This window comes from Alnus glutinosa, chromosome 5, assembly GCF_958979055.1.
Source record: "Alnus glutinosa chromosome 5, dhAlnGlut1.1, whole genome shotgun sequence".
In the NCBI taxonomy this organism is placed as follows: Eukaryota; Viridiplantae; Streptophyta; class Magnoliopsida; order Fagales; family Betulaceae; genus Alnus; species Alnus glutinosa.
In genome coordinates, this window is record NC_084890.1 from 18,288,757 (window position 1) to 18,360,845 (window position 72,089).

At 38.5% G+C, this 72,089-nt stretch overlaps 2 protein-coding genes, 1 long non-coding RNA gene and 1 pseudogene across 4 annotated transcripts; 1 reads left to right on the top strand and 3 right to left on the bottom strand.

Annotated features, from left to right (window-relative positions):
* Positions 1-1,676: 1,676 nt before the first annotated feature.
* Positions 1,677-3,386, top strand: LOC133868527 (LOB domain-containing protein 4). The gene is made up of 2 exons (XM_062305443.1): positions 1,677-2,110; positions 2,804-3,386. The coding sequence occupies exons 1-2, from the start codon at positions 1,934-1,936 to the stop codon at positions 3,140-3,142; spliced, it is 516 nt and encodes a 171-aa protein (XP_062161427.1). The 5' UTR covers positions 1,677-1,933; the 3' UTR covers positions 3,143-3,386.
* Positions 3,387-15,085: 11,699 nt separating this feature from the next.
* On the bottom strand, positions 15,086-16,848 carry LOC133868729 (photosystem I reaction center subunit III, chloroplastic). Of its 2 annotated transcripts, none has more exons than XM_062305711.1 (2): positions 15,909-16,848; positions 15,086-15,228 (listed from the first exon to the last, which is right to left on the bottom strand). In XM_062305711.1, the coding sequence occupies exon 1, from the start codon at positions 16,613-16,615 to the stop codon at positions 15,932-15,934; it is 684 nt and encodes a 227-aa protein (XP_062161695.1). In that variant the 5' UTR covers positions 16,616-16,848; the 3' UTR covers positions 15,086-15,228; positions 15,909-15,931. The 2 variants fall into 2 exon arrangements, with proteins under 2 accessions (XP_062161695.1, XP_062161696.1); XM_062305712.1 differs by having other exon boundaries at positions 15,086-15,231.
* Positions 16,849-24,105: 7,257 nt separating this feature from the next.
* Positions 24,106-43,933, bottom strand: LOC133869342 (uncharacterized). The gene is made up of 2 exons (XR_009900415.1): positions 43,640-43,933; positions 24,106-24,448 (listed from the first exon to the last, which is right to left on the bottom strand). It is a non-coding gene; the product is annotated as an uncharacterized LOC133869342 (long non-coding RNA).
* On the bottom strand, positions 33,139-33,237 carry LOC133869990 (small nucleolar RNA Z247; annotated as a pseudogene).
* Positions 43,934-72,089: the final 28,156 nt, after the last annotated feature.

Sequence of the window (72,089 nt, forward strand, 5' to 3'; positions counted from 1 at the left end):
TTGTGGTAAAAGTAGTAATTCTAGAGGAATCATTACCACAGGGCATAAAAGTGGACGTCATAAGCATCTATACCGTAAAATTTTTCGATGGAATGAAAAGACATATATGGTAGAATCGTAACCATAAAATACAACGCTAATCGAAACTCATACGTTTGTCTCATACACTATGGGGATGGTGAGAAAATATATATTTTATATCCCAAATGTGCTATAATTGGAGATAGCATTGTTTCTGGTATAGAAGTTCCTATAAAAATGGGAAATACCTTACCTTTGAGTGCCTTTAGAATTTTTTTTAAACAAGAACTAATCCAATGATTGATTAATACTGTCATGTCAATAAGGTGTGATAGTAATAGGATAAAAGTGTGATTTCAAACATTACTCTTACAATGCCAATGCAGCGGTCCTAACTATTCATTGTTTTTCTTAAAATAATAATAATAATAATAATTGACAAATCTAATGGTTGGTTGTACTTGTCACCTCAACTTTATGATATAGTTGTCAGATAAAAATGTAGAATGTAGCATTATTCTTACTCTAAATACCTTACTAATATCACACTATTATCTTACAAAGTTGATGTTACAGTATCAATACATCTCTTTGAATCTGCCTTTATTTAAAAAATAAATAAATTAACACAGCTTGGACTATAATCGAACCAAGCCGAGCCGAGTATTGAATATTCAAGCTAGGTTTAATTTTTTTTCGAACACGAATTGAGCTCGAGCTTATCACCGAATCAGATAATCTGTTCAAGCTCTGTTCATTTTTTTTTTTTTAATGAACTTGAATTTGTTTACGAGCTACTCAATTTATTTAATCATTCCATATATACAGTAAATGTTGCAATTGTGTAATTTTTTTTTAAAAAAATAATACTAATTATTAATTACTTAATTATGGTTAAGATTTATTGTTTGAGTAATTAGAGAAATTAACTCAAATCTTAAATAATCTAATCTCAATTTTATATGTTTATCTTATAGTGTATTTATACATTCATATACACACAAATGCACTTAATTATATCTATAGTCAGACTCACAATTACAATAATTCAGCTTATATATATTACATTACAAATAACATTTTTTTTTTTAAAAAAAAAAAAATACTTAACATGTTCTCATTACAAAATTAAAAATAATATTATAAAAATAATACAAATGAAGTTATACGAGTCGAGCCGAGCCTGAATTTTGTGTTCAAGTTTTATTCATTTAATAGATGAAACGATCCTAAACCGAGCTAATTCAAGCCAAATTTAAACATATTCACGAATAACACTACTCGCCTACTACACTAACTCAAATTTGGATTCTCTCCATTTAGTTATAAAGTAAGGATATAGTTGTCTTTTTTACATTCCATAAAGATATTAAAAAGACAATTATACCCCTCCTTTATAAGGATCCTCTCCATTTCCTGTTCCCACTAACACAGCAATCTAAAATAATAATAGTGAGATATGTGTATTTGGTATATGACATTAGTCTTAGACGAAGACAAAAAAAAAAAAAAAAGCGCCAAAGGTGTCATGTCAAGAGAGATGTTTTTTGTCGACCAAAATCTAAAGAGTTGTATGGTGGACCCCATACGAGATGTACCGGATGTTCTTGTTATATATTGCCCATCTTCACGCCCCTTCACGCCCCCGGCCTCTCTTTTCTCTACCACTAGGCACTAGCTAACTCTCTGTTTTTTGTTGCTGCTTCTTCTCCTGATTGTGTCATTTTGTCTTTCCTGAAAATAGGCCTTAGTTTGTCCTTTGGTTTCAGATAAAGTACCCTACAAAGAAACTCAAGGGTCCTTTTAACAGTTGAGTCTGTTGGGATTTTTTTGATAGCTAGGCCTAGAAAGGGGGAGGGGGAGGGGAAGTGGGAGTGGGAGTGGGAGTGGGAGTGGGGGGACACGTGACGGAATGAAGGAGAGTGGCAGGAAACAAGGTGCTCCTTCACCGTGCGCGGCATGCAAGCTTCTCAGGCGAAGGTGTGCAGAGGATTGTGTGTTTGCCCCTTATTTTCCAGCTGACGAACCTCAGAAGTTTGCTAACGTGCACAAGGTCTTTGGTGCCAGCAATGTCAACAAAATGTTACAGGTTCGCTTTCTTAGTTTCCAACCAACTTCTATTTCTTCAATACAGCAGAACATGACTTTCTCGGTTCTCTCTCTCTCTTAATTTGGTTTTAGTCAGTCATTTTTAAAATTTGTAAAGACAGTGAGGACCCACGTGTACTACTTTACTAAAATGTCCAAACCTCATTTTATCAAGTTTGTGGAAAATTATGTTAAAAACGAAAAAGGGTTAAACACTTTTTTTGGTTTTTGAGTATTGAAAATTTTATTTTTTAGTCTTTTAAGTTTCAAATTACATTATAGATGGTACCTCAATTTTGAAAAAAAAAAAAACTAAATTAATATCTCAATTAAGTTTTTCGTCCAAAAACTAACGGTCTGCCACATGTCAACATCTGAGGTTGACACATGGCACTATATAAAAAAAATTTAAAATATATATATATAAAGGGTGACTATTTCTCAAATCTGAAGTATCATCTATAATACGAATTAAAACTCAGGAGCCAAAAAATAAAGTTTTTAAAATTCAGAGACTAGAGATGTATTTAACCTAAAAGAAAAAAGGTTTAATTAAGAATAAGAGGTCTCAAATTTTTGGGTGAAAACTAATTCCCTGGAGAAATTTGGAAAAGAGTGACTTTGACTTTGAGGAGGAGGCACAGGCACTCAAATCTAGAGTAGTAGTAAAATTAGTGAAGGTTAATTATGGCAGGATTTGGAAGCGCACCAGCGAGGCGATGCGGTGAGTAGCATGGTTTATGAAGCAAATGCAAGGGTGCGTGACCCGGTGTATGGGTGCGTTGGGGCCATATCGTGTCTACAGCAACAGATTGATGCCCTCCAGACCCAATTGGCACTGGCTCAGGCTGAGGTGGTGCACCTGCGGGTGAGGCAGACCACACCATTCCCCAACCATTGGGTCCGCCAGGGCAGCCCCAGTAGCAGCGGCTCGCCCTCATCCAGGGTCATGGGCTCCCAGGCCAAGCCCATTTTTGACATGGATATGGTGGTGGACCAGCCCAGCTTGGGAGAGACAATGTGGTCATGCTAGTTGGTAGTTATGTTTTATATATTTTCACTCCATATCCTTACTATACAAATTTCTCATGGCAATGGCGATGGCGGTGGCGGGGCGAATAGCCGTTATAAGAGCAGTGGCGGAGGCCATTCGCCCGCTTCTACCAGTTTGAATGGATCTTTATCATTAATTAACATCTATATATGTATGAATGTTGTAAATACAATTTATAAATATAGTAGATTGCGGGACTTGTGATGAGAGTTTTGTATTTCAAGTGATGAGTTGCGTATTATTAGCATGTAACCATTAATGGGCGGTCTCTACTTGTGAGTTCAGGGTTTGGCTTTTTATTTTTAATGTCTAAACCATATAATTAGAATCAACTTTTTCTTCCTCTCTCTCTCTCTCTCTCTATTAAAGATTAATCCAAAACCATTTCACACACATATATATATATTAAGAAGAAAGTTGAAATTAATTAGAAATTTAGATACTTACCATGCCTTTTACAAGTATCCTACGATTTCCATGATGCAAATTGACTTCCTTGAGAACTTGTGCTTTCTTGTATTAATTTGTATGGATAAGCACAATTATGAGAATTCAAACCCCTCATGAAACTTTCTAAAGTGTACACGAATTGCGAAACTTAGTAGCCAGTGTGCTTTGGAAAGAAGAATGTGATAGGCATAGCCAAGAAATTCAAAATACTCACCCATTGATTGGTGTGAGCTGACACAATATGCATCATTCTTTGACTCCTTAAAAAGAAAGGACTCAAGTTCCCACCATAAAGCAAGTTACCACTTAACCATATTCCCATTGGCCTAGCTAACTTAAAGGTTATTTTGGTTGCTCTCTCTCTCTCTCTCTCTCTCTCTCTCTCTCTCATATATATATAAGGCTGAGGATGAATCTTCTTGCTTATATATATATATATATATATGAGTTTTTTGTTGTGAATTTTCTTTTACAATTCATATAATTTGTTGGATTGATGACATGTCCCTCTATTGCATTTGGATGTTTTAGATTGTAATCACTATTTTGAGGAATTTGAATTTAAGTTTTTCACGCATTCAACTTGTTAAGGTCTATGTTATTAGGGAAATATGGATTTTTCCGTCTCACAAAAATATTGATATATCCATTCATGTAATTTCGGAAATGTTGATATGTCCATTCGTTTAATTATGCAATTTTTGTATGGGAATTGTGTAAATATTTACATAATTATAAAATGAAAACACAAGCCTGGATTGGCCCTTATATATCCTTGGGCCCTCTTTAACCCAATGCTAAATCTTACCCGAAAGACTGGCCCTGTTTAATTGGGTATGGCTTTGCCCAAAAGCGAGGCCTTAAAGGACTGTCTTTGCCGGAATTTATTTATAACAACTATTTATAATTATTATGAAATAAGTATTATTCTTTCTTTTTCTTTTTTTGAAAGGAAGTATTATTCTATTAAGTATACTACTTATAATCAAATCAAATCATTTGTAATTAATATTATTTTATATGGTGTATAATGGAATATATAATTGTTATGCAATATTCCTTCAACACAATTACTTTAATATTATACAAATACGCATGTTAATTTTTCGAAATAGTAAATAAATATATGAACACAAAGTATAGTAAAACGAGTATATTTATAGAATATAGAAAAGGTTGTTATAATTAAAGAATTTATATAATCATTTAAATTTTATAGTTACAAGTTATTAATTTCAATGAAATAATAAAATTAGCTTTTATTATAGTAATATTAACTATTTATAATGAAAAAGAGTTATAAAAGATTATATCAATTGTAATATAATTAAGTCTAATATTCATTATGTAATTACAAATAATTATTGAACAATTTTGCATAACATAGCATTTCATTATATAATATTAACACATGAAGAGTTGTTATCCAACATTCATAAGGCAGGGGCTGGGTAGATGGGCCTGCAATCCCTATATTTATGAAGATGCCTAAATTGCTAACAATTCGGATACTTAATTGTAGCAAATCATCATCCCTCATAACCTTGCAAAACAAATCTAAGGCCTCGTTTGGCTCGCGGATTAGACCCGTGAAAAGGAATAGTTATTCTTACGGAATAGCTATTCCTTTGTTTGGTTGTATATTATTTAAGGGAATAGTTATTCCCACAGAATAGCTATTCCCTTACGAAGAGGAATATGTATTTCACTCAAAAATGAGTGGAATACCTATTCATTTCCTGTGGGAATAAATAAAATTTGTTTTTTGCCCAAAAGCCCCAACCCTCTCAACACCCAAGTCTCTTATCTCTCTCTCTCTATTTCTCAACTCATGGTGTGTTTGGATACGAAATTTTGAAAATAAAATATAATTATAATTCTACTTTTTTAAAAAATAAATCATATTTTATTTAACTTTTTCAAAAACAAATCATATTTTATTAAATTTTTTATAAACAAATCATATTTTATTCAACTTTTTCTAAAAACTCAAACCTCAAAATTCGCAAACAGAATAAGAATTTAATTCTGATTTCAAAAATTCAACACTCAAATGCACCATCAGTATCTCTCTCCATCTTTGCAATTATTCTGCAATTATATTCTCATCACTCTCTCTCTATTTCTCAACCCAACTTAATTTGTTGTGGGTTACATTTTTTTTTTCCCTGTGATGTAGCCTACAGAATGCACTTAGGCGTAGTAAAACGAGTACCTCTTGATATCGGGGGGGACTCCAATTGCCTTGCGGAGGCTTGGAAAAAACTTTGTAAGAAAAGAACGGATGTTTGTTGCTAGAAAACAAATAAAAAAGAATAAAATAAAAAGGGCTTTGCAGATGATCTATTTTTTTGTGATGGTGATATAATGATTATGTTTTTTTTTTCTTATAAATTATTTTACTTTGTAAGCAAAAGAACAAATTTTTGTTGCAGGAAACAAATAAAAAGGAATAAAATAAAAAGGGCTTTACAGATGATCTATTTTTTTTTCTTTTTATTTTTTTATGATAGTGATATGATGATTATGTGTGTGTGTGTGTGTGTTTTTTTTTTTTTCTTATAAATCATTTTGTAGCGTAATTGTATATGAAAAAAAAAAAAAAAGCCATGAACTTTGAAATTAAAAAAAAAAAGGTCATAATATGACTGTTTATGTTTATAAAGAAAAAAATGTCCTTAAGAATATAAATTATATTTGTATTATAAGGGTCTTTTAGGAAATTTGATTATAATATGATTCTATTCACCAATGTATTGCATTATACCAAACAAAAGAATACATATGCAATATTTTATTCCACTGTTACAACCAAACAAAAGAATAAGAATAATTATTCCATTCCACCTTCATCTATTCTCAGTAATAGTTATTCCTTTTCCTAATGGAATAGATATTCCGCGAACCAAATGAGGCCTAAATAATATTCTATAATTCCCAAGATCTTTAACTATCATGATTTTCACAATAAATTAAGAACATACTAGAATTCGTAGCAACCAAAAACCTTCTTTGAATCTAGATCTAGAACCGTAAACACCAAAAAATGCTTTCTCTCACTTGACCCTATTAAGTTACACCAAATTGATGAATATTATATATATTTATAGGGTAGAGAAAGTACTGATTCCTTATTCGACTGTAGCTCCCCACTTCCCATCAAAGTATGAGTCCAATAGAAAGCCACTTCTCTTGTTTTTTACCAATGGTCTCATAGGATTAGGATTAGATAAACTTGAAACATTAGGAGTCTAATTGTTTTTTTTTTTTAAAGGGATAAATGCAAAATCAGTCCATGTGGTCAGTCTAAATTACAATTCGCTCCTTACAGTATAAAAACTATTTCAAAGATCCTCAGGGTAGACCAAAATAAAAATTTTGTCCATGTAGTTAAACTCCGTTACAACACTTAACGGATTCCGTTAGTATGCTACGCTAGTACCAATAGAATGATGACACATATCACTTTTAATAATATATATATATATATATATATATATAACCTTAAAAATTCATTTTTTTTTTAAAAAAAAATGGGTAATTACCTTTTCCCCCCATAAACTACCGGCCTATATCATTTTGCTCCCACGAACTACCACTTCGACCAAAAGAGAGCATCAAACTACCATTTTTACACACTTTGCCCCATTCCGTCAGGAATCCCGTTAACTTGGATGGAATATGCCATTTTTTTTCGTTAATTTTGATTTAAAGACCAAAATGCTCTCTACAGTAATTAATAAAAAAATATAATTAATATATTAAAAAAAAATCCTGAAGGAAAAGGGGTGGCTGTCGCCACCCCTGAGGTGGCCGGGTGCCCTGCGAACCACCCCCAGAAGTGGCTTCGGCCACCTCTGGGGTGGCTCGCAGCCCACCCCGGCCTAAGGGGTGGCCGCACGGCCTCCCCAAAACCTGGGGTGGCCGCGTGGCCACCCAGCTTCTGGGGTGTCCGTGAGCCACCCTAGAGGTGGCTGGAGCCACCTTTAGGAGTGGCTCGCGGGCCAGCCATGACCTCTGGGGTGGCCACACGGCCACCCTAGAAAAGACCTAGGGTGGCCGTGTGGCCACCCCAGGTTCTGGGGAGGCCGTGCGGCCACCCCTTAGGCCGGGGTGGACCACAAGCCACCCCAGAGGTGGCCGGAGCCACCTTTGGGGGTGGCTCGCAGGCCACCTGGCCACCTCAGGGGTGACGGCAACCACCCCTTTTCCTTCAGGTTTTTTTTTATTATTTTTTTTTATTTTTTTATTAAGACGAGGGAATTTAGGTTATTTTTGAAATTGAGTTAGGGCATTTAAGTCTTTGCATGAATTAGACTGACGGAAGGGGGCAAAGTGTGTAAAAATGGTAGTTTGATACTCTCTTTTGGTCGAAATAGTAGTTCGTGGGGGCAAAATGATATAGGCCGGTAGTTTATGGGGGGAAAAGGTAATTACCTAAAAAAAAAAAAAAAAAAAAAAAGGAAAAGGAAGAAGAAGAAGAAGAAAGGGGGTGGCTGCTGGTGTGGCAGCCACCTCCTTAGGGAAGGGGTGGCTTGCGAGCCACCTAGAGCCTAGAGGTGGTCGGCGCTACCTTTGGGAGGCTACCCCCTACTTTGAGGTGGCGTGTAACCACTTCCTTTCTTCTTTTGTTTTTTGTTTTTTCAAAAAAAAAAAAAAAAATTCTTTTGAAGTTTTAAATTTTTAAGATTTGTATATTTATATTTTTAATATATTAATATTTTTTACTAAAGGTAACATTTGTCATCATTCTATTAGTGCTGACGTTGCACACTAACGAAATCCGTAAAGTGTTTTGATGAAATTTAACTGCAGGGGTTTAATTGTCATGTTGGCCTATCCCGAGGACCTCTAACTTACTTTTTATACCGCATCACTAGGAGCGATTTGCATTTTATCCAAGTTTTTTAATATGTGCCATGTACGTCATGCGAGACATTAAATTCTTATAATCTCCCACTTGGTCCATATGTCTATAATATTTATTAGACTCGATAAGGCTAACATTATGCGCTTGAAAATCTAATCCATTCTTAAATACGATAGGCAAACAAGTTACTAGTATGAGTCATGGATGTTGTACATCAATAAGGTGACATAGTTTCTTCCCATGGGCCTATGTCTATAATATTTATTAGACTCGATAAGGTTTACAATATGCGTAAAAATTTAATTAATTCTTAAATACGATAGGCAAACAAGCTACTAGTATGAGTCATGGATGTTGTACATCAATAAGGTGACATAGTCCCTTCCATGTACCACAACACTGGTAACTTGTTAATCATCATCATAAATGAGAAGTGTCTCAAAAGTGGTCAAACAAAACGTCTTTTGTCAGAGACTATTCTGATTATCATTCATTCAATCTTATATGTACGTACAAAATGAACAAGAAAAAATCATAAACATATTTAATGTGATCTCAAAAGTGTCTAATAACATAAACAAATATTTTGTAATCCATAAATAGTAGGGGCACTATGGGTTACAATCAAGACCCATTCTGTTAACATGATTCTAAAATGCCTTTGATGGTAACTTTTTTGTTAATGGATCTGCAATCATGAACTCTGTATTAATATATCCAATGGATACTCATTGTTTCTGAATTTCCCCTATAATGACAAAATATTTAAGCTCCATGTGCCCTAGCACCATTAGAATATTTGTCATTCTTGGAAAAACATAGTTGTAGAATTATCATAATAAATTCTCAGTGGGTTGGCAATAGTGTCAAAAGTTCTAAATCCTGAAATAAAGTTTCACAACTATAAATCATGAGTTGTGGCCTCAAAGCATGCCAAAAATTCAGCTTTCAATGCGAATGCAATATTGATGGTTTGTTTTGCACTTTTTCATGAGATTGCTCCTCCAACCAACAAGAATAGATAACCAAAAGTTGATTTTCTATTATCAACACATCCAGCAAAGTCTAAATTGGAGTAGCTAATCACCTTTAAATGATCAGACCTCTTAAAAGTGAGCATATAATTGGAGTAGTAAAAAAGAATGAAGGTAAAATGAGTTTTTGCCCTCATCTCGATTGCTTTAAATAGCCAGAATTTTTAATATTGTGCACTAATATTTGAACAAGATATGCTTCCATTTGAATGACGCATTAAATTCACATTGAGTCAATGTCACATTGATCCATGAAAAAGTTGACACATGGAGATACTGTTATGTTCCAATGGTACGTTAGCTCATTCAACAGGACCTGACGATTGGCATTAAAATGAGTATCCAATCAGTCTCTTTCGCATGTGATAAAATCTTCGCCATCTATCTTCATCAACAATTCGAATGACATTTTCCTCCATTCAAGTGCATTCATCCAAGATTTAATCTCGGCGGTTCGTTTCCCCCACGCTCGTCATTGATCGACATGTGGCACAATGTCTCATTCGAACAAGACTACCTTCCATTCGAATGAGGCATTCTAATTTCACAACACTTTCTAAGTCTATGCCTAGATTTCATCCCTAGCCACCCCAATTTTCATAGGCCTATCCACACTTAACTTACTATCGCTCACGACGTATTACAAGTTTGCATTTTACCCCCTTCCTGTAATACCCTGAAATTATATATATATTATTTAAACAATAGTATCAATTATAAACCCTTATTTTAATTCACATAAAACAGGTTTCCAATAATGTGTTGTAATTCTCTAAATTAAAACTCTCAAAGCCTTGAAACAATTTATATACTTTTAAAGCAAAATCTTGATATTTGAACGATCGAGATCTTCCTTCCTCAACCCACTCGAACGATTGAGATTTTCCTACACTTAATGTTCAAGTTTCCTTTCGAACGTTCGAATCAATATAAAAGCATTTTTATTTTTCAGCCACTTCAGCCATTTGAACATGCTAGAAACCATATAATGCCATCCTTATGCCCATAAAACATCATTTTCGTTGTTCCTTTCTAACAATCATGCATGGGTTAGCTATAGACTTGGCAATTCGGGTTCACAGGTTGGGTTCGTGCCAACCCGACCGACCCGATTACACAATCAAGTCCAATACGAACCCGACCTGATTATTAATCGGGTCTAAACATGTAACCCAAATACGACCCGCTTATTATTCGGGTTACCCGACAAACCCGTTTATTGAACATGGCCGCTTCAATAAAGCTGGTACGCTCGAATCGCTCGATGGCCAAAGACGAATTTTCAAAGAACACTCTTTAACTCGTACAGATCAATTCCTCTAGGCATGTATTCACCCCAACTTCCACCGGCGCGAGCCTCCTCCTCCGAGACACCACACAGAGACCCAGGAGACCTAGAAGCTTCTCTCCTCCGCCTCCGAGACACCACACAGAGGCGATTTGAAACACAGGGTGAGTTTCAGATTTGTTGGTGGACGCTGTGAACGGTGGAGTGCAAGGGGCCTTCATCAATGAGAAGCGGATCGAACTCGAGATTCGAGCATTAACGGGGACGACAGCTCGGTTTATGAAGTAGACCGATCAATGGCTCGCCGCGACTCATGCTATCAACACCGCTGTCATCGACTCTTACCAGTCTTACGAATGAGGTGTGCTTGCTGCGTGAAGACGGTGAAGTGAAAAGAAGATGCGGCTAGGGTTGGATGCGGCTTGGACCTAAAGACTAAAGTGACTTATAAAAAAATAAATTGTGTTATAATCGTGTCTGGTGGGTCACCCACGAGCTGACCCCCCAGACACGATTATAACCATGTCATAATCGGGTTGACCCGATTATGACTCAAACCCGATTACCCTAAACCCAAACCCATTATTTTTGTGTCGTGTTTGTGCCGGGTTCACAGGCCGTGTCAAAAAATGTCAACCCTAATTAGCTATATTTTCAAAAAGATATGAACTTGCTCGTATTTTCCATGTTATATCACATTATTATGGTTCGATATGCCTTTTTAGGATTGCAAAATGCTTTGCTTCCCTCTTCTTCTTCTTTTTCTTTTTTTTCTTTTCTCAAAATTGATTCCCAAGTGATGTGTCATCATCCTGTGAGATGGTGACACATTTTCCAAAATATTTGATCTCATCCATGATTGACATATCCTTTGGGAATCAACCTTTGGACAAAAAAAGAAGAAGAAGAAGAAGAAGATAAGTGTAGCACTTCTCTTCAGAACTATTAAGAGTCTTGGTTGAGTTGGGTAGTAGGTTTAAGTAGAAGTTTTAGGTATTTCATATATTATGGTAGTCATTGAACATTCCACCATTGTAATACCCCAAAATAATAAAATATAAATAACAGGTAATTAACTGTTATAAATCTCATTTTATAAAAATATACACGTATTGTTAAATTTATCCAACTAAGTACTTCAAAATAATTTTTAATTTTTTTTCTTTTCATTTTTTTATTAAAAAAAACAATCTTTTAAGTTTTATTTATTTATATTCTTTTATTATTATGATTAACACGTGTCCCCATCTTATTGGTACTAACATGACGCCTAACGGAATATGTCAAAATTTTTAACGGAATTTGACTCTAAGGAGCGATTTGTAAAGTAAGCTAACTACAGAAATTTTTGAATTAATTTTGATACCAAAATGAGCAATTTGTAATTTAGACCGACCATAAGAACCAACAGTGCAATTTTTCCTTATTTTTAAGTTGGCTTGGAAATGAAGATATGGATTTCATCTAAAACACTAAGGCTTAAAAAACCACTAGAAACAAGACAAAATTATTTTCAAAATCATTTGAAGTAGGCCTTAATAGATACCTTCAAAAGAATAAAGTAGGCCCAAAATGCCCATTACATGATATGATGATAGCGGATAAAAAATGCATTTAATAACCGCAATAACAACACGGATGCGGTTAGTAATCGCATGATGTAAAATGCGAATATGGATAATTTTAAGTGATAATCGCACTATGCGGATGCAGATATGACCAATAACAGCATACACATCTTTGTGTACGACCCTAGTTTCTCCAAAACCTTTTGATATTCCATGTAAAATACCTCACTTTAATGAAATATTCACTACCCAAAAAAAAAAAAAAAAAAGGTTTTTGAGCCATTTTGTTTTAAGCTATTTTTGTTAAAACGGCTCTAATCACTTTTGAGCCCTTTTTATTAAAACGACTCCAATTAGTTAAAATGACTCAAGGTTCAAATTGGAGCCGTTATTTTTTAAAAAAAAACGACTTCATCCTAGTGCATCGGTCCGATCTATTGTGATACGAATGTTTGATCAATCAAACTTGACAAAATGAATGTTCGATCTAACGGGCGATTGATCTAAATACTAGTCCGATTGATCATGATAGGATCGATGGAAGATTTAATCGATCCAAGTGTATTACTCTGATTGATCGAACATCCAATCAATCCTAGTGCATTAGTCTGATCGATCCTAATAGAGTTCGATCAATCAAACTTGACACACTGAAAGTTCGATCTATCAGCGATTGATCCTAAGTACTAATCCGATCAATCATGATATGATCATAGGATCGATAGAAGATCTGATCGATACAAGTGTATTACTCTGATCAATTGAACATCCAATCAATCCTAATACATTGGTTTGATCGATCGTGATAGAGTTCGATCAATCAAACTTGACACACTGAAAGTTCAATCTATTGGGCGATTGATCCTAGGTATTAGTCCGATTGATCATGATAGGATCATAAGATCGATAGAAGATCTGATCGATCCAAGTGTATTACTCTGATCGATTGAACATCTAATCAATCATAGTGAATTAGTTTGATCAATCGTAATAGAGTTCGATCAATCAAACATCCGATCAAATCTATTGCATTAGTTTGATTAATCATGATAGAGTTCGATTGATAGACCATCTGATTGATCCTAACTAAGTAACTATAATATGAGCAAGTAGTAAGTGTAATATATTCTATATAACTATATATATATATATAATTAACCTTGAGTAATGTGATATATGTGTGTTTATATATAGATGGTTATATACCAATTATATACTAATTATACAATATATGTTATATACTAAGTATTGATAACTAATTAATATGTTAGTTTAACATACTATATAAATACTATTATAAACGTATTATAATTAATGTGTAATACTATATTTAATTAACTAGTATACTATATGCTTATTTAGTGTGTGTATGTGTATATATATATAATTTTTTTTATCAAAAAATTAATTAAAAATAAAAATAAGTGATTGGAGCCGTTTTGGAAGAAAATGACTACAACTCCAAAACGACTCTAACTTTTGGGGGGCGTGCGCGCAGGAAACAAAACTTTCATGTCCCATGCGCGCCACACCCCAAATCTCAAAAATGTTTTTATTTTATTTTCTTTCTTTAAATGTCCCGCACGTCTCTCTCTCTCTCTCTCTCTCTCTCTCTCTCTCTCTCTCTCTCTCTCTCTCTCTCTCTCTCTCTCTCTCACAGACACCGCTGGCGGCTGCTCTCCGTCGACCACTGGTACGTCGTCTCTCCCCCTATCTCTCTCTAGCTCTCTCACTCTCTCTCTTGGATTTTGGAGTTTCTAGGTTGTTCATCTAAATTAGGGTTCTTCTAGTTTTCTTGGCAGTCTCTTGGGTGTTTCTCGGAGATCCTAATCTGAGGTGCAATTCTGGAGTGTGATCCTGTTCTGATGCGGTGAGCGTGGGTTCAGGTTGGTGTCTTTTGGTGTGGACGATAGGATTTTGCTGGGATCTAGTGTTCGACAGTTCTCTTTGGCTATTGACCAAATTTGGTGGGATCTATGGTTCGGAGGTTGTACGAGTCAGTGCTGTTGGCCGAATCTGGTTCTGGGCAATTTTTTTGAAGGTTTGGCTGTCGGCAGTTTGTGGCGTTCTTGTGCTGTGGGTTTCTGGCAGAGTTTTATTAAGAAATATGTGACCAAAAGTTAATTCCTTTTTGTTAATCGGATTTGTTTATTTGTATTCTTTTAAGCTGAGAATCATCTTCTTATTGACTGGTTTCTCAATTGCTTGATTTGAATACGTGGAATCCATTAATTTTTGTCCTTATTATTGATAGATTGTGTAGTTTGGAATGAGTTTTGAATTTGCAATGGATCGGGTGATATGGATTTTTGAGTTTCTCGGTTCTCAATAGTTTGTGGTGAATTGGGTCATATGGATATGCTTTTTATAAATAAATTTGGATAAATTGCAATGAATTGAGTGATTTTTGAATTGGGTGTTTTAGGAAATTAAATTATTTTTTTTTTAAAAAAAAATATTTAGAGTCGTTTTAGGGTCCCCTAAAACGACTCCAAACAGAGAATAATGTTTTTTTTTTTTTAAAAAAAATAATTATTATTTTGAGCTGTTTACTAAAACGGCTTAAATTAGCACTTTAATAGCTCAATAGCTATAAAAAAAAAAAGGGTCGAACCATTTTGAGCCCTTTTTAGGCCTTAAAATGGCTCAAAAAACTATATTTTTTTTTTTAAAAGTGATTGTAATTTGAGCGTCAAACACAAGAAATATTAGTTCGAGTGTCAAAGTACACAAGCTAGCATTCCATATAATGAAATAAACTTACACAATTTTAATACAAGAAATATTTCCACCACTCCTCTCTCTAACAAATTCCCTCCTCCCTCCTCCTATGTCTTTTCATCCGGCCCATGCCACTGCTGGAGAAAAAACATAACCGAATTAAAGAAACCGTTGCAAAAATAACCCACAATATCTTTATAAAGAAGTCGCCATGGTATCATATAGGGAATTTCTATATGAGTTGTGTTAATGTTAACCAAGGAATCCAATTTAATTAAACGACTAAATTTAAAAAGCCTTTCTGCTCCATTACCAATTTATATAACAAGCTATTAAATAGCACTACTTTTAATTACTATATATTAAAATTATTCATTGCTTACCATTAGCCTCCTAATGTACGTATGTCCTGGGATCGATCCAACATAATTAAAGAGACGTATATTGGGATTTATGCAAAGAACGAGGATTAATTTCCACAATAATAATCATAATAACAACAATAACAATAATAGTAATAATAACAAATACGTAAGTACAAGTGCATATTTTTTTAATCCAGATCCAACATAATTAAAGAGAAGTATATTGGGATTTATGGAAAGAACGAGGATTAATTTTCACAATAATAATCATAATAACAACAATAACAATAATAGTAATAATAACAAATACGTAAGTACAAGTGCATATTTTTTTAATCCAGAAAAAAAAAAAAAAAAGGAGGGATCAGAATATATATATATATATATATATATATATATATATATATATATAATTAGAAAATGTCTTAATTAAGATCGAAAAAGCAAACCTGAGAAATTGATAAATGCAATATCAGACGTCCTTGGCAATAAGATCACCGTTCACCAATTCTCTGTAGGCAGCCACAGGCCAACTAAAGCCTCTGAAGGCCAACCTTGATGCCAACGGCACATCAATGATGATCTCCTTCTGCGTCGGCTTCTTATCATCCCTTATCGCAATCAGGTAGCTCCGGCCTACCCACCCAATCCACCCCGCGATGTACAGGAACAGAAGCCCGGGAGTTATAAACTCACCCCAGTGCCTCTGGTCACCGCTCACGATCAAATGAGGAAGCCCGTCCGACCCACACAGCAAACCCCCCTTTCCGTAGTTGTCGAAACGGCGCTTCGTCTTCTCTATGGTGGCTTGGATAGCCAGCGCTGGCGCACTGTCAGGCGCGTACAGCTTCAGCGACGACTCCAGCTTCTTTATCTGTTGCTTCTCACGCTTCGCGAACTGCTTCGACTCCTTGCATGGGGTTAGCCCCGCGATGTCGGCCATGGCGGGAAGTGGGGCCGAGACAAGGATGGAGGAGAGCGCCAGTGCAGCGGAGAAGGCCTGCAGTGGCGAACCACTTGAATTTTTCTCTGGGTTGGTGTTTTGAGAGGCTGCGCTGCAGAGTATCGTAGGCCTTGATTTTGGGGTCAATGGAGAGCTCAGCTTTGGCTTCAAAATGGCAGGTTTGGAGAGATTTGTGGGAATAGTGAGAGACATTTTTCTCTTCTTTTTTTCTTTTTTCTTTTTTGGGGGGGGGGGGGGTTTGGTGTTTCTTCTTCAAATCGATCTAGATTATACAATTGATGTTGTTCTTCCCCTTTGCAGAAGGGTGTGAGGGGAAAAGGTTTTTAGATTCTGCGAACGACGGATTGGTGGTTGGAGTGAAGAGGGAGAGGAGGGTTGGATAAGAGGCTGAGTTGGATACTTGTAATTGGTTCCGGGGCTCTTTGCTTGTGGGTTCATCAGATTCTCTTTCTATCTTTTATAGTTTGAGTGGATAAGGAAATTAAGTGCTTCCTACGTTCCCTTCCCACCCTTGTTCTCAGTTTTCGAGTCCATTATATATTTGTGTTCAAACAATTGTTGATGAATTATTATTTTATTTTTTTAAAAAAAAAATTATGGTTTAGAGGTTAGTTAATAAAAAAAAAAAAGAAAAAAAAGAATCCATTTATTCTTATTGTACAATGTATACGTTCATCTGATATAGTCCATTTCTACATATAAATAAAAAATAAAAAAATAAAAAAGACCCAAAAAAAGGCTTAAAAACTCGACATATAAAAAATTGGGCTAAAAACGACAAGCCGGCATCCATAGTTAAAAAAGGCTCAAAAAAGCCTATATACATCAAGCGAATGTGTACGGGCGAATAGAAAAAGAAGAAAAAACCCACCCACCCGTAAGCGGTTATGAGCAGAATCCACTCATTCTAAATGGGAGGATAGTTACTCAAAACCGCCCTCTACTTAGAGCGGTTCTTGATGCGAAAAACCGATGTTCTCCGTCTGTTTAGGGCGGTGTACAATGCTAATGTTGAGTGGAAAAAGTGATTAAAAAACTCATTTTACACTCACAAATACGTGGCGAAAAGTTACAAAAGTTTGAAAACTTGCCGAACGTAACTTTAATTTTATTGGGTTACTTGCTCAAAAACAAGTTGGAATCACTAAGACCGAAGACGGTCAACGCAAAAAGTTTGAGTGAAAGGGCACAAACTTAAACTTGAGGTTTTGTGAGAACTCCATAACCTAGTTGAGAAATGTTGTAGGCGTTCATTGGGTGTATGTGTGCGGAGATCACATAAGCGCTAAACATACAGAAACACTCCACACATCTTGTGTTATGGGCATGATACGGGAGACCATGGCAGCTCATGAAGGTTGGGGTAGCAGAGTATGGTACTCGTATTCTGCAAGCGACAGAAGGAGAAAATAGAAGGTTCTAGAGCAGTGATGAGCTGGCGATCACTTGGCGTTTCATGCTTAATGACAGTCGTTTTATGTTTGCGTTTTATGTTGGAAGGAGGGCGTTTTGATATCCTGTACAGCATGCGCCTTGCTGCCTTTTTTGTTTTCTTTTGTACGTGTCATCGAAGTAGACAGCTGTAGCTTTTCGGTTACAAAAGATTCTAACAGAAATGGGTATTTAGGAAGAGCCACAGCGGCTAGTGATGTAAGAAAAAGGATATTGGCTAAGGTTGTTTTCAGGAGAGATAGGGCCTCTACAAGCGCCCATAGCTGTTTTTCTTGCATTTTCAGTATAATTTCCATCTTCTTCCTTGAATTCTTCCATCTTTTTGCCTGGGTTATCTCTTAAATACTTGCCTAACGTTTTTTTACCTTTACATTTGGTATCAGAGCCGTCATTGATCCTTCCCTTCCATCTTCTTTTATCCAAAATTTTTTTTTTCCTGCTTGATTGCCATGGCCGATGGCACCCGTCTTTTCCAACTTCAAGAATCCATCAAAGAGTGTACTGAGGGCCTTGCTCAGCAACACACCTTTAATGCCTTGGTGGAACAGAAGTTTAATGACCTCACTGAGCTTCTTCAAAATGTTCTCCAAACTCAGAACGCTGCCCGTCTAGACCGTCCACCTAACGACCGAGAGCGGGCCCATCCCCCACCTGTTGGTCCGGACCATCGTGACGCTAGGGAGGAGCGTCCAGACCATCGTGACGCTAGGGAGGAGCGTCGGGACCATCGTGACGCTAGGGAGGAGCGGCGGGACCGTCGTGACCACAGAGAGGAGCGTTGGGATCAAGACGATGATTTTTATGGTCATCCTCGGGACGACCAGACTATTCATACACGTGCTGTCCGTATGGATTTTCCTCGCTTTGATGGTGAAAATCCGTCGGCTTGGATTTACAAGGTGAATCAGTTCTTCGATTATTATCATACTCCCTTGTATCAGCGCATCAGGATGGCTTCTTTCCATATGGAGGGTGAAGCCCTCGTCTGGTTTCAAGACGCTGACGAAGCAGGTCAATTTCCTACGTGGGATGTGTTCACACAAGCTCTTCTCACCCGCTTTGGTCCAGCTTATGACGACCCTATGGAGTCCTTGGTGAAGTTGCGCCATTCCACCACTGTGGCTGCTTATACGGCACAGTTCGAATCTCTTTCCAATCGCCTTCGTGGCCTTTCCGACCAATACCGGCTTAGCTGTTTTCTCAGCGGCCTCAAAGATGAGATTCGTCTTCCTTTGCGGATGCTAGCTCCACGCACTCTGGTTGCAGCTTTTGGGCTTGCCAAACTACAAGAAGAATATCTTAATACTGGGCGTAAGACTTTCAAGTCTCAGAGTTCTTCTTACAATTCTAACAGGTCTCTCTCTTACGGTCAACAGTCGGCCTCTCTGAGCCAGTTAAGTGATTCCTCCACCTCCATTTTTTCCCCTCGTTCCAGTCCGGGCGTTTCGGTCCAGCGTCTCTCGCCAGCTCAAATGCGCGAGCGTCGCGAAAAGGGACTCTGTTACAACTGTGAGGAGCGGTGGCATCCGGCTCACAAGTGCAAGTCTCCTAAACTCTACTTGTTGCATGGCCAGGAACTGCTTCATGAGGAATCGGGTGATGACCCTGTAGTAGAAGTTTTGGACCATGTTGATTCCGTGGAGGAGCCTATTATTCAGGAGATTGTAGAACCTGAAATTTCACTCCATGCAATTTCTGGGTCTATTGCTCCTAAAACTATGAGACTCTTTGGTTGGATTCGTAATCACCGGGTAGTCATTCTCATTGACTCCGGTAGTACACATAATTTTATTGATTTACACTCTCTGCCTAAGCTGTGTTTGGGAGACCTTATTCCATTACAATTGAAAGTCCGGGTTGCAAATGGGGATACTCTTTTGAGTTCGGGTAAGTGTCCTTCGGTCAATATTCGAGTACAGGGGGCTGTCATCACTTCTGAATTTTATTTGTTACCATTAGGGGGGTGTGATGTCGTCTTGGGTGTTGAATGGTTACGGACCTTGGGTCCAATCCTTTGGGACTTTGCTGCCATGACTATGCAGTTTAATCTCAATGCTTCTTCGGTCACCCTTAAGGGTTTAAACCCTACGGGATTAACCATGGAGGATGCTTCTCATTTTCTTCGATCCCCTGCATCGGCTTCCAAGAGTTTTCTCTTGCATTTCTTATCACCAGTTGAGGACCCTGTGGCCCACTGCCCCTCTGGTCCAATCCGGGACTTATTGCAGCAATTTGATTCAGTATTTGCGGAACCTAAGGGTCTTCCACCTCCGCGATCTCAGGACCACCAAATTTTACTGAAGTCAGACCAGCCAGTTAGCGTTAGACCTTATCGCTATCCATACTTTCAGAAGTTAGAGATTGAGAAGATTGTCAAGGATTTACTGCCGTCAGGGGTGATCCAATCCAGCCAAAGCCCTTTTTCCTCCCCTGTCCTCTTAGTCCGCAAGGCTGATGGGAGTTGGCGATTATGTGTCGACTACAGAGCTCTTAATCAGAATACTGTCAAGGACAAATACCCCATTCCAGTTATTGATGAGCTGCTGGATGAGCTTCATGGGGCTACAATTTTTTCCAAACTCGACTTGCGTTCGGGTTACCATCAAATTCGAGTCAGGCCGGCTGATGTCCCTAAAACGGCATTCCGCACTCATGAGGGGCATTACGAATTCCTTGTTATGCCTTTTGGCTTGACAAATGCCCCTGCAACCTTTCAAGCATTAATGAACGACATATTTAAACCATGCCTTCGGAAATTCGTCCTAGTATTCTTTGACGACATCTTGGTTTACAGTCGTTCTTTGGAAGATCATTTGGCTCACTTGCATTCTGTTTTGCTTATCCTTAAGACTAATCTTCTTTATGCCAAAAGTTCAAAATGCAGGTTTGGTGTATCTGAGATTGACTATTTAGGTCATCTTATTTCAGCCCAGGGAGTGCGGGCTGATCCCTCTAAGCTCGAAGCTATGCTTCAATGGTTGGTCCCAACAACGATCAAGTCTCTTCGGGGCTTTCTCGGGTTAACAGGCTACTACCGCAAATTTATCCGAGGTTATGGGATAATTGCTGCTCCCCTCACAGCCCTACTCAAGAAAAATTCCTTTCTTTGGACTTCTGAAGCCACTGCTGCCTTCCTTCGGCTTAAAGATGCTGTTACTTCTCCTCCAGTTTTACGCTTGCCGGATTTTACCCAAACTTTCACCATCGTATGTGATGCGTGTGCAACGGGTATTGGAGCGGTTTTGATGCAAGAAGACCGCCCTATAGCTTTCCTGAGTCAAGCTTTAAAAGGTCGAGCCTTACATCTTTCAACTTATGAGAAGGAGCTTTTTTCTTTAGTCACTGCTGTTCAAAAGTGGCGGCCTTACCTCTTAGGTCGCTCTTTCAAAGTGAAGACAGACCAATAGTCTTTAAAATTCTTGTTAGAACAGCGTGTTGGCACTATATCCCAGCAAAAATGGCTCTCCAAGTTGCTCGGTTATGATTTTATCATTGAATATAAACGGGGAAAGGAAAACAAGGTTGCCGACGCCTTATCTCGGAAGTTTGAGGATCCATTAAATGCTGAGGAATTATCTATTTCTTTGATCTCTTTTCCAACTCCCTCATGGACTACAGAGCTGCAGGCTTCCTATCTTCAAGATGCTGAGACCTCTTCCATCTTGGAGACTCTTCAACAAGGCAGACCTGCACCTCCAGGGTATTACTTGCAGCAAGGCCTCCTTTTACGAAAGAGTCGCCTATGGATTGTAAAGGGTTCTCCATTTCAGTTTCAGCTTCTTGGATACATTCACTCTAATCCCACTTCCGGGCATTCAGGCTACCACAAAACCGTCCATAGGGCTAAACTGGATTTTTATTGGAAAGGAATGCGTAATGATATCAAGAAGTTTGTTCGGGAATGTGACATTTGCCAAGTAAATAAACATGAGACTCTTCACCCTGCAGGGCTTCTCCAGCCCTTACCCATACCTTCCCGCATATGGGCTGACATATCCATGGATTTCATAGAGGGTCTTCCCCCCTCCCATGGTTACACGGTTATTTTGGTTGTCATCGACAGACTTTCTAAATATGGCCACTTCCTACCCCTCTCTCACCCCTACACTGCCTCCACTGTTGCCCAATTGTTCCTTTCTCAAATCTTTAAACTTCATGGAATGCCCCAAACCATTGTTTCAGACCGTGATCCTCTGTTTACCAGCTCATTTTGGCGTGAATTGTTTCATTTACAAGGCATTTCCCTGGCTTTCAGTTCTGCATACCACCCCCAGTCTGATGGTCAAACCGAGTCCCTCAACAAGTGTCTTGAGACCTACCTCCGTTGCTATTCGGGTTCTAAACCAAAGGATTGGAGTCGCTGGTTGCCCTTGGCTGAATGGTGGTATAACACTAACCACCATTCCTCCACGGGTCTCACTCCTTTTGAAGCTGTATACGGATATGCTCCTCCATCCTTGCTCTCATATGTGCCGGGCACTTCGGCTAACTTGGCAGTGGATTCCCAGCTCAAGGATCGCACCACTATTATCAACCTCCTTAAGGAGCACCTACAGCAAGCCCAGAATCGGATGAAAGTACAGGCTGATAAACACCGCACTGAGAGGGAATTTCAGGTTGGTGACTGGGTCTACTTGCGCCTTCAGCCATATCGGCAGAAGTCAGTAGCCATGAGAAAGAATTTAAAGTTGTCTCCTAGGTTCTTTGGGCCTTTTAAAATCTTGCAGAGGATTGGCCTTGTGGCTTATAAACTAGACCTCCCTCCCTCTTCACAAATTCATCCTGTTTTTCATGTGTCCTGTTTGAAGCTTAAATTGGGTCAACACATCACCCCCTTGCCAACTCTTCCACCTATGAGTCTGGCGGGGGAAATCAAGCCGGAACCAGAAGCTGTGATTTCTCGTCGTATGATTAAAAAGGGGGCCCGAGCTGTAACAGAGGTGCTGGTTCGCTGGAAGGGAGCGACAGTTGAGGATGACTCTTGGGAGTTGCTTCATAATTTGCAGGAGCAATACCCCCACCTTGCGGGCAAGGTGTTTTGAAAGGGGGACTCCTGTTATGGGCATGATACGGGAGACCATGGCAGCTCATGAAGGTTGGGGTAGCAGAGTATGGTACTCGTATTCTGCAAGCGACAGAAGGAGAAAATAGAAGGTTCTAGAGCAGTGATGAGCTGGCGATCACTTGGCGTTTCATGCTTAATGACAGTCGTTTTATGTTTGCGTTTTATGTTGGAAGGAGGGCGTTTTGATATCCTGTACAGCATGCGCCTTGCTGCCTTTTTTGTTTTCTTTTGTACGTGTCATCGAAGTAGATAGCTGTAGCTTTTCGGTTACAAAAGATTCTAACAGAAATGGGTATTTAGGAAGAGCCACAGCGGCTAGTGATGTAAGAAAAAGGATATTGGCTAAGGTTGTTTTCAGGAGAGATAGGGCCTCTACAAGCGCCCATAGCTGTTTTTCTTGCATTTTCAGTATAATTTCCATCTTCTTCCTTGAATTCTTCCATCTTTTTGCCTGGGTTATCTCTTAAATACTTGCCTAACGTTTTTTTACCTTTAGATTTGGTATCAGAGCCGTCATTGATCCTTCCCTTCCATCTTCTATAAACATTTTACGGCATTTAGCTCATATGGAAAATCAATGGCAACAGCAAAAAATGACCGGCAACTTCCAACAACCCTCGACAAACTCCAATGTCAAATTTTGACAATTTCCAGTGATCTTTGGCAGCGGCAGAGAATGAGCTGCGAAAAAAAATGTATGCAAGAAGGAAAAGCTCAAATTCAAAAAATAATTTATTGTTTTAAAAAAGAAAAAACTATTTTACGAAAATAAAAGGTTTTCATTGACCACGATTTTAGGTTGTACAAAACACCGAAAAATATAGAAAAAGTTTTCTAGTCAAAACCTTGGTTGCCTCAATTAGAAGCTGTAGTTTTCTAGTGAAGGTAGATGCTAGCTGGATCAGGGTAGGGTATTGATGGTGAGCTAGTTAAGCTAGCTATAAGATGCGTCTGCTTTATACATCTAGGACTAGCAGTGGAAAGTTATAAAACTCAAACCTGCCTTTCACTGGATGATTTTGCCAAATGCTTTTCCTTACTCAAAGCACACCAACATTTCTAGGCATCCAGCAAACATGAGTAGCAATTAAAACATAAAGAAAAGGAGTCATTATACATTATACCAAAACACAACTTAGGATAGCTGCTCAAAGGGACAAGAAAATTTCTAAAGCAAAACCAGCCGCAGCCAACCAGCGGCACTCCTGACGTATTTTTATTAGATAGGGAAATATCGTTTAATTCTGTTTTCTTCCACATTAAAAACAAAAGTAAAAAAAATTCTTACTGGGAAAGTAAAAAATTTACAGGGTATAACAAAGAGGAATTGTAACTGCAAGTATCCGTTGAATCTGATACCTTCCACATCCATATTATAACGGTTCCAATAGTTGCTGAGTGCAGGAGGCTTTTTGTTCAAACCCTACAAGTGCATGCTACCCAAATTGATTTCGCAATTTGGAAAACTAGTATCCCTTGTTTCCACGAATCCTAGCTCTCATGTCAACCTGGTAAAAACAAAAAAGATATAGCACATTAATGAACGTACTGTGATTGATTTCATAATTAGAATAAAAGAGTTACTATCTAATGAAATGAACAATTTACTTGCAGATCTTTTCCACAACCATAATATAATTTATACTGTTCAAGAGAAGAGAATTCGACTACAGATTTTATTCTCTCCACTTGACACCAGCCCATACATATCATAATAATGATAATGCTCACAAAGATCTTTTTTCCCAACACAGAAGACAAACTCAGAATGAATGAGAGAGATCCAAAAGACCTACTTGATACTATGAACAAAGATGACACTTTCTGATATGGAGAGCAAAACTGTTTACTCCTTTTAAGGATGATATAACAGGAAAAATAAAAATGCCATTTGGGGCTGTTCAGTGAAACTTCGCTCACAAACAAAAACTTCCCCAGTTTTAATGACTCAATACAATAGGTGCTTATGCACTTTTATAAAAGCAGCTAAATCCTTAAATTAGAGGATTTTGGGCTTGAACTTAGTTGAAACCTTTAAGTACATGGGGCTCCTTAACTAATCCCAATATAATATCCAAGTACTTTGAGGCTCCAAAATCTCTCTACACCATTTGAACATACTCCAACAAGAACAAATATGTATGCTACATTGGTTGGCATCATCCTCAAAACACTTGTACTCCCTCCTTCCTATTTTGCTGGTCTTTCTTTCATTTTTAATGATATCCCGTCTTGTGGTTGTCTGATCGATGAATCATGTTATTTTTTTATAAGTAATCGTAATATTATTAAAAAAGCGCCAAAAAAACGCAATTCAGATACACAGGAAGAATACAAGAGATACGCCTAACCAGAACAAGACAAAAAAAAAAAAAAAAAAAAAAAAAAAATCAAGAAAATTAGACAAAGTTCATTACAGCTGTCTAGTGGTAAAGAGTAGTGAAGAAGAAAGACTTCAGTTCTACAATCGTCCTCCTACAGTCTTCAAAACTTATATCATTTCTTTTCTTCTAAAGACACCACATTAGGCAAGACAGAACAATCTTTCACGCTACTGCACTCTAAAGACTGCCATACATCCCTCTCCAACAAGCGAAAAGGTCTACCACTCATCTTGGCATAAACCAAGCTAACCCAATGCGGCTAAAGAAAGCATTCCATAAGGCCATAGCAATCTCATAATGGAATAGAAGATGATCCACGAACTCTCCACTCTTCTTACACATGCAATACCAATCAACCACCAAGACATGCCGCTTTTTTAGGTCATCCATGGTGAGGATCTTCCCTAAAGCAGCCGACCAAGCGAAAAACGTCACTCTCAATGGCACCTTATTCCGCCAAATACTCTTCTTTTTTTTTATAGGTAATTAAAATTTTATTAAGAAAATGAAGCGTAAAGCGCTCCTAAGTACTCAGGTGGTATACAAAGGAGAACCAAAGCTAACCCGAAAACCCATCAGACAACCCAAGCAACAAGAAAAAAAACCTAAGGCCCCGAGAAACAAACTACAAAAACCCCCTAGACATACAACCCTAAATCACATGGGTCTTGCCTCTTCTACACCTAGAAGAAATTTTAGAGTCACCAAATTAACGGAGATTTGTAGATTCAGAAGCTCCTTCTTGCCCTTAGTCTTCTAACGCTTAATCATTTCTTCCGTAATAGCCATGAACCTCTCATTATGCTCCTCAGACATGTTCCACGCATACTCCTGGGACAAACTCTTCCAAAACCCAGCAACCTTCTTCCTAACGTCTAACTCCCACTCCAACGTCAACTTCTCATCCATCTCAACCGAAGAGAGTGAATCTGACATCTCTACAAATACTCTTCTAAAGGAAAGGAGTATTATCTTGGGGAAAAAGGACATTGTAAAACAATCTAACATTGAACAACCTTCCCTCTCTTGGAAGGGGCACAACGAACCTTGTCTTCACCTCCTCGTCTCAATTTAAGGAGTACAACAAATTGAAAAATGAAACAAAGACAACCACGTCTCCCCCAATCGTTTAAGATAGCAATTAACTCCTTTCTAAACTGGTGTAAGTTCACATGACATACCACATAAACAGCTCAAAATCCTCATATAACAAATCAACCGCAATATCAATTAGTAAAAAGATTCAGCAAAAATAATGGAGAAAATTTATCATTTTCCTAAGTGTTCTACTGAAAATCAAATTGAGAAGTTTTTGAAAAGATAATTTTCTCAGTTGCATGGGACAGTTTATAATAAATCATTAACTGATTCTTAACCTTTAATACTCTAGGAAACCTTCATACTTAAGATGGAAGCTAAGATTTTATGCAAATGTAAAAACATTTTTCTTTATTTTTCATTGTTAGTAAGTCACACACTTGCCTGGGGTCTTCAACCACCAACCACACTCTCCACCTCTCTTAAGGGGAAGAAGGTGCCATCTGATTTAGACCTCATTGTAAAGAATCTTGTTTTGAGTACGTATCATCTAAAGTCTAATTATCATGAGTTCATTTTCAACTTCACGTATAATTTTTTTTTTCAACCTTTGTCACATAGAGAATCTCACCCCATACAACTTGCCATCTTTTACCATAGTGTTGACATCACTTGATTTTCCTGAGAACCCAATGCCCATCCATATATAAGTCACACAAAGCAGGAGAAATGGGGTTTCAAAATTAAATGACCAAAGGTGTCACCAAAGTCTCTGTATGTCTGTTTGGGTGTGGGTACATGAAAGTATTGTTCTGTTATTTTCCTTAATATGTGATTAGAGATACTTATTTATGCAAGGACAAATATGAAAATTTAGAAAAGGTACCAGAAAAGGGTCCAATAAAGAAAGAAATGGGTAGCTCCCTACTAGAAATTTCAAAGCACATCCTGTAAGATATATGCATGAGAGAGGCTTTTGATGAGGCTCTAGTTGTGACTACATTTTATGGAGTCTACATCAAATCCGCTGCCACTGTGCTGCTTCTCTTTGCAGACACCTGTTTTAGAGAATTGAAACTAAATCTTGAGAGTTACCTACAACTAATTTCTGAGAAAAGTGTAACTAAACCTTTTTTTTTTTTTTTTTATAAGTAAGAAAATTTCATTAAAAAAAGTAAGGCGCCCCTAAGTACACAGGAAGTATACACAGGAGCAACTCAGCTAGCCCACATGAAAAACCCATAAGAAACTACATACCCACAACACCCAAAACCCACATGAAACCTAAGATACAATAGAAACCCTCCAACAAACACCCAAGATACAAAGTAACCCCCATAATAAAATAAAACCTAATAGAACCCCCCATCCAACACCCAAGATACAAAGTAATCTCCCATGATACAATAAAACCCAAGATACAAAGTAACACCCCCTCATACAATAAACCCCCCAAACCCAAGAAAACCCCCAAACAATACCCCCAAAACCCACACACAACAATACCCCAAATACAAGAAAGCAAACCCAAAATAAAAAGAAAAGCCAAAGCTACAGGAGGAAAAAAAAAAAAAAAACAGTGGCGCGTGGAGCCACACGAACCTGTGCGCCACCGGCTCGTGTAGACACTCACAACCGGAGCGGCGCGAAACCAGCCGGAAGGACCACCGGAAGAAGCGGAAATTGCCGGAGAAGCCATCGGAGAGGCTCGTCTGCAGGAGAGGTCCCATACGCTGCAGATCTAGCACCCAAAAAACAGAAACACCCACGGCCACGCGCACCGGAACGGCGCGTGGCGGCCACCCGCAGCAGTGCCGATGGCGGAGAAGAGCCGGACCACGACGGAGAGTCCTCCGGAGAGGCACGTGGACGGCGAGGAGGCCCCAAAACCCGTAGATCTACAACCCAAGAAGCGCATGAACAAAAATAGCCACCCACAACAGCGAGGCGGCAACCATAGAGACGGCAACATCGGCAAGGACCAGAACAAGCCGACGAGGTCACGAGCAGGGCGCGAGCGCGCCGGAAAACCCAACCACTCAGAACTACCCCCAACAAAAGAAAACCCCAAAACTAAAAGACCCAAGCGAAGAAGAAAAGCTAAGAGAACCTAGACCGGAGAGGAACCAAAAGAGGAGGAGGGGGGGAGGATGGGATCCATCTTCCCTCCCTCACAAGCGAAGCAAAGTAGGCTAAGGGTTTTTTTAAAAGAGCGGGATGAGAGAGTCTGGAAGAGTTTTTTTTGAACCCAAGTGTAACTAAACCTGGGCATCACGATCATAGTTAACTATCAAGAAGGTAACATTTTCTATCTATCCTAGATTTAAGATTGACAAGAGCAAACTATGAATAACTCATGACTTGGGGATCTGCAATCTGCAATATTTGGAAATTCAAGTTCGCAAAATGACACTGCATCCGCAGTCTGAGGCAGAACAGCATCCCTCCAAAATAAATTGTGACATAGATATGAACTGTGTTTCACTCCAAAAAACAAAGACACTGATGGTGTACAAATTATGTCAAACCAAGTCAGGTCCCTTTACACTAGGATTATATCCTGCAGTTTCATTACATTTTTCCGTATTAGCAGCCACTTCATTGGCAGTTGGCTTTTCATCACTAATCAAAAGAGAAGGGAAAGAAAAAGTAGGCATGTGAAAAAAGATACAAGAAAAAGAAAACAAAGTACGAAGAATGAAGAGAAGAAAACATGCATGGCCTCTCTTGCAATTGAAATATGTTTCCCTAAGTCCCACACACTCACTTGATATTGATGGGCTCTTCTTTCCGGCACATTCCCTATATGATCGCTTCTCAACCTTTAGTCAATGCATATGGCAACCAAGTTATAGATCATGTCAAACAATTTATACAAGTATTTCTATGCATTTCATTATAGAATTACATGATATTTGGGATAATCTGCATACTTGAATGTACTGCAGTATGTTTGTATATATAGAGAATCAAATCATCTAGATAAACTCTAGATGTGATTTACATGTAGTTAACTAAAACAGAAACTCTCTAAGTTATCTTATAACTCTAGAGACCTAGTTTATCACAACTCAACTAGTCTAGAGTTTATCAATAGAGAAAGAGCCCTACTCTAACTCTGATACTTCGGTGTTATCACTAGCCGATAAGTCTTCTACGTTATCTAATCCAATAGATAAGTTTTCTACGTTATCTAATCCAATACGCCCCCTCAAACTCGACGTGGGAAGTTGCACGTTGAGGTTGGATCGAAGCATGTTGAATCTGGCAGCAGCAAGGGACTTTGTAAGGATGTCGGCTAACTGATCTTTCCCAGAGATGAAGCAAACTTGTAGAGTCTTCTTGGCAACCATATCCCGGACGAAATGATAGTCAATTTCTATATACTTTGTGCGAGCATGATAGATAGGATTTGAAGCTAGGTACGTGGCACCAATGTTATCACAATACAATACTGGTTGCGTAGGAGACGTAAAACCAAGTTCATGAAGTAGAGTTTGAATCCATGTTAATTTAGCAGCTGCATTGGCAATAGCTTTGTACTCAAATTCAGTACTGGAGCGTGAAACTGTTGGTTGCTTCTTGGAGCTCCATGAAAGAATATTTTTACCAAGAAGAACACAATAGCCGGAGGCGGAACGCTTGTCATCTGGACAGCTGGTCCAATCTGAATTTGAGTAGGCAGTGAGTTGCTTGGAGGAGTTCTTGTGGATGCAGAATGTATGAGAGATTGTGGACTTCAAGTAGCGCAGGATGCGCTTTACTGCAGACCAGTGAGAGTCCCTAGGATCTTGCATAAATTGTGAGACCTTGTTGACGGCGAAAGCAATGTCAGGTCGAGTGAGAGATAGTTATTGAAGAGACCCTACTGTGCTCCGATATGAGGTCGGGTCTGTGATGGTCGAGCCTTCAAACCGGCTGGGAGTGGTGGAGGCCGACAAGGGAGTAGATATCGGTTTGGCAAGGAGCATATTTGTCTTTGTGAGAAGATCATGGATGTATCTTTGTTGTGAAAGATGAAGACCATCCGGGTGCCATGTAGCTTCAACACCAAGAAAGAAATTGAGACGACCGAGATCCTTGAGTGCAAAGGAGTCGTGAAGATCTTTGATGAGCTGAGATATGGTTTCTGGATGTGAGCCGGTAATGATGATGTCGTCAACGTAAATGAGTACAAAGATGGTGATCCCTTTAGCTTTGTAGATAAACAATGATGAATCTGACTTGGAGCTTGTAAATTTCAGATCAATCAACCGAGCACTTAGGCGCGAAAACTACGCACGTGGTGCCTGTTTTAAGCCATAGATGGCTTTACGTAGCTTGCAAACAGCTGCTGGACATTGAGGATGCTGAAATCCAGGGGGTTGAGCCATATATACAGTCTCTTTACCATGGAGAAAGGCATTGCTGACATCTACTTGTCGAATCTCCCAACCTGCAGAAACAGCTATGGACAACACAGTACGAATAGTGATAGGTTTAACCACTGGACTATATGTTTCTGCAAAGTCAATCCCGGGTTGTTGATGAAACCCTTTGGCTACTAGACGAGCCTTGTAGCGTTCAATATCCCCATTAGCTTTCCTTTTAATCCTGAAAACCCATTTAGAACCAACGACATTCATTTGTGGGGAGAATGGAACAAGGGACCATGTTCCATTTTTGAGAAGAGCATCAAATTCGTTGTTCATTGCTGCAAGCCACTCAGGATTTTTACTTGCTTGAGAATAGCAAGTGGGTTCATCTTCATGTGCTGCTATAGTGGCTGTAAGAGCTTGAGGAGGTGGATACTTCACTCTGCCATCAGTGAATGTGTAAGGTTTATGAATCAAATTCTGAGACCGTGTGGTCATGCCATGGACTCAAGCTGGAAGGATAGGCAGGGGTTCAGGTGAAGGAGTTGACTCGGAACTAGAGGGAGATTCAGAAGTGACTGTAGGTTGAAGAGTGGGAGAGGTAGTGAGAGGTTCTATGGGAGATGATGCAGAGGTTGATGAAGGTGGAGTAATACTGGGTGTATTCTGAGAGGACCCAGAGGTTGGAGGAGTTGATGAGGAGACATAAGGAACCAATAGAGATGAAGGTATTTGGGGAGAGGAGGAGGAGGTGTTTAACTTTGAAGTTAAGAATGGAAAACTATTTTCATTGAAGACAACGTGTCTTGCAATATAAACTTTACCGGAAGGAATATGAAGGCATTTATAGCCAAGATGGTTTTTGCTATATCCAATAAACACGCAAGAAGAGGAACGAAAGGAAAGTTTGGAGGAGTTATATGGTCAAAGAAATGGCCAGCATTCACAACCAAAAAATTTCAAGTATTTGTAATTGGGAATGCTGTGAAACAGACACTCATAAGGAGACATTTTCTTGGTGACTTTAGAAAGAAGTCGATTGATGAGGTAGGTTGCTGTTTCAAAGGCTGTATCCCAAAAGGTAAATGGAACACTAGCTGTAGCAAGAAGAGATAATCCAGTTTCAACTATGTGGCGATGTTTTCTTTCGACGGTTCCCATTTGATGATGGGTGTAAGGACAGCTTAGCCTATAAGAGACTCCCATGGAATTGAGGGATTTTTGAAGTGGGAGGAATTCACCACCATTATCACTTTGAACATATTTGATTTTAGTGTTAAAGAATGTTTCAACAAGTTGTTTGAAACGAAGAAAGGTTGAACAAACTTCAGATTTAGATGCAAGTGGGAAAAGCCATGTATATTTGCTGAAATCATCAACCACACTTAAATAAAAACGGTTGTTGTTTACAGAAATTACAGAGGCAGGGCCCCAAACGTCAAGAAACAACAATTGGAGAGGACTATTTGAAATTGAAGGTGAATAACTAAAATGGAAACAGTGACTTTTCCCTTGTTGACATGGAGAGCATACGGAGAAAGACTTTGCTGGAGACACGGGTAGCTTGTGGAATTGAACGACTTGATTGACAATGGGAGATGCAGGATGACCAAGCCTAAGATGCCACTGATCTAGGGGAACCTTTTCACCAATGAAGGCAGCAAGACTCCTGGACAGGGAAGAAGAAGAGGATGGCCATGGATAGAGGCCAAGTTTACTCGGGCCTTGGAGGAGGAGCTGCCGAGTTCGAAGGTCCTTAACACAGAAAAAAGTATGATGGAATTCAATAAAGACATTGTTATCACGTGTGAATTGATTAACAGAGATAAGATTTTTCTGTATTTGAGGAACATGAAAGAGAGAAAATAAGTGAAAGTTACGTGATGGAGTGGGTAAGAGTCCACGACCAGAATTTGAAATGTGCAAACCTTGCCCATTGCCTACTCGGATCTGGTCATTGCCATTGTACTCCTCAGCATGCATGTTGAGATTGGAGAAATCATTAGTGAGGTGGACATTGGAGCCAGTGTCATGATACCATTGAGAGTCTGATGCAGAAGATGAGACAGCAGCCAAGTTGGCATTCATTGGGGAATTTGTTGTCTGATGTCCTTGCTCAAACCGATACCAACAGGTTGTAGCCGTGTGGCCTTGCTTGTGGCATACTTGACAGATCGGTAATTGGAACTGGCCAGGACCAGAAAAATGTTGCTAAGGTGGTCCACGACCACGGCCACGCCCCCTGCCCCGAGAGAAGTTGAAGTTGCGATAGCCCGAGTTGAGGCCACGATTGTTCCGTGAATAGGATGGGCTCTGCCGTTGAGCCAAGTTGGCAGTAGAGATGTTGACTTCAAGTGCTGATTTGTGGGCCTCAAGACGCTGCTCATAGGACAACATGTAGCCATAGAGATCAGTGAGAGGGATCGAGTCTTGCCTTGTAGTGACAGAGGTAACAAGGGGGTCATAATCGACACCCAGGCCAGCAATGATGTGGGAGATAAGTTCAGAATTGTCAATGGGCTTGCCAATAGCGGCCAGGAGGTTGGCAAAGCCTTGAGCTTTCTGGAAATAGGCAGAGATAGATTGAGCACCTTTCTTCAGATTTGAGAGCTGCTGCTTAAGTTGGAGAATACGAGATTGAGACTGAGCAGCAAATAATGTTTCCAATGTAGTCCAGACATCACGAGATGTAGTGAGGCCGATTACATGGGGTAGGGTTTCAACGGACAAGGTGGAAATAATTGCACTAAAGATCATTCGATCTTGATGAAACCAGGATAAGTGAGCAGGATTGGTAATGAGAAGGCCAGAGGTACTATCGGGAATAAGCTTGGGAGGCTGCAGAATTGTGCCATCAACATAACCGAACAAGTTTTGGCCCTCTAGGAAAGGAACCATAAGGAATTGCCATAGGATATAGTTTTCTTGGGTGAGTTTTTCTGAGATATGATGGTGAACATTTTGGATATGTGGTAATGGTGCAGAAGGGGTAACAGTGATGGAGATAGGAGGTGGGTTTGAGGTTTGGGTGGATTCGGTTTCAGAAATTGGGATAGCCATAGATGTTTGTCTTTCAATGACTCTGATACCATATAGAATTACATGATATTTGGGATAATCTGCATACTTGAATGTACTGCAGCATGTTTGTATATATAGAGAACCGAATCATCTAGATAAACTCTAGATGTGATTTACATGTAGTTAACTAAAACAGAAACTCTCTAAGTTATCTTATAACTCTAGAGACCTAGTTTATCACAACTCAACTAGTCTAGAGTTTATCAATAGAGAAAGAGCCCTACTCTAACTCTGATACTTCGGTGTTATCACTAGCCGATAAGTCTTCTACGTTATCTAATCCAATAGATAAGTTTTCTACGTTATCTAATCCAATATTCATAACTACAAGCTCATATCATCATTGGAAGATCTCAAGCATGATAGATGTAGTAAGCGATTATGGACCTTAACACAATCAGATTCACTGAGGCACTTCACCAGTTCCATTGCTAGGCCTTTGCAAGACTTAGACATTTTGCCCTCTTGTAGTCACCACTGTCCTCTCCTCCTGAAATAGTTTTTAGCTCTTTACTCTTTATGGGTTGATCAAAAGATTCAACCCAAGCCAGTGGTTTAACTCAAGGCAATCCTAATCAATCAAGGTCAGGTATCCAGAATTGGAAATGCCCAAGCCCATTCAGCAACCAAGGGGAACAGCCTGCAATCATTGACACTCAACCCTAGATAAATGTGGAATCAACATTTGGAATCTATGTAGCAACATTACGCTAGAAGAATAGGGCATATGTTTCCAACCCAAAAAAAAACTTTCCCATCATGATTCACATACTCATACAGAACAATGACCAAAAAAGTATTCCACATCATACAGATTTTCTACAAAGTGGCCACTGATACAGTGCAAGTGTATCACACAACATTAACAAGCTAAGGTTACAACCTAGAGCAAATATTAAACAAGCTAATGGGCCCATAATCATGGCTTGATCATAAAATAGAAGAAATCTATGAAGTAGTTACAACATTAGGATATCATATGAAAACTAGATATTGTGTATACGACTCATAAATTGTTCATAAAATTGCAAGCAACTCTACCAGGTTACCACCAATTAAGTAGCACAAACATTTTCTATGCAAAACATTCCATATAGCAAGGAAAGTGGAATGTTTCCTTTTCCACAAACATTTTCTATGACCTATCAAATTTAGAACTTTCCTCCTTTTCCACTCACTTACAGTCCAAACAACCAGGTTCAAAAGCTTCAACTTTTGTTCATAAAATAGACTTAAAAAATCACTTTCACGTCATAAGTAACAAAAAAAAAATGCATGAAAGCCAAAAGAAAATGATAGACCCTCTAAAGCCCTACGACAACAACCTTACACTGCATCTCCTTTCCATTGCAATTAAAGATAAGTCTCTGCATGAAAATAAACAACATAAAGCTCCACTAATAACCTCCCCAAGTATCTTGTATGTAAGAAATTTCTAAAAGGCCATCCGTAGGCTCCAAATTCAACAACAGAATTAAAGGAAAAGAATGTCCTTGCATAAATTCCAAAAGGAGGAAAAACCATAAGATGATGAAATAATAGAAACAAAAAGCAAAAAAAAAAATTATAAGATAGATAAATGAAATGCATACCCTAACAAAACCGGACAAATGCTGTTACACAATTGTCTAATATGAAAAAATAAAAAATTAAAAAAAAAAAAAAAAAAAAAAAAAAAAAACTTTTTTTTGATAAGTAATAAGTTGGTCTTATTAAAAGCGTAAGGCGCCCCTCAATACACCGGCAGTATACAAGAGAACGCACCTAACTAGAAAGAGAAAAACGAACAAGAAATTCATCAAAGATAAACGACAACGGTGACACAAAAGCCACCGTCCAAAGATATAACGTATAAAAAAAAAAAGCTAAAATATCCTCCGAGGATCTCTCCAAATCCTCAAAACACCTATCATTTCTTTCCTTTCAAACACACCAAAGAATGCATGTCGGCACCATCTTCCAAATAACAGCACTCCTCGGCCTACCAGCCGTCCACCAACACGCAAACAAGTCAAGGACTTTCAGAGGCATAACCCAAGACAGACCAAAACGAGAAAAAATAGCACTCCACATAGCGTATGCAACATCACAGTGAAGGAGAAGATGATCCACTGATTCCCCGCTTCTCTTGCACATGCAACATCTATCCACCACAATGACATGCCTCTTCCTGAGGTTATCCACCGTTAGGATCTTGCCTAGAGCCGCAAACCACACGAAAAAAGCCGTCCGCGGAGGAGCCAGAGTCCGCCATACACTCTTCCAAGGAAAGTGACTTCTCACATCGCAAGCCAAAGAGCTAACGAAAGACCCAACCTTGAACAAACCTTTTTTGGAAGGGATCCACCACAATTTGTCTTCACTACCTCTATTAAAACTGACCGAGTGCAATACCTGGAAAAAAGCAGCAAAGGTATCCACTTCTCAATCATGCGCTTCTCTAAAAAAGCACACGCTCTACTGATTGAAGCCACCCACAAGCTCCACATTATCCGCAACTGAAGCATCCTTCGCACGAGCAATTCCAAATAAAACAGGAAAAGCTTCCTTAAGAGTTGAGTTCCCACACCACAAATCATGCCAAAATTTTGTTCTAGCCCCACCTCCCACCTCAAATCTAGATAATCCTACAAATTTCTTCCACCCTTTCCTGATGTTCTTCCACAACCCCACCCCAAAAGTACCTGTAGGCTCTAGGGAGCACCAACCTCCCCATAAACTTCCAAACTTGGAATCCACCGCTACTCTCCACCAAACTTCCCTCTCAATCCCATAACGCCACAGCCATTTGCCTAATAGAGCCTTGTTAAACACCACCAAATTTCTAATACCCAACCCGCCTTCTGAAACTGGAGTGCACACTTTAGACCATTTCACCAAATGATACTTGAACTCATCGCCAATTCCTCCCCAAAGGAAGTCTCGTTGTAGCTTCTCAATACGAGCACCTACACTTGCTGGGATAGGAAAAAGAGACAAAAAATACGTGGGCAAGTTGGAAAGAGTACTCTTGATGAGGGTAACTCTACCTCCCTTGGAAAGGTATAACCTTTTCCAGTTAGCCAACCGACGTTCAATCTTCTCAATAACACCATCCCAGATATGAATAGATTTGTAGGAAACCCCCAATGGAAGGCCTAGATACTTCACCGGTAGATTGGCAACCCCACACCCTAAAATATCGGCAAGACCTTCCACTTGAACTACGTCTCCCACAGGAATTAAAGCTGACTTGGCCAAATTAACCTTCAAGCCCAAAGCAGCTTCAAACAGAAGAAAGAGGCTTCTAAGATAACGCAACTGAGCATGGCGAGCATTGCAGAAAATCAAAGTATCATCTACAAATAACAAGTGTGAGAATGAAACATTACCCACACTAAATCCTTCGAGTAAGCCCCCTCCTACCGCAGCTGAAATCATTCGGCTCAATGCCTCCATCACAAAAACAAACAACAAGGGTGAGAGAGGATCCCCTTGTCTCAACCCACGAGAACTGCTGAAGAATCCATTAGGAGAGCCATTAACCATCACTGAGAATCTCACAGAGGATATACAATGTTTTATCCAAGAGCACCAATTTTCCCCAAATCCACATCTCCTCAAAACAAACAAGAGAAAATCCCAATTAACATGATCATAAGCTTTTTCCAGATCCATTTTGCACATGACTCCAGGCTCCCCAGATCTTAATCTACTATCCAGACATTCATTACCAATAAGTATTGGGTCCAAAATTTGTCTCCCCTTGACAAAGGCGCTTTGAGATTTAGAAATAACCTTTTCCAAAACCGTCTTAAGTCTATTTGCTAGAACTTTGGCAATGATTTTGTAAACTCCACCCACAAGACTAATAGGTCGAAAGTCTTTTAAATCGTTAGCACCTAGAATCTTCGGGATAAGAGAAATGAACGAAGTATTGAGGCTCTTTTCGAAAGAACCCCCGATAAAAAACTCTCGAAACACCTCCATAATGTCCCCCCTCAAAACATTCCAACACTCTTTGAAGAAGGCCATAGAAAAGCCATCAGGACCTGGCGCCTTATCTCCTTCCATTGCTGAAACTACATTCCTGACCTCCTCCTCCTCAAAAGCTCTCTCCATCCAACTGGCCTCAGACTCTAGAATAGAATCAAAGGAGATACCCTCAACCGAAGGCCTCCACCTGCACTGCTCTGTAAACAGCTTCTTATAGAACTTGACGATGTGCACACCGATTTCTGATTGATCAGAGGATAGAGAGTCCCCTATCACTAAGGAGTTCAAAGAATTGTACCTTCTATTGGAATTAGCTATAGAATGGAAGAATTTAGTGCACTTATCCCCTTCCTTTAACCACAGCATCCTAGATTTCTGCCTCCAACTCACCTCCTCCAAAAGAGAACACTTCTCTAACTCCCTGACAGGCTTAGCCTTTCTCAACATCTCCTCTTCCCCTAATGCCCTTCTTTCTTCAATAACATCGAAAGCCTAAATACCTTCAGTCAGCTTCCTCTTGTTTTGCTCTATGTTGCCAAACTCCTCATCGTTCTATTTCTTCAAATCCTGCTTCAAAGCCTTCAGCTTACACGCTAGAACAAAGCTAGACGAACCTTGGAACGAGTAAGAATCCCACCACTGTTTCACCAAACCCACGAACCCTTCTTCCTTGAGCCACATGTTTTCAAACTTAAAAGGCCTTCTCCCTCTAGAAACATCGCCGCAATCCAGGAGTATCGGAAAATGGTCCGAAATAAGGCGAGAAAGCCTCTTTTGCGAAACCAAAGGAAACCGGGCTTCCCAATCATGTGACACTAGAAAGCGGTCAATCCTTGACCACATGGGAGGATCATGAGCAATCGACCAAGTAGAGGTGCCTCCAGCTAGGGGGAGATCTACGAGTCTTTGGTCTGCAATAAAATCCGAAAACTCAATCATAGCCGAGCAAAGACGAACGTCACCAGATCTTTCACTCGGAAAGCGTGTAACATTGAAGTCTCCCCCTATACACCACGGCAGACTCCACCAACTACACAAACCAGCCAACTCATCCCAAAGACGTCTTCAATCGAACCCAGAATTCGGGCCATAAACCCCTGCAAAGGCCCAGACAAAATTATCCACAACGTTCTTGAAGGAGACTGCGAGAGTGAATTCCCCCACACACTTCTCAACCATCTCCACCACCCTTGTGTCCCACATAATGAGAATGCCCCCAGAGGCCCCACTGGAGTCTAAAGAACACCAGTCAAAATGGTTGCATCTCCATAAACTGCGCAAAACACTACGAGAGAGACTTTTAAGCTTAGATTCTTGAAAACAAATAACATCCGCCTTCCAATCTCTGAGCAAGTTACTAATCCTAAGTCGTTTTCTCCTCTTGTTCAACCCCCTCACATTCCAAGAAAGGATTCTTGGCTTCATAATCTAATTTCAGTCTAAATCTAATTTCTAATTAAAAGACATGGAAAGACTAATCAAAACCCTAGTTTCCCCTCCACTTGAGGTCCTTCAGCCACGAAATTTTCGAAGTATGTGTTGGCTACATTGAATTGGTATTGATTTGGCATTCTAATACTATTAAATTGGAATTCACGAATTTAGAACTTCCAGAATTATAAATTGCTGTTTGGGATTAAGTTAGAATTCACATGGGATTCAAAACCCAAATAGTATTCCATAATTTTTTTTTTTTAAAAAAAAAAAAATAAAAAAATAATAATAATAATAATAATAATAATAATAATAATACTCAAATTACTTTTTGAGTTTTACATTCCACTAGTAACCCCACCATACCTTTATATTCCAGTATAGCACCTACATAGAGATGGAACCACCAGGGTAGGGGGGCCAAGAGGCGCTGCCCTATGTAGAAAAGAAAGTGTAATCATCCTCTCTAGTATCTCTTATGCACCATGTAGAAAAGAAAGTGTACCAAAATTAATAAATTTTTTTTTTTATAATCTCTCTCTAATTATCTCATGTGTTGAATACATTTTATAATCTATATAAAATATGTTTTTGTATAAGTGCTTGAAGATTTAATCATACAATCAATTGTTAGAAAATATATTTTATTTTAGAATTAAACCTGGCCCCCCTACATAAACATCTTTGGTTTTGTCCCTGCCTACACAACAGATTAATGATATTCATTTGATTCCATTAATCAATTAATGTAAAAGTTGTTGCATAACTACAAAATTAAAAGTTGTATTCTTTCTTCTTCCTTCTTTTCTGTTGGGGGGCGGGGGGTGGGGCAGAGACTATTTAGAGCCAACGCTATCATTTGATCCTTGGGAGTTTTTTAGTTGTCAACCCACTAGTTTTCTCCTATTTAAGTCTTCCAATATAAAGGAAATGTATAGAACTATCAGTAAAGTGTAGCTTTCATCTGCTATTAAGTTATAGTGACATTGTATATTAAAATATTATAATAAGAACCATGTTCGCTCAGTAGGTTGTACCTGAGCCCCCGGGCAAAAAAATAAAAAAAGAAAAGAAAGAAAGAATCATCTATGGGGTTACCTATTGGCAGGTGGTGATGCAGGGAGCAATAAGCTGGTTTTGTTTGATTCTAGTTTTACTCAATTCTAGGAGTTTGGATATTTTTATAATTTTCAGATTTCTAAGAATAGGCTGAGAATATTAAATTTTATTTTGGGTTTCATTATGAGTTTCACTAGTTATTTTGTTTTGGGCATTTAGTAAATAAATCCAAAAGAGCCTAAATCTATTAGGATTAGGCATTACATGCCTAGAATATGGATGTAATTATTTCTTTTCAATGATGGTTGAATGAAAAAAGATGGCTATGAACTATACAGCAACGGGGAATGTGTCATGCAACCCTTCTTCAAAATGTGATGCCAAGGAAACCTACGTGTGATGCTTAGGAAAACTAGGTGTGAGGCCTAGGTTTGTCTCTTTTCTTTTTTCTTTCTATTTTCTTTTCAGTTTTCAACAATTTTGTTTCAAATCCCAACCAATATTAGATTTAATTTTCCATATGTTATTTCCCTAGAGTCCAATCCCAAAGAAACCCAAATCACCTATCCATTAAATAGCTTTAAAATATCAAAATAACCTTCTCAAATTACTGTTCATTGCCCAGGAACAGCAACCTAAAACTTGGGTTTTCCTCCTTGATTTGCCTTCAAACTATATCCCATTTCTTACCATAATTGAAACCCTCAATCTCTAATATTTCCAGCCCTGTTCACTACAAAACCCTAACCAAACAACCCCATAAAACCCTAATTTCCCACCAAAATCCAAACAGTAACTTTTCCTAAACCCTAAAACAAGCTGCTGCCTGATTCTCCTACATCAAACTTGACAACAAATCATTTATTCTACATCAATTCTGGAATCAAGCTTCTGCCCTTCACCAGTTTGGTATCAAAGCAAGGAGCTGCATGATGTTTTCACATCGTAGAAGATCCAACAAGAGTGGATTGATTTGGCAAGAGTTAAAGGAGAGATTCTTCTACAAGATCTTCAAGATGATTTTCTTGATCAGTTCTATTCACTTCAACAAGGTAATTAGTGGAGGATTGAGTATACAAGAAAACATAAAGAATTATTTCTGAATTTTGGAATAGTTGAAAGTGAGTGTATGACTATTGCTTGATTTAAAAGTGGGCTGAGATCTGAAATTAAGGAAAAGATGTCTCACGTGTATTTGGAAGATCTTGAAGAACCTATTGATATGGCTATCGTGTGGGAGACATTAATAAAGGTTTTGAGACCTGACAAAGAAGAGAAGGAAGCCTCAATTTGTAAGCCGAAACAACAAGTTGAAAAGTTAAAGGCAGAATCTTCTTTGTGAAGAAGGTTCTCGAATTGCTTGACAAAGAGAAATTTCAAAACAAAGGCAAAGAAAAGGAGCTTAAAAATCCTACTGTAGTAAACACCACCAAACCAGTCGCTAATCAGCCTACAAAAGTGCCTAGAGTACTAGTTAAGTTATCTGAAAATGTTTCTTTGAAAGATTTGCAAAAGTTCATGCCACCTATGCATGAGTATTCAACTGATTTAGTCAAAGATAAAAGCTGTCTATTGAGCAACAAAAATCATGCCAAGTTGGACATAAAAGAAGATGAGATCTTATTAAAAGAATTCAAGGAAAGCTTGAAGTCAGAATCAAAGAAAGATATGATAACTGACAAGTGTACTGATAAAGCATCATCAGGACACGAATTAGAAGTGGGGGAAACTAGCCTTGGCCACCATTTCCACCAAAGTTAAAGTTGAAAAAAAGAAGACCTCGTAATGAAAGAAACCTTAAAGAGATAGAAGCTATGGATGAAACTGAAATTGACCAATTAAAAATACAAAAAACTGAAATTGAACGAATTGAATGGAAAGAATGCAAGATAGAAGCAATGACTATAAGGGAACAAGGAGTCTCATTCCTTGGTTTATGCTGCATGTCAAGACAAGGCAATATCGTCTACACCGAATTTTCAAAATATTTATTTTTTGTCATACCAGAAATTTTTAATGGTCCAACCTTTTTTTTTTTTTTCGATGACGAGGAACCCCTCCAAGGTAGGGCACTTTGTGTACCCACTCCTGTTAGATAAACCCTGGACCCGTGTAAAGCATCCCCTCCACACAGATAAAATTTTTAACGGTCCAGCTAAAATGATGGATGTATCACTATCATCATTGTTGTATCAAACAAAGAAAATAAACCAAAAGTCAACGATGCACTTAAAGAAACCAAGGATCATTGTACTTCAACATTTCAAAACTCAAGGAAAGTTTTCTCCAACCAGGAGAGAAAGATGCAGCGAGCGATAAATTGGTTTTGTTTGATTCTAATTTTATTCAATTCTATGAGTTTGGATATTTTTATAATTTTCAGATTTTTAGGTATGGGCTGAAATTTTACTGCATTAGATTTTATTTTGAGTTTTATTTGTGGATTTCACTAGTTATTTGGTTTTGGGCCTTTAGTAGTAAAGGCCAAAGAGTCTAAGTCTATTGGGGTTAGGCATAACATGCCTATAAATATGGATGTAATGGTTTTTTCTCAATGAAGGTTGAATGAAAAAAGACGGCTATGAAATTTCCAGCATCAAGAATTCTGTGATGCAACCCTTCTCCGAAGTGGGATACCAAGGAATAGTAAGTTTGATGCTTATAATTATAACACCAAGCTAGTTCGATGTGCTTGATAGTCTAACAAGTGCCAATAAGAGAGCTGGATACTAGAGGAATTCATACAAGTCAATAGCAGGGCCCTCTTTTTGTTACAAAACAAGCCCAACCCTGCACGTTGCTCTATAATATTATTAATTGCCACCGTCGCACTTGTCTTCGATCTTATATATATATATATATATGTGTGTGTGTGTGTGTGTGTGTGTGTGTGTGTGTGTAGCATACAGCATCAGAGCATCTCCCTCCCTTCCAACAACAAATTAACTGCACCATTTTGTCTCAGAGCATCTCCCTCCCTTCCAACAACAAATTAACTGCACCATTTTGTCTTCCAAATAATGAACTCCTCTAGAGGGAAAAGGGGCCTCCCGCCGGTTCTTTAGATCTAAAGAACCGAAGGCCCCTTTTCCCCCCTCAACCGAAGGCCCCTTTACTATTTTACTCAAAAAATCTTAGAGGAATATACTCCAGATCTAGATACTAGAGGAATCCAAAAATTGCATAGAACATGCAACAAAATCTTAATTTACAGCATAATCATGGGTTTTTCCTCACAGAAGAAGAAAACCCTAAATCGAATCCTCAGTAGTACCCCATTCTCTGAAAGATAACATGTATATATGGTGGATCGGAGGATGAGAGTGGGAGAGATCGAGAGAGAGAGAGAGAGAGTGGAGGGGGGATAACATACCGATGGGCTCGAGGGAGGAGATCGAGCTGGCGAAGTGGGCTGGAGTCGGCGGCGGCGTCGTGATGAGGTCAGGCGACGGCGGCTTCAAGATGAGGGCAGCGGCTGCGTCCCGGAGGAGGGAGAGAGAGATGCGTGTAATTTCAGTTAATAGATCGATTAGCCAGAAATCGAACAGAGAGCTTCCCCTAGCTGCACTATACGCGTACTTGTGCGTCGAAGAGAGAGAGAAAACTAGCTAGATCAAGCGCGAAAGCACAAGAGTATCTAGGCGGGGATTTTGATTTTTAAAAAAAAAAATTCTGGATACGCCAATAAATGGTAATTATCTTTGCACATATTAAGGAAATGATAGTCGGGACAAACTAACCGCCCCAACAGGCTCTTTTATTAAAAAAATGATATTTCTAATCAAAAGTAACTTCTAATGGGATATCAGAAGTTGCTTTTGATTATAAAAATTCACTTTTAATAAAAAAGGAGGGTCGGAGTCGGTTGGTTTGTTCCTACCTATCATTCCTCCATATTTAAACTCTAAAAAAATGTTTTCAATTTTCCTAGCACATAAAATGGAGCACCAAGAAAGTTCAACATTCCCGGTACATTGTAAAACGTCAAGAATGAGTCTTTTGTGAACTTACATTTTTCAAAATACTTCACAACAGAAAATATTAATCCAGCATTTGTTATAAATGTTAGGATAAAAATAGCAAGAAATGCCCTTTTTTTTTTTTAGTGGGTCGTGGGTGGGCACTGCTCACAACCCAACAATTTTGTTTCAAATTCCAGCCAATATTAGATCTTTTTTTTTTTTTTTTTTCTATCTATATTATTTCTCTCGAGCCCAATCTCAAAGAACCTTAAATCACACATTCATTAAATAGCTCTCAAACAACTCTAAAATACCAAAACAGCCTTCTCAGGTTATTGTTAACAGCTCAAGAACAGAAACTTCGAACTTGTAGTTTTCCCTTTATTTTTCCTTCTATTGAAATCTCATTCCTTATCATAATTGAAACCCTAATCTCTAATATTTCTAGCTTTTTTACTACAAAACCCTAACCAAACAACCCTACAAAACCCTAAATCCCCCCCCCCCCCCCCCCAAACCCTAGCCGTAACTTATCCTAAACGTTAAAACAAGTTGTCGCCAGATTCTCCTACATCAGATTTGGAACCACATTTTTTGTTCTACATCAATTTTGGCGTCAAAGCTTTTGTTCTGCATGAGATGGGCCATTACCAAGCTAATTGTTTTTTTAAAAAAATAAATAAATAAATTGAATTGCTTTAAAGAATTTTTTGCATAACAATTTTTGAAGAAAAAAACAAACAAGGTGAAAAGTAATCACTTGAAAATGAGTTTTTCGCTCTTCTGTTGATGGTTGTTACTTGACTGATCTCAGAAGCAATTCATGTACGTAATTGGATGAGTTCTTATCACTCCCTGATAGCTATGTAAACACATCCCCCAAATTGAGGTTGGTTTCCTCAAATTGTGTGGAACAAGAGGGCATGAAATATGGGAATTGTATAGTTATGATCACGAACCATTACTTAATCAGAAATAATATCCTGATTAGTTTATTTTTCAATAAGCTCAACCGTACCTATTGTGAGTAAGTTCATGTCTAGTGATAGTGATTGAAACTGCAAGTATCAAGAGCGCACGTTCTAGTCTCTTACTTATATATACTTCAAGTAGGAGTGAGCAAATACCCGCAAAACCCGCACCGCCCCGCAGAACTCGCCCCGCCCCGCCCCGCCCCGCGAAGCCTAAAACCCGCACTCATGGTGCGGGTTTAGGGGCGATTTTTGGGCCCCCGAAGCGGGGCGGGGCGGGTTGCGGGGGGGACCCTTAAAATTTCGCGGGTCCCCGCCCCGCACCGCATATTTTGAAAACAAAAAAAAAAAAAAAAAAAAAAAAAAGAAGGCAGAAAAGGGCAAAAGGCCAATTTCTTCTCTAACCTAACCCTAACACTTCTCTTCTCTACAAAAAGAGGGCCCTCCCTGTCTCCCTGAGTCCTTAAGCGCGGCGCGCGCCCCACGCACGGCAACAGTCACCGGTCACTCGCCTCACGGCCCTCGGCCCCTCACCAGTCACCGGCCCTCACACAGTCACGCCCTCACGGCTCACAAGTCATGCCCTCTGTCACTCGCTAGTCGTCACCTCGCCGGACGCATGGTCACACGAACACACATCACAGACTCACACACCGGCAGGCCGTAGAAGAGGAAGGGGAAGGCCGGAAATCCGTCGACTTCTAGCGATTTCTGGCGGGAAATCCGGCGACTTCTAGTGGCGATTTTCCGACGACCCGAGTATGTTTTTTTGTTGATTTCAGTAGGTCTTACACGGTGGATTTCTCTGTGTTTCAACAGAAAATACCTAGGTAATTTCTTGTGATTTAGCTTAATTAATTTGGATTATTGTTGATTTATTTGATGTAGTGATTATGGTTGGGTTGTTGATGATTATTGGCTGATTTGGGTGAAGTTTCGGTGATGGATATTTTGTTGTTGTTGATTCACGGCTGAACCGTATTTGGTGCCTCCCCTGTTTCAGCCCGCCGGTGTATGTGTGTGTGTTGAGTGTTGTGGTGTAATTTCCTGTGAATTGATTTTAGCCTTATTATACTAATTGTGGAATTGTTACTGAGTTTTAGCCGGTTATGAGAATTGGTGATTAAGTTCTGAAAATTTGGTTCTATTTTTTTTTTTCCCAATTTTTTTTTATGAATCATAACCCGTGGGGATCCCCGCATACCCGCGGGGATCCCCGCCCCGCAACCCCGCCCCATCCCCCCCCGCCCCATGCGGGTGCATAGGGTAATCTGCGGGGGAAGAAAAACCCCATCCCCGCCCCCCCCCCCCCCCCCGCCCCATGCTCAGCCCTAACTTCAAGTATTAGATTAGTTATCTGGACTTGTGCCAATGTACAGATCCCACTGGGGGTTGTTTTAAATTAGTATCGCACAACTCATTTACCCTGTCAATCTGGCAGTTTCAAAAAATTGCTATTGCACAAAAATCCCTTGTGCTAAATCACACAAGACAGGTATTTAACCCTTGAGGATCCTAGTATTTACCCCTCTATTACAATATAGAGGTTCCAGTGCTGCGCCTTTGATAATCCAACAATATGCCACCTAAATGATCGAACTTCTACATGCATGCTCCTAACTGGTTTGTGGTGATCAGATTCTTCAATTGAAATTATGCAATTCCTAGTAGCACTACTATATTTAAACCCCATCGTAAACATCTTGCCCAGGCATTTTTCTCAAAGCATTTAAAACACAAATAGAGTACACCATTTTTTACCAAAACATGAACTTACAATACCCAATTCAATTCCTCAAACTGAACACGAAAGTACATAAAGTGTTGGAGAAATAATCAGCTCCAAAGACACGTGGGCCAAGCCCATCAGGTCGGCCCAGCAAGATCATACCCAATTTATAAGACCATTCGTTATCTCCAAAAAGACGTATATCCCGAGTATATCAAGATAAACTTTTATCTCATCAAATATGGGATAAGGTACCTAATAGTATGGCATCAGCTGAAGAGGTAGTGTCCTATCCAGTTTGAACTCTACTACCCAATTTGAATTCTATGAAGATAAGATTAAAGGCTATGTGATCTAGGACTCAGACTCCGAATCAAATTATGCTCCAAGTATTCTAGTAGTTCTATAACTGTGAATTGTAAGCCTATAAATAAGACCACTACGCCAAGTATTTTTAACAAGCAGATTCTCTAAACTCTGAGATTATTGATACTCTCCAGAAAATAAATAGTTTGAACTAACTTAGGCATCGGAGTGGGGGTATGGTCGGCACCCCCATGAGCCGACGAGCCGTTTATTATTTTGCAGATTCCGAGGAGAGCGAATATCAAGGAAGGCAACGAATCACAAGGCAATATGTCACCGTACCGGAAACTGTACCAACAGTTTGGCGCCGTCTGTGGGAATCGACATTGTTCCTTCAAAAAAGAAAAAAGATCTGCATCGGTGACTACAGATCAAACCATGGCTGAAGGTAGCCAAGGTTCCTTTCTCCAAGATTTTCACGAGTCCTTGACAGATCTATTCATATCTATATTAACATAGAGTAGATGTGCGTCCACCAACAAAAATCAAAATTCTTCTCTGTGGACGCGCGAGATAAATCTATCTCTTTGGCAGTAGACAGAGATCTCTGACTTCGTGGATCTACATCAAACCAGTGTTGGACCTCGTCGTATATACCAGATATGTTTGATCTTTAACTCATGTTTTTCTATGTTTTTAGAGACTGCCGTATGTTCTTAAATGTAGCTTTGACAGTCATGTCAACCATAGAAAATTTGGAAAAATTTATCCACCTTTCAATCTTGAGTTCACGTGAAGGCTGCAGCAAATACATTCTATACAGAGAAGAAGAAAGGAGAGTTTGGGTCTAGCAGGCCTGGTTCAAAAAGCCCAAACGGGTTGGTCCAAAAAGAAAAACAAACCAACGGGTATGTCCAACCCGATCCGGTTCTGATTTCTTCCCCAGAGAATGGAAGAACCCCTCGGCTAGTTGGCTCTTCCCCTTCTGCCGCCGGAGAACATCACGATCTGGCCTTGCTGCGGTGATGCCGAATCAGTTGGTGGAGGATCTGCCATCACGCCGAATCGACGCTAGCCTTCATTGGCTAAACGATGTACAGCCCCAATCTTCAGTTTTTAGTCGATGGTGATCGATGAGACCCAGAACCTCTAACAGAGGACGATTTCCACGGATCCTCATGTATGACGGGTCGGACTAAACACGGAGCAGGAGCGTGAAAAACCCGGACGATGGCCATTAGACCCGGACCTGCACCATCTTCTCACTAGGCTCACGTCCATGGAACAGAGCTCTGGCTGTGACCCGCCAAAGCCTGAACCAGATTTGGAACCGGGCACCATGGACAACATCTGACCCGACCCGTCCGACTCAGTTCTTGACAGGAAGGCCGAGAATCGCGATTGTTTGCACGTGGGGAAGCCGAGATTGAGTGATTACACAAGCAGTGTATTGTCCCATAATTGTTCCTACAGGAAAAATCAATGTTCTTAGATTTGATGTGTAGGAGAATTTGTGGGTCTCAATAACAGAAAATCGGCAAAATCAAGGAGAACCAGAATCCCTTCTAATCAATTCTAGTGGGTCGGATGAAGAATTGCAGCGTTGTCACGGAGAGCCCAATCCCGACTGTGATCCACAGAATGGTGCTGGCTAGAAGATTCCGGACTTTCGAGGTAGCGGCGACGAAGAGATTCCGCCCAGAATCCACCGAGTGGAGTCGGTCGACCTTAGGCCCGAGCCAGACGTCCGAGGATGGACATCTTCGACCTGCACGAAGATGAAAAGGATGAAGAAGACAGTTTTGCGTGGGTTTTGTCGGCCATAGGAAGGGGATGGTCTCTGCCAGTAGGGGGCTCAGTGTGCTTGCGCCTCCTTAAGCCTTGATGAAATCCATGGCTTCGATCCTCACTTATGTGGAAGACCGAGCTCACCACTAGAAGTTCCAAGAAGCAAATTTCTTAGCTGTGTGTTTTGAGAAGAAAACACCCATCGACCCGAGGAAGTCAGAATCCTCGCCAGGCTGGTGATTAGGCAGTGAATCGGTCAAGGAGAAAGAAAGGAGAATAGCGGGCGTTGATTCTCCCACGTATGCGGGCACGGGGCACTTGTCCCACGTTCAATATGGCAACTATTCCCATGCATTGCCAGGCGGGAAAACCACAAGTATTACACCTCTTGACCTATCAGAAAAACAGAGCAAAAAGAAGAAAAAGAGATATAGGGAGACTTGAAGAAGCCAAATCAAGTTCTTGAAACTGGCTTTCCGAAACAAGCCTCTGTGGTTACAGAAGTCAGAAAACTCAGATGGACCAGCAATGTGACAAGAGCTCGGGTCTCTGCCAGATGACCGAGGACTTCACTCTAAAAGCTTTGAACAACGTATGTCCATATTCAAAGATTTTATATTTAACAGCGAACCGAGAAGTAACCAAGCTCTGGCTGTGACCCACCGAAGCCTGAACCAGATCTGAAACCGCCAATGTCTTGAAGAGATCGGACAGTGGGAGATTTTTGGAAGATCAAGAGATGTAAGACTCCAGAAGTTTCCATGAAACCACAATCAAGGGCCTCATCAAACGTCATCAAGTCCTCTGCCTTGGCGCTGCGCCCGCCTCTGGACGGCATAATTCCTCTAGCTCAACCAAACCTAGCTCGCCCACAACGCCCGAACTGGAACTCTCGAACCTCAAGTCAGAAATTGCGTGATCTGGATCAACTCCAGAAACTTCAGGTTCCGATCATCCCAGCCCAGAGAGAAAGGGATTGAAATTCTAATGCTCTTCAAAAATCTTCTCCATTTTTGGAGGATCCGAAAAGCTTAAGCCGACAACTAGCACCCTCAAAGTCTTGAAAGGGGAGTCGGACCCACTACCGATTGCATATAAAGCCCCTGAACAGGTGATGAGTTCATGAAGTGGGTCGAGGATTGCTTTGCTAGAAATACCTGCAGGTTCACCGAGACACACTGGTACATGTTTTGCTTCCTCGGACGATCTTTGGGTCACCCATCACCAAAATTTTTTGAAGTCCAGGGTTCGATCTCGAGGATGAAGAGAACAGTTTCCGCGTCGGTTTCATCGGCCATGGCAATGGAGTTAATCTCCCAAGATGGCTCTCTAATGAGTACTGTTGGAGTTAATCTTTTGGAAGAGGAGACAACTTGGAGAAAAAAAAAAAACTAGAAGTGGAAGAAGAGCTATCAAACCAGATGAAATTGTTGGGCTTCAACATATGGAAGAAGCAACTACAAGAAGAGCCAGATAAGATGCTAGAAGAGAATGGAAGGAGATGTGGACACCAAGGCCCATTACAGGTTCTTAAAGTTTTTGCTTTTCAAAAAACTGGATCACGCCCAATGGATCGGTACTGTGGCTGTGTTCCTCTGTTTAGTGTTGTTCCAGATGTTTTTAAAAGGTTCTTCAGTACTGGTGGGAGTTGAAAAGGATGTGGAAGTGAATTAGGGTGACGTCAAGCTTTTGAAAGAGGTGCCAGAAAAGTTGAAAACGCTGTTGTAGCCACAGTCATTGGGTCTGTTCAGTGCAAATCCGAGATCCGCAAACATGGACCTGCGCATAAATAGACAACTGAGATAAGAACATACTCCGAGAGGTATGAGCCGTTTAACCCCAAGGTGGCAACCCTCCGAAAAAATATGTTCCGAGAGTGTTCTACCGAGGAGAAAAGTTAGAACCGAGGGTGTTCTATTGAGGAGAAAAGTTAGATCCGAGGTGTTTTACCAAGGAGGAAAGTTAGATCCGAGGTGTTTTACCAAGGAGGAAAGTTAGATCCGAGGGTGTTCTACCAAGGAGGAAAGTTAGATCCGAGGTGTTTTACCGAGGAGGAAAGCTAGATCCGAGGTGTTTTACCGAGGAGGAAAGCTAGATCCGAGGATATTTTACCGAGGAGAAAAGCTAGATCCGAGGATATTTTACCGAGAACAAAAGATAGATCCGAGGGTGTTCTACCGAGGAGAAAAGTTAGATCCGAGGGTGTTCTACCGAGGAGAAAAGTTAGATCCGAGGTGCTTTACCGAGGAGGAAAGTTAGATCCGAGGGTGTTCTACCGAGGAGAAAAGTTAGATCCGAGGGTGTTCTACCAAGTACAAAAGTTAGATCCGAGGAGTTTTACCAAGGTCAAAAGTTAGATCCAAGGGTGTTCTACCAAGGACAAAAGTTAAACCCGAGGATGTTCTACCGAGGCGAAAAGTATGTACCGAAATGACACATACCGAGAGTATTATTCTGAGGGTACTATCCCGAGGACCCTATGCCCGAGTGATGTGGTCTTTTGTTTACCAAAATATATCAATAATAAATAACCACTCGCAATAGGACGAATCCTTGTAGGATAAGGCTATAGAGAGGGTGTCGAACCTCAAGGACTGCAAGAGTATTACTATCAAGTTTTTCGAGATTAAATATAACTTAATTAAAAAGATGTTTGATTTGGTTTTTGTTTTATAAAAAGAAATACATAAAAGTAAAAGACATAAAAGTAAAGATAGTAGGGATGAGATAAAGAATAAGGGATTGATTTTACCACTCACCGCATAACAATGGTCAATCATAAATTAACAAGGGAAATTCATATTATGCATGATACAGGGCTCGTCTCACTCGAGTAGTTAAGAAATTACCTCTAAAGAATAAGTATAATCCATCTTCGGTTGACACGGACCGTCCACCTAACCACTAAGATGCGGTACGACCCGTCTTCCCTAGGCATGGACTAGCTACGTCTTTAATAGGATATACACACAATCAATGGAATAGTATAACCCATCTTCGGTTGGCACGGATTGTCTACCTAAATTACACTAAACTAGGGTGTAGTACAATCCGTCTTCCCTAGGCATGGTCTATCTAATCCTCTTGATCATATATCAATTAAAACCGTTGTATAACAATCATTCACATAATCACAGAAAATATGAAGGATTGAGTTCAATCACTATAAAAGACTTTCTAAGACAAGATAAGAAATTCACAATGATTGAATATAAACATTAAAATCAATTCTCACAGTTATACAACCATCATGCATTGAGAAAATCCCAAACTAAAATACAATTAAACCATCGTTACTTGGAAAGAGCTACATCAACACCCTATTAGGAATTTAGCCGCTCATCGTAGTGTTGGGATGGCCTCCTGCCATGTTCTTCTCCTCTTCAACTTGTCAAGCCTCTGAGAAGAATTTTCTGTCTAAATCTAAGCACAAGCACCAAGCACCAAGCACCAAGCACCAAGCACCAAGCACTAAGCACCAAGCACACCTTCTCTTGAAGCTTAGGGGTCTATTTATAGGGAGCACACAAGTCCTAGAAGCCCTTGGAATTCCAGAAAAATCGCTCTTGAGTCTTCTTGTCCAAGTAGGAGATTGAAACTTCAATCCAAGTAGGAAAAGGATTCCAAATTCGGCCAGAATTGCGGTCTTTTATTTCGGGGCGATTTTAACATAGTAAACGTTCGAATTAGAGAAAAGCTATTTCTGACATATTTGTTAAATATTTTATTAGCTTTCCAACGCCACCAATTTCATTGCAATCCAATATCTGAAGCAAAAGTTATGATCCAAACATTGAGATATATGCAGAATTCAAATTTGAATCCAATCCGATTTTGACTCTTGTTGGAGAAATTCCGATTTAATCATTCTCTTGATTTGATTAAACTTAACCACATCATATAAGTATTCTATTATGATTGGTTAAGCTTAAACATATCTTCTAGGTCTTCTCAAAGTGTGCTTTAAGCCCAAAATTAATGGAATTAATTGCATCTTTATTTAAAACCTGAAAACATTAAAACAACACAAAATCAAACAAATAACAATGCTAAGGAATTAACATATGCAAGTTAAAGGGCTTGAATGTGCAACATTCAGCGCTTATCACCGACCTTCTAGTTCCAAATGGCACACTTCGAGGACCCCTCCAAATTTGCCATCCTCCGAAGTTCATAGTCACATGCCGAGGGACCAATCTGAATCGAGGGTCCAGTTTGAGGAACTCTCTCAAAGAACCCTATATCGAGTGGCGTGCAAGATAAGGGACTCCAAGTAAGACAGTTCATCAAATTCACCAGATAAGTTCATATTCTTCTTTTACAAACATGATTCATGTTAAAGTAAGGATAAATGTTGGTTTTTATTTTATCAACCAGAAAATATATATATATATATATATATATATATATATATATATATATATATATATATATATATATATATATATATATATATATATATATATATGCATGGACTTGTACGCTTTGCCGAAAAATATATATACTTTGATAAAATAGACTCATATGTTAAGACCTCACTCCTGCCGTGAGTGAAAGGATCACAAAATCATCCCGACGAATGAAAAGAATATATAGTGCTACTGTGCATTCTGCTATTTTGTTTTAGTATATGCAGTGCTTTGTTAACCCTTTTCGCAGAAAAGATATGGGGAGACAACCCCTACAACAAATTATATAAGGAAAGTCTCTCGGTTAGTCCAACACCGAGAGCCAGGGAGACAACCCTGCAGAGAAAACAAGGAAAGTCTCTCAGTTAGTCCAACACCGAGAGCAAGGAGGAACTGACAATCCCCATGTATTGATTGATCTCTGCTAAGAATAAAGCAGCAGTCCGAGATAGAATGAAAGCACTTCTTCATCAAACTTCTCCAAAGATGATTAAGCTACATCAACATCCACCCGACTCCTCCCCTCGAACGACTTGAAAGAGTTATGGTGGGGATGCTCAGGGAAGAATCCGCCCGAATCCTTTCCTCGGATAACCCGAAAGGGTCATGGAAAGGATTCAATGGGAAGAAACCCCTCGGTTGGGGGTTTCCGAAGGGATGAGGATTAGAATCTGCCCGAGTCCTTTCTTTAGACAACCCGAAAGGGTCATGGAAAGGATACAAAGGGTTGAAACCTCCCGATTGGGGGTTTCCGAAGGGTAAGACTAAGGATATCCAGATAAGAATCTGCCCGAGTCCTTTCCTCGGACAACCCAAAAGGGTCATGGAAATGATACAAAGGGTTGAAACCTCCCGGTTGGGGGTTCCGAAGGATAAGGTTAAGGATATCCCGATAAGAATCCGCCTGAATCCTTTCCTCGGACAACCCGAAAGGGTCATGAAAAGGATTCAATGGGAAGAAACCCCTCGATTGGGGGTTTCCGAAGGGATAAGGTTAAGAATTAGCCCGAGTCCTTTCCTCGGACGACCCGAAAGGGTTATGGAAAGGATACAAAGGCGAGTTTGGAGATTTCAGAAAGATAAAGCTTTAGGATGACAAAGCTTCAGGAAGATAAAGCTGCTGCAAAGGAAGGTAAAGCTCAGCGACCTGACTACCCACCTCGAACAACTTAGCCTGTGGTTGCAGACTAAAGTTATGGGGGTAGCTCAGAAGGTAAAGTTTCAGTATGACAGAGCTTCAGGAAAGATTCAGAATGATAAAGCTTCAAGAAGATAAAGCTTCAGGAAGATAAAGCTTCAGAAAGATAAAGCTTCAGAAAGATAAAGCTTCAAAAAGGTAAAGCTTCAGAATGATAAAGCTTCAGGAAAGATCTAGGAAGATAAAGATTCAGGAAGATAAAGATTCAGGAAGGTAAAGCTTCAGGATGACAGAGCTTCAGGATGACAAAGCTTAGCATGACAAAGCTTCAGGAAGATAAAGCTTCAGAATGACAGAACTTCAGGAAAGATTCAAAAAGATAAAGAGGATGTAAAGCTTCAGGAAGGTATGAGGATCAAACCTCTTTAAAAAATCATCAAGTAAGACTCAACACTTCGATGCAAATAGTATTTTCTATTCTCCTTTGTAACAATTTTCAACAAACCGATTGTTTGTTCAAAAATTTTAGGGGTAGACTAAATTTTTTTAAAAAAATTAGACCGATTCTTCCCTCGGAAAAAACTCACACAAATCGATTGTTTGTTCAAGTTTTGGGGGGGTAACTCTAGTATAAATAGTAAGATTTATAAGAAATCGAGATATGTCTCAGAAAAGGGTTTTTAAGTGAGAAGCACTTCAGAACTAGTAAGATAAGGAAAGTGAAAGTCAAAATGTCCAAGACTTCCATTCATTAACATTGAAATTTTGTTCATTACAAAAAATTTTACATGAAAAAGAAAAGATACATTTGAAAAGGAAAGTTCAAGTATTTACAGGCTGAAGCCCCGAGACTCACTCCGAACTCCAAGATCTCTTTTACAACATCGTCCAGGATACCAAGAAGACTTGACTATCTGCCTCGAATGACTTAGCCTGCTGTCGCGGACTAAAGTTATGGGGGGTAGCTCAACAAAGTTAAAGCTTCTGCAAAGGGAAAATCACCGAAGCTGCACCAAGCACTTGGATTAAGTTCTCTCAAGAGCAACTCGGACAAAGATACGGGGAGACAACCCCTACAACAAACCTTACGGAAGACAACCCCTATAACAAACCATAAGGGGATACCACCTCTACAAAAAAAAATAACCAAGTGAGACCAAGCTAGATGGTGTTCAAATTAGAAGATTCGGTACACCAAGCACAGAACCTCGAGCCACCAGAAGCCCTTAGCCGTTGTAAGTCTCGGACAACCAAAGCCTCAGCGCTAGTTTGAGCCTCCAAAGCCGCCAAGAGAGATTTTTGTGGAAGCAGTCTGCGAAGCACTACCGATGAAGAAGCTTCGGTGTTCTTTCAGAGTGGCATTTCACCACGATCTTGGTGAAATCAACTACATCAGTCCGATCCATCTCCTACCGAGAGTAGGAGATCATCTTCACAACTTTGGCCCGACCGACAATATTATGTAGAGGCACTTATGTAGAAGATATTTATGGGGAGTTGCTATTAGTACTTTGACAGATCATAAGTGCCCAAGATTTGAATTGGCATCCATCAGGTCAGACGCCACTCCAATCCAGAGATTTGACGCACTATTCGCCATAATTACTTTGAAAGAGGCAACAATTGTCAGATACAGATTATGGAAGATCCAAATTCAGAAATTGAGGTACTTAATTCTCTTACATTCTAAATTCAAATAAGAGAATTAGGGGGGTAACTGTTGTAGAAATAATCAGCTCCAAATACATGTGGGCCGAGCCCATCGGGTCGGCCCAGCAAGATCAAACCCAATTTATAAGACCATTCGTTATCTCCAAAATGACGTATATCCCGAGTATATCAAGATAGACTTTTATCTCATCAAATATGGGATAAGGTGCCTAATAGTCTGGCATCAGCTGAAGAGCTAGTGTCCTATCCAGTTTGAACTCTACTACCCAATTTGAATTCTATGAAGATAAGATTAAAGGCTATGTGATCTAGGACTCAGACTCCTAATCAGATTATGCTCCAAGTATTCTAGTAGTTCTATAACTGTGAATTGTGAGCCTATAAATAAGACCACTACGCCAGGTATTTTTTACAGGCAGATTCTCTAAGCTCTGAGATTATTGATACTCTCCAGAAAATAAATAGTTTGAACTGGCTTAGGCATCGGAGTGGGGGTATGGTCGGCACCCCCACGAGCCGACGAGCCGTTTATTATTTTGCAGATTCCGAGGAGAGCGAATATCAAGGAAGGCAACGAATCACAAGACAACACGTCACCGTACCGGAAACTGTACCAACATAAAGAAACATAAATTTTTCCCAAGTCCATTTGAATTTGGTCAAGTTCTCCCATCACTACATTTAATAGAACAAAACCAACTAAATTTTCAAGGAAGACGTTTCCCACGGAAGCAAATGAGACATAACAAGAGGCACAAAACAAGATTTGAAAAGAAAAACAATTGGCGGCAGAGATTCACGGAGAAAATATCGTTACTCAAATTGAATCGTCACCAAAGTTATCGCGGGAGTCGTGGCAAAGAGAGTGAAGCAACCACAACAAGAATATTAAGAACAAAGAATTAGCTTAACAATAATTACAGCCACCAAACAAGAATCCACTAGCAACCAATCAAAATTCAAACCATAAACATCAACATAAAGCAAAGACCCAAGTCAAAACCCATCTCAGATCTTCTCACAGCAACAATTAAACAAAAAACCCAGAACAGACGCAAAAACAGGGACCAATTTTTCTAAAACACAGAAAGAAATCAAAAACCCAAAACTTGTTATGGGCCTGTGGCCCTGGTCAGAGAGCCGGCCAAAAGAGGTGTGTAGGTGAATGTGTGAAGTGGATTGTGCAAGTGAACGTGTGTGCGTTCAGTGATGGGTCGTGCAAGTGATGGGTTGTGCAAGTGAACGTGTGAAGTGGAGTGGGGGAGACTTGAAGTAGTTAATGAACATATTACTGCTTTCTAGCTAAAGGGTAGTGGTAGACATCTTAGTAGGTAGTTATTATGTAAAGGTTAGTGGATAGTTATCATGTAAGATCATTCCTAGTAGCCTCATCAAATTTTACTCACCAAAGTAGCTAAAAATCATTTTTCTCTATTCTGGTGAGCCATTTTTTAAAAATTCTCCCAGCAGCCTCATCATTTTAACTATTTATTATCACTATTCCATTTAAATAATATTTTTTCATATTTCTTTATTCTTTCTCTATTTAATCTTTTTACAAAGAATCCTTCATATCCATGAAATAAGGACATTATCGTGTGAGAGAGATGGGAGATGGGAGAAGAAAATGAGAGAATAAAGGAAAAAAGTGTGCTGATCATGTGAGAGAGAAAGGTGAAACAAAATTTGGTGAGTGAATATTACTCATCAGAATTGTTGAGTAATTTCACTCATCAAAACTTTTTGGTTAAAATGGTAAGGCTACTGGGAGTGGTTTTTTAATGTTTTCATCAAATTGGGTCACCAAAATAACTAAAAAGCTATTTTGATAAGGCTACTAGGAATGCTCTAATGGGTTAGTGGGTAGTTAGTTAATTTGGATTGTCTCTTGTATTTCATTCAGCTTTGTTATCAATGAAAGATATCCATAATATTACTTTGTGAATTCCTCTTAACTGTGTGTTAGAGTGAACAGCAAGGTTTGACCCCTTTAAGTGTCAAATACTATCTCATTTTCCAACAGTTATTTACCTTAAATTCTCAAGGTTCATAACAGTAGTATCAAAGCCGCGTTCTTGTGACATGGCAAAAGGTACTAGGGCCCAACAAGCTACTTAGCAAGCCAAAGCTATGGCTTCTCTCCAAGGCACCGTAGCAAAGCATGCTACCATGCTGACCGGCATTTCTCAATCAGTTGGGAAGCTTATTTGCTATTATTGCAAAAATCAGCAAACAAAACACACCAAAGGTAACCAAAAATTAGCCACCAAAGACAACAGAAAATCAGCCCTTAGGGGAATCAAGTGGAGAGAATATTGTTTCCAACACTTTATTCTTAGAAGGAGGAATTCAAGCTCGTGCTCTTAAGCTAGATTTTCAAAAGTTCGGTGGAACAGATCCCATGTGTTAGTTTGTGTTGGCTGCATTCTGTTTAACAAAATCACTATTATGTAATGTTGTCATTTTACAACATTTTAGAAAAGTGGTTCAAGATGTTCAAAGAAGATTTTGTGCAGATTCTAACTCAGAGAAGTCGGATCCCAAGTTTTCGTTCGGACGCGGATTAGTGTCTAGAAGATTCGAACATTTTAAGGTTGCATTCGTCCGGACATCATGGCAATACGTCCGGACGCACATTAGAGTTCGACAAATAATACGATTTCCTTCACAGACATGTATATGGGAAAGACAGCTGCATCTGTCCGGATGTTAGGGCAACACTGTTCGGACGAGGTCCTTAATAAGGAAAGACGTGGAGAAGAATTGCAACCGTCCAGACGTCAGGGACAATACCGTCCGAACGCGATCCTTATTAGGGAAATTGCCTGCAGCAGAGTTGCAACCGTCTGGATGCTAGGGCAACATCATCCGAACACGGCCTTAATATGGAGAGCGTGAAGTGCGTTCTGGAAAGGCGATTGCACAGCTGTCCATTCAGACGATCTCAGCTTGCATTCGGATGCGACCTAGATAAAACTGAATCAGTGTCGATTTAAGTCTTCTGTAACCTATAAATAGAGGCCTCTAGGCATGTAAAAATCATTAATTCAATGTTGTTAGTATTATTGGCCTCATTCTGTTTGGACAAAATCACTTGTGTGTATAGATACTGTTTTATCAGGAATTCCACTATTCAGAGTGATGTCAAAAGATTCTGTACTGCCTTCAAGACAGAAGTTTTCGGTTCCCTGCCAGCTGTCCGGACGCCCATCTGACCGCGGTTCCATCTGTCCGGACGACGTGCCATACCGTCCAGACGCTAGTTAGACCAAGCATCATCCGTCCGGACGACATGCATTTTCCGTCCGGACCTCTACTATATTGAGAAGCTACTATTCCAGCCTGTATCCGCCCGAACGTCTCAGCAGCCCGTCCGGACGCCTCTCAGTGATCGATCAGCTTCAGATTTCTTCCAAGTTCTGAATAAGGGAAGATTGATATACCCGTCCGGACGATGTGGTTTCCCGTCCGGTCGTGCTCATATATAAGGCAAGAATCGCAATTCAAATATCACCATCCGGACATCAGTCAGCCTTGGTCCGGACGCGCGTGCAACTAATATGGAAATTGCCGATTCGACTTCAACCGTCCAGACGAATGCCTATCATGGTCCGGACACGCGCATAGTAGATATGGAAATTGCGTGTTGAAGTTCAGCTGTCCGGATGCTCATCCCCCATGGTCTGGACGCGCGAAAACCTTATAAGGAAATTACTTGCAGCGGACGTGCGACCATCCGGACGACAGTGTCTCACCGTCCGGACGCGGCTCTTAAACAAGAAAGATTTTCAGCAAAATTCTCAGAAAATTCTGTCGCACTGAGAACTGCAAGAATTCGGTATTGAATTCCACAAGTGCTCAGAGAAGTAATTTAGAAGATTGTTGAGCTGATTAATTTCCTCTGAAGCCATTGCAAGTGTGCTGTTGCTGTGCTACATCTGAAGTCTATCTTAGGGGTCGGCCCTAAGGTACAGGATTCCATTGAAGACCTCTTCAGGTAGGAGACCTGGTTGGGAGGCATTCGTGTTGGGTTGCACGTTAGAGAGCAAGGTACGACCACTGCATCAGGGGTATGTGAGTGTTACTATCTTGTATCTAGTCTTGTCTTCTGAATAGTGGATATCCTGGGTTTGGTTGCCCCGGAGTGGTTTTTCTCTTAATTGAGTTTCCACTTCGTCAACAAAATATTTGTCTCCTTTAAATTCCGCATTTAATATTTTGTTGCACACTGTTCACACACACTTGTATAAATTAGAAGTCCTATATTTTTTAAATGTTGAATTCTTTTGTACTTAGAGAAGGTCTTTTGGTAGACATTATGAAGATCTGCTAGCTCTCTAAGGGTTGCCATTATGCTATTGTTGTGCTCATAATTGAAGTCTATCTTAGGGAGGAGGCCTAAGATAAAGGAATCCATAGAAGACCCCTTCAAGTAGGAGACTTGGTTGGGAGGTGTTCACGTTGGGTTACGTGTCAGAGTGCAAGATACGATCACTACATCGGGTATGTGAGTGTTACTGTCTTTGTACTAGCTTTATCTTCTGATAGTGGATTTCTTAGGTTTGGCTTCTCCGGAGTGGTTTTTCTCTTAATTGAGTTTCCACTTCGTTAACAAAATATTTGTCTCATTTAATCCGCACTTTTGATATTTTGTTACACATTGCACACACACACACACGGTTAAATTAGAAGTCATATTTATTTTTTCAATTGCTATCAGAGCTTGGTACATTCTGTTAGATTAAATTCTTGAGTGTGATCCATTTTTTTTTTTTTGACTTCTTTTATCATAAATTTTTCTATGTTATCTGAAGAGAATTCTGATACTGGGCTCCTTAAGAATTTTCTTAAACTGAGTAAAAATTCTAAAAATTTCAATAAAGAGCTCAAAAAGGTTAAGTAAGAAAAAGAGTCATTGATAATTAAACTATCTGAATTATATGCTTTGATTGACACTTTAAAATCTGAGAATATGATGTTGTTTAACACTATTGATACACTTGAGAATAAATTAAAAGAATTTGAAGATATCTTGAAAAAATTCTCTATTAATAATTTAAAAAACATGCTTTGTATTCATACAAATATTTCTAACAAGCTTGATTTAATTGTTGATGATTTGAGTGCTTCTACTTCACATGCGTTTGATTCTGAATTGGATTCTATTGCTATTAAGCCTGTGATAGTAGATACAACATGTTTAGATAATATTGAAAATTCTTGCTTGAATAACTGTGTGAAGCCTAAGTCTAAGGAATCAGGAACACATGGTAAGTTTGTTCCTACTTGTCATAATTGTGAGAAGATTGGTCATATTATATCAAATTGTTATTTGTTGAAATCCCATAGGCCTTGGAATAAACAGGTTACTTTTAAAATGGCAAGATTAAGAATACCTCTTCTGATAAATATGTCCCCCCCCATAGTAGACATTTATCTCAAGAAGGTAAGAACTTTGTTTTGTGTAAAAATGCTAACCTTAAAATTGCAGAGCCTATCAAGAAGCATTTCAGTGAACAAATACAACCTACCTGCCATCACTGTGGTTTCATAAGACATATCAAGCCACACTGTCATCAGATTTGGCATTAGAAGCCTCGGATCAAGAAGCAAGAGCCAAAGACAGGTAAGTCTAGCTCTAAACCTTCCAAGCCTCATCATGTTTCTCTGCAAAATCGGCAATACCCTCAAAGGGGTTCTTCCTCATGCCGTTACAATGGCAAGAATGGCCACACCAAGGCCAAACACTTCAGAGAGAAGCCTTACAAGCCCAAGAAAATTTAGACCAATGAAGGGCTTGTCAACATGATGAAGAGTGTCCTAGTCAGACTGATCAATTTGGACATGGCTCACAACCCTGCCTCACAGGTAGAGAAGGCATGGGTAAGGAAGGATGATACCATTCATCCCTTAAGGGGGAGTGGACTCACCGAGTTGGCGAGGTCTCACCATGCCTAGGATTTTGGCTCCTAAAATCCTAGTGCATGTCAAGTATGTTTGCATTGCATTGTTTATCATGTCATATCTTATTCATGTCTTGCATTCTGTTTGAAGAACCATTTATTCTATCCCCATATTTTCTCTTGTTGTCTTGAGAAACTTTTGCAGATATTTTTGGGTATGATAGATAAAGCACGTCGAGCGGCTGCTTTTTTGTCTTGGTATTTCTGAACCTTTCTCCCTGAAGACAGGTTTGATTTTACCTTACATGCTAGGACTAGAAATTATTTATTGTCTCCATAAGCATGTTTTTGTTGTTTTTGTGTCTTATTTTTTTTAACATAAAAAAAAAAAAAAAAAAAAACTGGGGGAGAAGAAACAGAATTTTATTTTTTATTTTGATAGCTTTTCAGATATTGCATGTGTTTTTGCTTGATATCTCAGTTCATTGTGCATTGATTAAATATGCGTATATATAATTAAGAGTTTATGCCTAATATCTGCTAAGTTTTCTTGTTGCATCTTAATGATAAATAGTTGCTTTTCTCATGTGATAAAAAATTGTGCACTATCTAAAGCTCCCATAAGGTACATTTTTTTTTACTCTCTGATTTTTAGCTTTTGAAAATTCTGATAAGAAATATTTTTTTTGCTAAGATTGTCAAATTGACCAACTCGTTAGTTGAACCTAGAATCCATAAATTTTGGCATTCTTTCTAGGTTGCAGCACCAAACGATAAAAATGCATTTAAATTTCGGTATATATGGATATTTGAAAAGATCCACTGCTTATTGTGCTATAAATCTGCTCTTAAACTTATCCCTAAAGAAATAGTCATTGACCAAATCATTACGGAAATAGACGGTCACTAAAGGACTAAGTAAAAGAAAAGTGCTGCAGCTTAGGGGGAGTGTATCAGATAAGGGTGGCTAGGCCCTAGCATAATAAGGTTTGACTTTTGACTGATCTATCTTTGATTTTCTCTCTTGTTTAGAAAATTCAGTTGCTTTAAGTTATATCAGCAAACTTCATACCTTATTGAGAAAGCTTTCACACACACAGGCATTGCATGAGTTGAGTAATCTATTTAAAATTTCTATTTGCAGGGAAATTTGTGCTTATTGAATACTTAACTCTCAATTATATTTTTGCATATTTTTGAAATGCTATTTGACTATCATATTAGTTATTTATACATATGTGTTTTGAAGCTAACTTTAGGGAAAATTATTTTTCTACAAATTTTTCTCTAATTTTCAGCTTTTCAGTGTGAAGCGTCCGGACGGACTTGGCTTACAGTTCGGACGCAAGTGGCCCTGCCGATTACTAATTTGGCAGTGGACCATTCGGACAAGTTGGTAACACGTCCGAACTCGATCCTTACAGGTTTTTATCTATCGCTCGCTTTCTTTACGATTCACACACCACTGCATTTTTTATTGATTTATCATATCATGTTATGTATTTTTCTCTCGGATTTCTCCCGATATTTATGCATTCTCTGCACATCTCTTCTCATTCCATGATATTTTCTATGTCTTCCTTTGTTCTTTTAAGTTTTTGTACTTGTTAGAATATTGGAATATTTGTTGATTGGAATATTTTCTTGAGATATTGTGCATGAAAATCCAATTCTGTCCATGTGTTGGGTTGATATTTATATATATGTGCCATTTGAATTGCTATATTTGCTTTTATAATTTTTGGGGCATCCAATTGACAGTCGTCATAATACAACATTTTTTTTGGAACTAACATGATCTAATCTTTCTTGGTGGTGTTATTTTTGGATATATTTCTATCTAAATATTTTCAAGAATATGTCATCCAGCGGCTCCCAGCAAAGTTAGATCCAAAAGTCTCAGGATTTAGATGAACTTGTTCCCCCAGCTCATGCAGAGCCTTCCATAGCATCTTCCTCAGATCTGTATCAGTTAGAGGTTCAGTGGTGAATCTTCTCATTTATCTTGCATATCAGTTGCTTAGAGGATGTCAATATGCGGATAACTAGTTCCAGGCTTTGCAAAATCAAGAAACTAAAGGTTTTTCAGTCTATGGTTCTCGGCTTCAGGAGCTAGAAGCTGAAGTAGCACAAATCCAACTTTATGTACGGATCTCTCTTCGTCACTTACTTTCAGTGGATCAGCAGGATTTGGTACTTGGAGGATTTTGGTTCCTCTCTTTATCAATTGTTTTACAAACTTTTGATTTTTTTTGCTACTTGTAGACACTTCTCTATTATCCTTATTATTTTTGGATTTTAGAACTTTTTGTCTGCGGATTTTCTTTACTCTTTTTACCCTTGTCCTGCTGAGACCTTAAGGGGGAGTAATTTTTAGCTGGTTTTTCTACTCCGTTTACCGTTTGTCCTTTTGAGACAAAAAGGGGGAGTATTTTTTGTTTTGGACTGGGAATGTATTTCTAGACCAGTCAAGTAATTTTTGTCCCAGAATGGCCAAATGAGGAGTTTGTTAGTTTGTGTTGGCTGCATTTTGTTTGACAAAATCACTATTATGTAATGTTGCCAAGTTTCTGTCAGGACAGCTCAGTCATGCGTCTGGACACCCATCAGTGTCTAGAAGATTCGAACAGTTTAAGGTTGCATTCATCCGGATGTCATGGCAACACATCCGGACGCACATTAGAGTTCAAAAAATAATAAGATTTCCTTCACATACACATATATGGGAAAGACAGTTGCATCTGTTCGAACGTCAGGGCAACACCGTCCGGACGAGGTCCTTGATAAGGCAAGACGTGGAGAAGAATTGCAACCGTCCGGACATCAGGGCAACACCGTCCGGATGCGGTCCTTATTATGAAAATTGCGTGTAGCAAAGTTGCAACCGTCCGGATGCTAGGGCAACATCTTTTGGACGCGGCCTTAATATGGAGAGTGTGAAGCACGTTATGGAAAGGTAGTTGCACAGTTGTTCGTTCGGACGGCCTCAGCTTGCGTCCGGACGCGGCCTAAAGAAAACCTAATCAGTGTCGATTTAGGTCTTTTGTAGCCTATAAATAGAGGCCTTTAGGCATGTAAAAATCATTAATTCAATGTTGAATTCTTCTGTACTTAGATATTGTGAAGATCTGCTAGCTCTCTAAAGGTTGCCATTGTGTTGTTGCTGTGCTCATAATTGAAGTCTATCTTAGGAAGGAGCCCTAAGATAAAAGAATCCATAGAAGACCCCTTCAAGTAGAAGACTTGGTTGGGAGGTGTTCAAGTTGGGTTACGTGTCAGAGTGCAAGATACGATCGCTGCATCGGGTATATGAGTGTTACTGTCTTTGTACTAGCTTTGTCTTCTGATAGTGGATTTCTTGGGTTTGGCTGCTCTGGAGTGGTTTTTCTTTTAATTGAGTTTCCACTTCGTTAACAAAATACCGGTCTCATTTAATTTCGCACTTTTGATATTTTGTTACACGTTGCACACACACAGAATTAAATTAGAAGTCATTTATTTTTCACCATGGATTGGATTCAAAAGGCAGAACGGTTTTTTAGTTATGGCAGCACACTGGATAACCAAAAGGTACCCATTTAAGCTTTTCACAAGCAGGGAAAGGCTCTCACATGGTACAATTGGCTTATGGAGTCGAGACACACTTGAGGATGGGAAGGGTTTGTTGTTGTACTAAAAATATGGTTCGCTCCATCTGCTTATGATGATCCAGTTAGGGCATTTACTAAGCTGGTCCAAACAACCACCGTGGAGGAGTACCAATTTGAATTTGAGGTGCTATCCAACCGGATTTCGAGCCTAACTGAGGACTTCTATGTTCATACATTTTTAAGTGGTCTCAAGGAGGAGGTACGTATTATGGTGACTATGTTAAAACCCAATTGCCTATCAGCGGCATTTGGGCTTGCTCGGTTGTAGGAAGAAGAAGTGTTGAGGAGGGATCACAATCAAAAGGTAAACACTTGGTCATACAAGTCTAATTACCAAATCAACCAGTCATCTTATTCTTGACTTCCAGTTCCTAATTTTTACTCCAAACCAGTACCTACACCCATTCCCCTAAATAATCGTAGCTCTCAACCTGACCCTACCATTCAGCCATCCAATAGCAATCCAAATACCTACAACTGCAAGCCAAATATTCCTGTTAGACGGATTTCTCCTACTCAAATGCCGAAACGAAGGGAGAAGGGTCTTTGTTACTTCTGTGATGAAAGGTATCAATCTAGTCATCACTATTGTAGCGCCCTAGATTTAAAGTCAATAAATAAAATGACTTAAATTAGAATTTAAGATTGAATAAAATGGATATGTCTAGAATTGATGTTCGATCCACAAGACTCGACGCTCGAACGGCTTAATACTGTAGGAAACAGTATTCACATTCAGCTGTTAATAAAATATGTGGCTTTAAACATGATATTTTAATCCCCGATAAATAATAAGGAATATATGAATATTTATGAAAGTAAATATTCCTTAGTCTTATTATTTATAAACCTCGATTTTATTAATAAAGAATAACATTATTAGACTCTAATAATATTACATGATTAATTAATAGACAGATTGAATTGTTCGGTGGACTAATTGATATAATAATATTGATGAATAATATTATTGTGTAATATATATTTTTGGTGTTATAATATTATTGAGATAATAATATTGACAATGAAACGAACTAGACTCAAAATGGACTTAGATTATAATCTTCATGAATTATACATAATGGTAAAGACCCAATGTAAAAATATCCATAGATAAAATATCTAAAATATTTTTATGAAAACTTAACTACTAAGTTTTGTACAAAATATCTTCTGATATTTTATTAAACGTAATGATTAAGTTTCCTACAAAAATCTAATAAAACTTATCTCTTAAGTTTTAAATGAAATATCTTCTTCTCTTTTCTCTTCTTATGTCACACACCACTCTTCCTTCTTCTTTCCATTCTTTCTTCTTCTTTCTTCTTTCTTTCCTTTGTCTTCTTGTCCGAATCACAGACCGAATGAGAGATCAAGAGGGAGAGGGAGATTCAGAGAGACGGAGAGATAGAGATCGGGTGAGAGAGATGCCGAGAGAGACAGAGAGATTGAGAGGGAGAGATCAGAGAGATCAAGAGACAGAGAGACAGAGATCAAGAGAGATCGATAGACTGAGAGAGATCGGGAAATCCGACCGTCCAGATGAGCCGATCCTCCGGTGGGTGACGCTGATGACGCCGGTGTAGCAAGGTGGCCCGATTTTCGGCGGGATGGCAGTGGGTTTCCGGTGGAGCCCATGAGACTCGATTCTACCGATGGGTTGACATCGACACAGCAAAACCCGACGAAGACGTGACCGACTCTTCTAGGTTGACACCGGCAGCTAGTGATGTGATTTCCGACGGTTCTTGGGTGTCTTTTCTAGTGGATTTCTAAGAAATCCCCAAAGTGAGTAATTTTGTGAATTAAGCTTAAATTAGTGTTATCCTATGATGATTTAGTAGGATTGACAGCATGAATGTTATTGATTTAAATTTATGTTGAAATTTTACTGTGGGAACGGAATGGGTGATCGGGTGTTCAATTGCCGTCAGTGTGTGTGGGTTTTGGTTTTGACTGGTTACTTTGATATGGGTGTTTTGGGTCCCTGTTTTAGATTATGTTAAATTCTAGAATTTAGTTGATTGGAACTGTCCCTTGTTTTGGGTGTGTTGGTTGATTTGGGGTCAGGGTCGGCTAGGGCCTTAGGCGAATTAGGCGGTCGCCTAAGGCTCCTAATTTAATAAGGCCCCCAATTTTTACAATATTAATAATTTTTTTTTATTTCTTTTTTAAAAAAAGCTTTAATTGTCATCAATACACTTTAATAAGGCTCCAAAATATGGTAAAAATAAAATTAATAAGGCCCCAAAATTTGGTAAAAATAAAATTAATAAGCCCCCATTTACGAAATATCAATGAAAATGGAAAGTCTCATTTAAAAAAAAAAAAGAAAAAAAAGACATAATTAAGTCCATTGTCTGGTCTGGCGGTCTGTCCCAACTCGCAAGTTTCAACGTTCAATTTGGCATGCACAGCTACTAGCTAGATTAATGAATGGAATGTCTTGTCCACCAAAGAAAAATATAGAATGAAAAAAAAAAAAAAAAATTAAATGCTAAGAGTGAAAGAAGATGGAAAGTCTCATTAAAAAAGAAGACTTAATTAAGTCCACTGTACGTCCAACGTTCCTTTTGTTCTTAAAAAAAAAAAAAAAAAAAAAAAAATTAAGTACAACGTTCGAGTCTTCAACTTCAAGAATAATATAAAATGAATAAATAAATAAATGCTAAAAAGTAAGAAGATGGAAAGTCTCTAATTAAGTATCTATTTCAAATCCCTCTCTATATAAGTTTCCTTTTTCTTTTTTCTTTTCTTTTTTTAATTTATTTTTTTATTTCAATTTCCCTATTCAAATCGATCTTATTCAAATTTAAATTTCTCTCTTCTTCTCCATTTTCATTCTTTCCCTATAACTTACTATTTAAGTCCTTAAAGTCATTCCATATCTACTCAATGATAAAAAAGAAAAAGGGTTAGTTACCAAAAAAATCAATCAATCAATTGCATTAATTTTTTTATTTGATTTTAGGAAATATTTTTACACTAATTTGTCTTTCTTTGTGCGGGTTAAAAGTGTTAGATAATCCTACCACAAAGATTAAAGAGAATTCAATCTTTGACAAATCAGGTTTTATTGTTCTATTTTTTAATTTATTTTATTATAGTCATAATATATATAATTTTTTTTTATATAAATTGTGTTTATTTAATTTGTAATTACTTTTAGTTGTAGATGTCTACTACAAAATATGCTTCTGGATATGAAAAACTACCAAAAAAAAAAAAAAGTAGAAAAATTAATTGAATCTCAAAAAGGATCTTTAAATAAATTTGTTATTAGCAATAAACAAAATATAAATGATAATTTAGTTGAAAAGCACATAAATGAACAAGAAATTCATGAAAAAGAGTTAGAAGATAATGAAATAATACAACAAAAATATGACATTGAAAATAATGATAGTGACGTTCAATTATGTAATATAACAACTCTTGATGAAGAAGTTCATGAAAATTTAGAAGAAAATAAAAATATTTATGATATATCTAATTCTATTGTTACAAATATTTATGACCCAGGTCAATGGAAAAATATTGATGCAAAATTAAGAGATTTATTAATAGAAAAGGGTCCAATAAGAGACAACAATATAAAATTTCCTAAAGATGAAAACTCTAGACATTTTTCTAGTACATTTTATAAACGAAAATTATCAAATGGGGAGAAGCATGATAAAAAATGGCTAGTCTATTCAAAAGATCTAGATATAATATTTTGTTTTTGTTGCAAGCTGTTTAATTCAAAATCTAGTATAAATCAACTAGCCAATGAAGGAACTAATGACTGGAAAAATCTTAGCTTAAAAGTCTCAACAAGCCAACTAGCCAATGAAGGAACTAAGCTTAGAAGTCATGAAACAACCAATGAACATATTACTAACATGAATGCTTGGATTGATTTAGAAATGAGATTGTCAAAAATAAAACAATTGATAAAAGCGTCAAAGAACAAATTAACGAAGAGAAAGATCATTGGAAAAAAGTATTATTGAGAATTATTGCTGTAGTAAAGAATCTTGGTAAAAATAATTTGGCATTTAGAGGAAATAATGAAAAGATTTACAAAGAAAATAATGGAAATTTTTTAAGTCTAATTGAAATAATAGCAGAATTTGATCCAATAATGCAAGAACATATTCGGCATATTAAAGATGGTGAAATTCATAATCATTATCTTGGATATAATATCCAAAATGAATTGATACATTTGTTAGCAACTAAAATTAAAAATAATATTAAAAAAATTAAAGATGAAAAATATTTTTCAATTATGCTTGATTGTACCCCTGATGCAAGTCATCAGGAACAAATGTCTCTCACTAAGATGTGTTGATATTTCAACAAATACAATCAAAATAGATGAACATTTTATAGAATTTATAAAAGTAGATGATACTATTGGAATCGGTCTTTTTAATGAAATTATAAACGCAATTAAAAATCTTGAACTGAATATTAATGATATACGAGGACAAGGATACGATAATGGGTCTAACATGAAAGGAAAAGAACGAGGGGTGCAAAAAAGACTTCTTGATATTAATTTTAAAGCGTTTTACACACCGTGTGGTTGTCATAGTCTTAACCTTGTAATAAGTGATATGGCAAATTCTTGTCCTAAAGTTATAACTTTTCTTGGAATTGTACAACGTATATATTCTTTGTTTTCTTCATCTACAAAACGATGGAAAATTTTACAAGATAATATGTCGGGTTTAACTCTTAAGCCTCTCTCACAAACACGCTGGAAAAGTCAGAATGAAAGTATTAAATCCATAAAATTTCAAACCCCACAGATTAGAGATTCTTTATGGCAATTAGCAAAAACAAGTGAAGATCCTGAAACAAAAAGTTAATTGTTTAGCAACCTATGAGATTGAAAGCTTTGAATTCTTATTAAGCATGATTATTTGGTATGATATATTATTTGCCGTTAATACTGTTAGTAAAAATTTACAATCAAAAGACATGCATATTGATGTTGCTATAGATCAATTAAAAGGTCTTATTTCTTATTTTAAAAATTATAGAGAAAATGGATTTACATCTACTATGATTTCATCTAAAGAGATTGCAACTAAAATGGAAATAGAACATGTATTTCATGAAAAACGTATAATTCGAAGAAAGAAACAGTTTGATGAGATTGCCAATGACGAGACAACACAATCTGCTGAAGAATCTTTAGAATTAATTATTTCATATATATAGTAGATCAAGCTATTTCTTCAATTCAAAGTAGGTTTGAACAATTTCAGATATATGAAAATATTTTTGGTTTTTTTATTTAATTTTAAGAAATTAAAATCATTAGACGATGATAGTTTGCAAAAAAAAATGTCTTAATCTTGAAGGTTTTCTAAAAGATGATATTGATGGCTTGGATTTATTTTCAGAACTAAAAGTTTTAACATAAATTTTACAAATAGAAGAAAGTACTCCAATTGACACATTAAATTATATAAAAAGACTTGATTCTTTTCCTAATGTAAGTATCGCTTATAGAATTTTATTGACAATACCAGTTACAGTTGCTTCTGCAGAAAGAAGTTTTTCGAAATTGAAATTAATAAAATCCTACCTAAGATCAACAATGTCACAAGAAAGATTAAATGGATTAGCTATATTATCAATTGAAAAGGAAATATTAAAAAAACTTGAATATAAAAACTTAATAAGTAATTTTGCATCTCAAAAGGCGAGAAGAATGCATTTTAAATAAAAATATAATTTTAAATTAAATAATATTTAATTTTAAATAAATGGCATCACTTAAACTTCTCGCCTAAGACCCCCAAATATATCGGGCTGGTCCTGTTTGGGGTTATTGTGAATTTGGGTTCTGTTAGCCGATTGAAGTTGTTTGGGTGTTTTTGAATTACTGTTGTAAATAGGGTATTTGTGATTTCTGAGATTGAGTCTTGCTTTGATATGTTGACAGTGTGGCTTGGGTTTTTGGTGTTCACTGTGCGATGGCCGAGAGGCTGCTGGTTTGAGTTGGTTTGATCATGTTATTGGTCGTGTTCCCTGATTTAGCAGTGAGTGTGTGGATGATTTAGGTTGTAGATGATTGGTGCAATTTTTGGGTGTGTTTTCCCTGTGTTGAAGATCGACTGATTTGGGGTAAGAAATTGTAATTTTGGGATCGTTCCTATTTTGTGGTTCTTTGGCTGAGAGGGTGTGTAATCACCGCAGTGTTGTGATGGATAGGGTTTCCTTATTGGATCGGTGTGAATTGTAGTATTTGTTAGAGGGATCCTATGTTTTGGGGTTTTTATGATATAATATGTTTT

What these genes read in the sequence shown, in the direction of transcription:
- LOC133868527 (XM_062305443.1), top strand. Translation starts at nt 1,934, where the DNA reads ATGAAGGAGAGTGGCAGGAAACAAGGTGCTCCTTCACCGTGCGCGGCA. An exon ending in ATGTCAACAAAATGTTACAG is followed by an intron (nt 2,111 to 2,803) that starts GTTCGCTTTCTT and finishes TAATTATGGCAG; the next exon opens with GATTTGGAAGCGCACCAGCG.
- LOC133868729 (XM_062305711.1), bottom strand. Translation starts at nt 16,615, where the DNA reads ATGTCTCTCACTATTCCCACAAATCTCTCCAAACCTGCCATTTTGAAG.